Raw genomic sequence first — 72089 nt, forward strand, 5'->3', positions numbered from 1 at the left:
CTCATATTTGGACGAATATAAGTCTGAATTTAGTTATTTATCTTATCTTAAATCTTTAAGTTAGAGAATTTTTTGTTATTATTTTGATAATTTTGTAAACTCATTATCTAATATTTAGTATAAATTTTATTTTTACACTTAAAAGTTTATTTGCATGAATTGTCTATTATTTTTCAAATGAAAAAAATAATAAAAAAAATTATGGCTATTAAAATAGACGGCATCGTTGTCGCTTTTTAAATTTAAAATAGACAAAAGAAAATAAAAAATAGATGAAGAACTTGTCGATATTTTAATAAATAAATCGACGGCTACCCTGTCAATTTTAATGAATCAAATATCGACAGACATTGTATCGATTTTATATAATATTATCGACGGCATGTTTGTCGCTTTTACTAAATAGGTAAAAATCTTAAACTCATTTTATCGACGAAAAGGTTCTTGATTTTATTTAAAATTTATCGACGGTTTAGCAAGTAGTCGATTTTATTAGATTTTTAAAAAATAGACATGTTTAAAAGCGACATGTCACGTCGTCCATTTTACCATCGATTTTTAATATTATCGATAGCAAATCTGTCAATTTTTCTGTCGATTTTAACAGTATTTCTTGTAGTGGCCCCTGAGGAGCGCAAGAGGTGGATGGTATGTTTCTGTGCTATTATCTTAAACATTCGGCTAGAAAGGAATAGAAAAATTTTTCAAAATAAAGGAAAAGGGGTTGATGATATTATCCATCAGTCCTTCATAAACTATAAAGAGTGGTTAGGTGTGAATCCTTTCTGTTGTTGATGGCAATGCCAAATATGACAGAGAATATTAATTAGTGTTCTTTGCGTAGTTTACCGATAGTTATTTCTGTTTGTTGTTTCGCTTACTCCACATGTAGTGTTGATTTTTTCTTTTAAAAAAAAAACATGCATTTTTGTTTTTATTTTTATTTTTTATATTTTATTTAATTATAAATAAATCAATAAATTCAACTGATTATCTATGAATTTTATTTAATTAACACATACATTTAATTATTTTTATATAAAATTAATAATTAAAAATTATTAAATAATAATTTAACTAAATATATTAAATTATCTAATAATGGTTAACTATAAACTTTGACCAGTTGGATTGCAATTCTTTTCTAAATTAATAAGTATGGCATTTATGGCTCTCTTATTTGATTTTTTAAAGAGAACACATCATTTTCATTATTTCATATACTTGATGTTTCTCTATATCGTACGGTTGTCCGAAGAAGGCAGAAGCTGATACCGACGACCCAGTTAACGCGTTGAGGGTCCACTCCGACGCTGAAAAGTGAAAACTCTTTGCCTCGCATTTCCCATATTGCCAACGTGATTTAATTCTCATTGCTCAATTAGCTTAAACTTTAAGTTTTACTATAATATTTTTCTTTTTATTTTTAATTTATTTGTTGGTGTTTTCTTAATAAAAGCAACGAACGTGTCACCCTCAGATACATTGATTAGTGCCCAACCCAGTAACCCCATTGTTCCAAGCAAGGTTGCGAGAACCGGACTGATCAATAAACCGGTGAGGTTACTGGTTTAATGGTTTACTGGTTTGATCGGAGTTCAACCGGAGTTTAACCGATTTAATTAAATATTAAATAAAATTATTAAACTTAATAAAATTCAATAATTTATAACTTAATAAAATTTAATATTTCACATAATAAATTATCCATTACTTAAGATTAGAGGTTCACAAACAACTTCAAACATCAAAATTGATAACTAAACAAAAAATAAAACAGCAAAATTCATAAAACAGCAACTCAAAATTGAAGCAGCAAAAATTGAAGCAGCAAAAATTGAACTCAGATTCATGAAGCAGCAAAATTCATGAAACAGCAACTCAAAATTGAAGCAGCAAAATTGAAGCAGCAAAAATTGAAGTCAGATTCATGAAGCAGCAAAATTGAAGAAACAACAACTCAAAATTGAAGCAGCAAAATTGAAGCAGCAAAAATTGAACTCAGATTCATGAAGCAGCAAAATTGAAGCAGCAAAAATAATCCCCAGCTGCCTTCAACGCATCATAATAGAAAGCCAAAAATAGATTCAAGATTCATCAAACAGAAACCAAAATCATGTAATCCAGATAAACATGAAGCAGCAACTCAAAATCATGTAATCCAGATAAACATCAAAGAGCATGTTTTCTGTGATAGAGAGGAACAGAAACATGAACAGAAATAGGAACATGAACTCAAATAGGAACAGAACCATGAACAGAAACATGCCCGCATACATGAACCGAGGTGGAAGGCAGAGTATTACCGGCGACGACGGTGGAGGTGGAGAGCTGGGCGACGACGGTGGAGGAGAGGAGCTCCGCGACAGCGATGGAGGAGAGGTGCGACGGTGGAGGTGGCGAGCTGGGCGACTACGATGGAGGAGAGGAGCTCCGCGACGGTGATAGAGGAGAGGAGCTCCGCGACGGCGATGGAGGAGAGGTGCGACGGCGATGAGGGGCTGTGGGAGGGTGAGAGGGTGAGAGTTGAGAGATACTGAGATACTGAGGGTGGTGGCTATTAGGGTTCGTGCATAGCTGATAGCCCTTTTCTTTTCTTTTTTTTTTCCCCTTCAAAACGACACCGTTTTGAAGTTTAATATGCAAACCAATAAACTGTGAAAAAACTGGACGGTTCTCCCGGTTCACCGGTTAACCGCCGGTTTGACCAGTTTTTTCACCGGTTTTTTGCCAACCGGTTTCTGACCTTACCCGGACCAGTTAGGTGATCGGTTCTCGGTTTTTCGGTTGAACCGGCTGGTCCGGTTCGGTTTTCAGAACCATGGTTCCAAGTGAGGAGGTACGCAAGTGCCGAGTGGGACAAGAAAATATTTATTACGGTATTTTATCATTATTATTATTATTATTAGAAATAAGAGACTAAACTAGAGAAATGATTTGTGTATTATTGAGTGTGATCAAAAGTATAATGTACAAGGGGTATATATAGGTATCAAAAGAATCAAAATAATAAAAGTATAGAATCCTATAATTAATATACAAATATGCTATATAAATATAAGCGATGCTAACTGATCTAAAATGATTCTAATGATTCTCTAACATCCTCCCTCAAACTCAAGTGGGAGTTAAGGACACCATCTTGAGTTTGGATAATAAAGTCCAGAAACGAGTCGGGTGATGAGCTTTCATGAAGATATCAGCAGTCTGATCCAGTGTTCCAACAGCAATGAGACAAACAGCATCAATAAGGATACGTTGCCGAACAAAGTGACAATCAATCTCAATGTGTTTGGTGCATTCATGAAAGACATCATTATGGGTAATCTGAATAGCACTGCGGTTGTCACAAAAAACATCAATAGGAGACGACTGAGGAGCACCCAAATCTTCGAGAAGCCAACGAATCGAGATAACCTCAGTAGTGGTGTCAGTGAGGGCATGGTACTCAGCTTCTGTGCTTGATCAAGCAGTGAACGTTTGCTTCTTAGCACGCCAAGAAATGAGAGCATCGCTAAGAAACAAACAGTAACCAGTAGTAGAATGACGGTCAGTGGGATCACCAGCCCAATCAGCATCGGAGTATGCCTGAAGGGATAAAGAGGAATGGGTAGAAAAATAAAGGCCATGAAATAGAGTGCCTTTCATGTAGCGAAGAACGCGAAGAACTGCCGCATAGTGAGTAGTACGAGGAGCTGACAAGAACTAGCTAAGTACATGAACTGGATAGGCGATGTCTGGTCAGGTGAAAGTTAAGTAGACGAGTCCTCCAACTAGCTGTCGATAAAGAGTAGGATTATCCAAAAACAGTGCCATCCATAGGAGTAAATCGAACATTAGGCTCAAGAGGAGTAGACTCAGTGCGACTATCTGTAATTCCGGCCCGAGCAAGAAGATCTGAAGCATATTTAGCTTGAGAGAGATAGATGCCATCATCGGTGGATATGACTTCTAGACCAAGAAAATAGCTGAGAGAACCAAGATCTTTCATCTCAAAAGTACGCTGAAGGGACGCCTTGAGATCAGAGATACCATCAGCATCATCTCCAGTAATGATCATGTCATCAACATACAGAAGTAGAAGAACAACTCCACGTTTACTTTTACGAATAAAGAGAGCGTTCTCATGAGGATTGCAAGTGAAACCAAGATTACATATGGTAGTGCTGAACTTGTCAAATCATTCACGAGGAGCTTGCTTAAGCCCATAGAGTGCCTTGCGAAGGAGACAAACTTTGCCAGAAGGACAAGGATAACCCGGAGGGGGTTTCATATAGACCTTTTGTTTCAAATCTCCATTAAGAAATGCATGCTTCACATCCATCTGACTGAGAGACAATTTTTTGACTGCAGCAATGGCAAGAAGAGCTCGAACAGATGTGAGACGAGCAACATGAGCAAAAGTCTCTTCATAGTCAATACCATACTCTTGCGTACAACCCTGAGCAACCAATCGTGCCTTATAATGGTCAATAGAACCATCAGAGCGAGTCTTGATCTTGTATACCCATCTGCTTCCCACAACTTCCCAAGTGTGTGCTTTTTCAAGTGCCTGTATTTCTTCCTACATTGCTTGTTGCCAATTTGAATTTGTAGAGGCTTCTCTGAATAACTTAGGTTCATATTGATGAAGAATAGTAGAAAAACAATGATAATCAAGAAGATGAGGAGGTGGATTTATCACCCTGGAACAGCGAGTGGAAGGAGGAGGCATGACGGTAGGAGTAGGAGGAGCGTCGTCCGGTCTGGAATCATCGGGAGATGGAGAAGGCGGAAGAACAGGAGGCTATGGAGGGTGACTCGAGATAGAACCTGTAGAATCATCACTAGGAAAAAGATCAACATTGGGGAAGGTGACTAAGTAGGAAGAATAGACTCAAAGGAGGAGAACCGAGAAAACATGTGATACTCCCAGAAGACAACATGACGAGATATATGAATACGTTTAGAGAGAGGATCCCAACAATGATAACCCTTGTGTTCAGTGCCATAACCAAGAAAACAACACATACGAGCCCGAGGTTCAAGTTTACTATGTTCATGAGACTGAAGAAGAACAAAACAGACACAACCAAAAACTCGAAGAGAACTATAATCTGGGGAGGTACGATAAAGACGCTCAAAGGGAGTAATATTACCAAGAACAGAAGAAGGGAGTCTATTGATAATATGAACAGCAGTAAGAATAGCTTCACCCCAAATACGCTCAGGACATGAAGAAGAAAGAAGCATTGCACGAACAGAGTCAAGAATATGACGGTGTTTGCGTTCAGCTCGCCCATTTTGTTGAGACGTACCAAGGCAAGAAAACTCAAACAAGGTACCCTGTTCTACAAGAAAGCTTAAGAGTTTGGAATCACGGTATTCCATAGCATTATCACGGTGAAAAACCTTAATGACCTTGGAAAACTAAGTTTTAATCATAGTGGCAAAGTTAATATAAATATGAGGTAACTCATGGTGATTGGTCATCAAATAAATCCAAGTAAACCGTGAATAATCATCAATGAAAACAATAAAGTATCTAGCTCATCCCATAGAAGTGGTGGGAGCGGGCCCCAAACATCATAGTGAATGAGATCAAAAGGAGAGCAAGCAAGAGAAGAATTATTGTGAAAGGATAAAGCAGGTTGTTTGGCAGTTTGACAAGAAATGCAATCAAAAGATTCATTAGGAACCTGACCCAAAACACCTTGAGACACAAGAGGACGCAATTTTCCTAAGGAACTGTGGGCAAGACATTGATGCCATAAGTGAAGGGTAGATGGAGAAGAAGTAGCACAGAGATTTGGTATAGGAGGAATATGAAGATTCTTGACTTCAAACAACCTTCCAACCTTACGTCCAGTCCCGATGACTTGTCCCGTCTGACGATCCTATACACGACAACCAGAGATAGAAAAAGTGACATCAAAACCCAGATCAACAAGTTGACCAACAGAAATAAGATTAAAGTTTAAGTTGGGAATAAAATAAGTATCAGGAAGATTAAGAGTCGACTGGGAGATAGAACCCTTGTGTGTTGCGTGCAAGAGGGAACCATTAGCAGTATTGACAGAAGGTCCATTTGTAGTGGTCGACAGAGACGAGAAGAGATTATGCAATGGAGACATGTGATTAAAGCATCCCGAGTCAAAATACCATTTAGAATTACCTGGAGGAGTTGAAAGAGCAGCAGGTGTATTACCAGAAAGGGAGAGAAGACACTGAAGAAGAGACGCAATATCAGATAGAGAGACAGGAGACGAGTTGAGAGGAGCAGAGGTGGTAGATTCAGGAGTAGCATCAACAGCAGAAGCAGGCGCAGGACGTGGTGGGCGAGTAGGACAGGTAGTAATCAAATGTCCCGAGAGCTTGCAATAATGACAGAACAGTTGTGAACAATGGTAGCTAATATGACCTTTCTGGTGGCATGTGCGACATTCAACAGAGGGACAGACAGAGAAGAGGTGCCTAAAACGGTTACAATTTCGACAGAATTTATCATTTTTGTGTGTGGTAGCAAAAATAGCTGACTTTTCCATAATAGCAGATACAAAGATCACGAAAGAGGAGAGAAAAACTGCAACTTGGGCGCCGAAAACAAGAAAAAGAAAGGCAAAAACGGAAAGAGATCACCAAAAAATCTTAGGGAGGGTCCTACTATGTGCCACGTCAGTTGCCACGTCGGATGACACGTCAACTGCCACGTCAGCAAGAGGGAACACATGGCGCTGCGGGATTGGATGAGCAGGACACGTCAGGGCTGATGGGGTGGGGTGCCACGCGGGCAGAGGAACAGATCGGGTCGAGAGCGCGGGTCGATCTCGGGTCGGAAAAGCAGTAGTGTGACACGTGGTAGAAGCGGAGCCGTTGATTTGGGGCGCTGATCCAACGGCGCTGGAGACGTCTAGAAGGAGAACTGCTGAACGCGGACAGGCAACTTTGAGCGGCACGTGGCAGCGCGTCTGACGACTTCCGGCAATGATTTCGGTGGCGTTGGAAAGCCTGCAACGAGAAGAAGGCAAGGGTGGCGGCAGTGATGAACCAAAGCGTCGGGAAGGAGCCAAAAACGGAGGACAAAGTACTGTCAGTGAAACAAGATAAAGGAGCTAGAAACCAATTGTTTCTGAAAAAAAAAAACAACCCAAGCTCTTGATACCATGTTAGAAACAAGAGACTAAACTAGAAAAAGAATTTGTGTATTATTGAGTGTGATCAAAAGTACAATGTACAAAGGGTATATATAGGTGCTAGAAAAATCAAAATAATAAAAGCATAGAATCCTACAATTAATATACAGATATGCTATATAAATATAAATGATGCTAACTAATCTAAAATGATTCTAATGATTCTCTAATGATTCTCTAACAATTATTATTATTATTATTATTATTATTATTATTATTATTATTATTATTATTATTATTATTATTATTATGAGAAAAAAATCAAAAAAATATTGTTATAAAACTTATTCATCTCAATTATTTTCATGTCAAATTTATTATAAAGAATTGTGTATATCTACTATCTATTATTATATTTAAAAAAGATTTGCATGATTTTAGCACACATTTTTTTCATATATATATATATATATATATATATATATAAAAGATCTTTTAATTAGAGTATTAAGTACTTATTATTTAAACTAATTTCATATTTTTTATTATTATACATCTTGATAAAGAATTTGGTGAGAACGAAAACATAAAAAAGACCTTAAAAAAAGGTCGGACATCAAATTTTTGACAAAAAATTTGGTATATTTTTAAAAAATCTTACAAATTGGGATGCAATTAGGTAGGGTAACATTGCAGAATTTAAGAACCTCAGACTCAAAATCAGATAAAAAAAAAAGTAACTCTTAATTTCGTAAAAAAACAATCATATACATATATGAAATGACGTTCTGTCCCATCAAGTCGGGAGAAACAGACCCTCTCTTCAGGGTCAGCAACCATAATTTCATAATTCCTCTCATCCTCCCAACTCAAACATAATTTATGGTGTCTACGAAAGGCTTTGGCATATTCGTTATCAATAATACAGACAGGAATAAGAATAGATAAATCTACCAATATCAAGTCGTACGAGACCTTAAAAGATATGCTGTGTATAACTGATCGAGACATACAAGCTCTATCTACAATACAACAAATAAGAAAAATGTCACAACAAAAAGCCGAAAAGTCGGGTCGCCATCAAAAGATTACAGTTCTTACATTTTCTCATACACACAAAGTATCATTACATTATCAGATACAGAAATAGTACCATCTTTTAACAGATAAAGTGGCACCATTTGAGAACAACACAAGCATGAAAATCTCAATCACCAATAGCAAATAAAGACCAGGACCAACGTAAAATTTACAAGGCTGAACCTCATTTTCAAAAACATTTTTCAATATCGATAAAAACAACAACGCCATTTAAGAAATTCAAGAATGAAAAAGCAAACAAATTTTCAATCAACAAACACAAAAGTGGCAAAACAGAACGCAAGAAACAGAACAAGAAGAAGGGTAAAAAACCAACCTGGATAGAAGAGTGCGAAAGGAAAAAGAACACTTCAACAGCAAAAACACGTACGGTCCAAAGCCTCCAATGAACGAATGAGAACACCCAAAATTTAAGATAAAGAAATCTTGAAAGAAGAACAAAGGTTGCAAAAATAATCGAGAGCAGGGAGACGAAGACGATGCAATACAAAGAAAGCGAAAAAGGAAAAAAAAAGAAAAATAAAGTATTTATAAGACATTAAAGGCAAAAGTGTCACTTTGCACCTCTCATTAATGGCGTACAAAGTTACCAAGGTAACTGAAGGAAGAACGTGTGTGATGTTATGAAAAGACTTGACGTTTCAAAAACATATCGAGTACCCAACTTACTCCAAAAAGGCGGTTTACCCAACGTAAAAGGACAAATCCACCCATGCTTGAACCTGACCTCGTAAATGCATGAACTCAAGTAAGGAGACTGTTCATATATACCCTGACCCAAAAACATAAAGTGAGACCCAATAAGAATAAAAGTCCATCCAAAAAGGTGGCCTCATCTACTTATCCGGCCCTATAAATTAAAGGTCGAACACGACAAGGGTAGTTCAATCCTACTTATCTGAATAAGTAACTACCTTCTAAGATATCTCCTGCATATCTAGAAGGGAGATCTCAACAACTTTCCTATCAAGAGGGAACGGCCATCCATCATCAAAGGTGAAACTACTTTAAAAAGGTAGTTATCTATTCTACTATAAATACACTAACACTCTCATGTATATTTTAGACTTAATCTACTAAAACCTGCTTAAAACCCTTGCTAACTTAAGTATCGAAGTCTCTTGCAGGTACTACCCCCACCTCCTCACGAAGAACCTGGATGGCTGCACCTCGGCACCAATATAAGTCGAACACTATCTCAAAAAAAGCCTGGACCTCACGTCTTGCCCCAAGAGCAACCCAGTTTCAGGAAATCTTCGGAACACTTATTTTTATTATTATTATTATTACTATTAGAAAAAAGGACAAATAGGTCATTGACCTTTTGATCCGCAGACATTTAAGTCATCGAGGATTGGAATATACATTTAAGTCCCTGACCTTTTCAAAACCTAGACATATCGATCCTTTATGTTCACTTGGGTCTGTTAGGATCTGTCAGACTCAATGGAAAAATCAAACGTGGCTCCCATGGTACCGACTTAGTTGATACGGATGCACACGTGAAAGAGTTAAAATTGAACAAATTAGACTCAGAGATCGATATGTCCAGATTTTAAAGAGGTAAAAAACTTAAATATATTTTTAAATTTTCAGAGACTTAAATATCTGCAGACCAAAAAGTCAGGATCGATTTGTCATTTTCTTTTATTATTATTATTAGAAAAAAATCAGAAAGATATTGTTATAAAACTTACTCATCTCAATTATTTTCATGTCAAATTTATTATAAAGATCGTATACATCTGCTATCTATTATTATATTTAAAAAAGATTAGCATGATTTTAGTACACATTTTTTTTCATATATATTTATATTTATAAAAAATATATAAAAAAAAGATTTTTTAATTAGGGTATTAAGTAATTTTATTTAAACTAATTTCATATTTTTTATTATTATACACCTTGATAAAAAGAAGCAAAAGTGCATATTAATTTACTGGTATATGTAAATGTTGTAATAAACTCATTCTTAACTACAATACTACTATAGTAGGGCAAAAGGAAAACATTAAAAAGATTAGTTAGGTTCTTAATATATATATATATATATATATATATATATATATATATATATATATATATATATATTGTTTTATAGAATTATTATAAGTTTGTTTTTTTATCTATAAAAATATTATTTTATTACTTCTTTTATATTTTCTTTCAAAGATACATATTTGAAATAAATAAAAAAACTATATAAACCAAATGAAAAATATATTTACATATACTAAAGAGAGATATACAACCAAAACCTTTGCCATTGAAATTAGTCTAAATTCTCATAGTGCCTCTCAAAGAAAAATTCATAGACCAGCAATTTTCAGTATTTATGGTTATTATTTAATTAGTATAAATATTAAATTATTATTTTATTAATTTATGTGTAAATTTTAAAAAATATAAATATAATTTATATTAATTTATGGGTGTAAACTATATTAATTTATATGTACAAAAATTTAATAAATATAAATATAAATTATATACTTTTTGTGTATAAAATGTCTATAAATATATGTGCAAATTGTTACTAGTTAAATGTTGGTAAAAAATAATAATATTTGCTGGCCGTTAGATAGCATTGTTCGCCTCTCAAATTTATAATGTGCATATTAATTTGGTTCTTGAAATTTTAGTTGTACTATTACTATCTCTGAGATTGAGCTCTGAATACTATAGAGTCTTTTTGATTCTTTTTCAGCAGTTACCAGCAAACAAAATGATGGGCTAACATTTTCTTATTATGCTGGACCATGATAAAACAATATAATTTGTTTCTTACATCAAAACAAAGTAGAAACGTTCAATTAAAGTATGTATACAAACTGTGTTCATACCTTCGAAGAGGGGCAACGAATAAACCATCTTTCAGGATTAGTAACCGTCAAAGATTCCAACAAGACAACATATTCACCTAGTGACATCTTCCATCCAAAATTTTCTTCTTCTTCATCTTCGAATGTAAAGCTCCTGAAAATCTGCTTCCTTCGCTTGTAGTTACTTCTCTCCTTGACATTGCTCGAATTCTATGAGATTAAATTAATTCAGGGTTCTCCTGTGGAGTAGTTCGGAACGATGGATGATTGTGCTCGAGTATGATTTTACTCTACAAAAATTGGGTTCCAACTAAGAAGAACGAAGAAAACAGTCCACGTATGCCACTCTGTTAAGGCTACATCAGACTATTTTTGACAAACGAAGCTAATCAATTGTGGGCATCTGAGGAGTTATGATCTTCCATGGTTACTTTTGTTAGCGAATTAATCTTTCATGGTTACTTATGGTGGTTTAATCTTGTTTTAATTTATCATTTTGTTTGTTAGAGTCAATTTTTTAAAAAAAAAAAAGTGGAGGGACCACTATAATATCCAAAATTCCATTTTAATAATAATAATAATAGTGCAATTGAAATCTTAAAAAACAAATTAGTATACTATATGAAAAGTTTCATATGTCACATGTTCCATGATTTTATTCATGGTGTCATTTTTTATAATCACATTCAGTGAGCTTTAGTCAGCATCCCACTAGACCTAGGCAACCTGGAAAATAGGTACATATGCTCAGCCGTGTCAGATCACACACCATTATTATTCATTGAGTCCAATTTTCTTAATTTCCCCCGCTTCTGAATTGACCAAACCAATAACTCACTTTGAGATAAGAAAGAATATACATGAAAAAGAAGGGGCGGGGGGACATGTGATTTAAACACTCCTTGTACATATCATCAACTTGTACAATTGCAACCCATCATTATCACATAACTTTAGACATCCAATAAGGATAGCAATATATATGTTTCAATTATTTAGATGCAATTAGATCCTAATTGCCATATTTTCACATTTCACATTACATATTACATAATATGATTATGATAATAATTATTGTTGGAATAATAATAATCACCTAATTGGGGAAGTCAAAGATTCAACTTGGGCCTTCCCACAAGGTCCATTCACCCTAATATAAAGTCTATATTCATCATATGTCATTGGTTGATAGAGTGCTGGCCTTTCCTTAGTCACAAGCTCTTTGGCAGGTTCAATAAGCAAATCACTTTTTGGGTTGTAAAAGAAGGCTAAGGACACACGATCTTTGTTTGAGTTCACAATAACCCTGTGCTCCACACTCTTGTATATTGCATTGCTCATCACCTGAAAAATAGTTAACACATGTCATTATATAATATATATTAGTCATTAATTAATTAAGAACTACCCACTCCTTGAAAATCTGAACCTCATCAACAATAATACATAATTATGGCAGACCTAGTGGTTGGCTGAATTTTTTTTTTTTTCAAAATGTGGGTATTTAATTTATGCAATGTAAAAATGTTTAATTTTTTTTAGAAAAATCAACAGCATAATTATTATTAGAATATATAGACCAGTATTTTTAGAATATTATTTAAAAATTTTCCATTAGTGCAGATAATGTTATTACTACTTTTCAGTGTAATTATTGTTATTGTTACCTGAATTTGGTCACCAACGTTGATGATGAAAGCATTTGGGAGAGGGTTGACAGTGATCCAATGATTTCCTTTGCGCACTTGAAGGCCGGATACAAAATCATCAGGCAGAAGGATGGTCATCCCGCCAGGGTCTGAGTGAGCTGAGAGTCCTAAGGTTAGGTCAGGTTGAGGGCATTTTGGGTAGAAATTAACCCTTAAACACCCTCCAATCTCATTCTCTCCACCAAATGCATTCATAAGGTAATCCTCTTTTAGGCCTAGGTTTCTTGACATCAACTCCAGCATCCTTCCTCCTAGCTTCACCACTTCTTCTCCATATTCCGATATTACTTTCCTGTTGTCAGTTACCAATTCAACTTAAATGTACGTGCAACTAACCATGATTTAACTATAGTGGAAACACACATTGCAGTGTTGATAACTTAGAATTGTTAGTTGAAAATTTAGTCAAATATTAAATTATTTAACGGTTTTTAAATATCAACTTTCACGTGAAGTTGAATTTTCATCTTTAACTAATCATTAACATTTTAGTGTAATCGAGTGAAACATTAGCTAATATCGCTTCAAATATAAGGAAAATTAAAAATAAAAAGGTATTTATTATTTAACATTTCTCTATTTTTTTTTATGATAATAATTATGAGGTAATGAGGTCCCGGTCAACATTGTCCAAAATATAACTATGTTGCTCGTGATCAGCTTAGAAGAGGTAGTTAAGAGAAAACTATAAATTAAATTAGTGGGTTCCTTTTGTACGTGAAGAGACAGAAAGACAGAGAGAGATATAAAAGGTGAACCAAGTAGTTTGTACTGGTATATAATTTAAGAAAAGTTCCAAGTATTCCAAAAATATCATTATTTCAATCATTTTATATATGAAATTTTTTTTAGCCAAGAGTGAAATTGAACGAAAAATGAAGACTTTTACTTTATTTAAAAAGAACATATGTATTGGCAGAGGTATATTTAATGTAAATAAAAATCTTTTGAGATAAAATTTAAAAAAATAAAATTTATGAATATTTCTAAAATTTTAATTTTAATTTTAGTTTTATATATATAATTATCCTGAAAAAGTAATTTTTACTCTTTACCAAAATTTTCATCTTTACTATATATATATATATATATATATATAATCTGAAATCAACTATTAAAAATATTAAAATATTAATATTTTTGAATACTTAAAAAATTTGTTTATAATTTACTTACAATTGGCCTTTATGTATAGTTTATTGCAATATCCTTGATAAGGAACCCATGCAAAATTATTTTTTATGATAGTAGATCTGGTATTTAATCAGAAAATTAAGTGCTTTAAAGTTTTACAAGTGTGTGGTACAATGCAAAAAATACTTTAGCAAATTTACTTTATTATTAAAAAGAAAAACAGATCATCGCTTTCACTTTTTTAATTGAAAATAAAACAAAAATCACTCTTAGATATTTCATTTTAACTTTTTTTTTTAAAAAAAAAAAACACAGATCGCTTCTAACAATTTTATAATTTTTTTGCAAGATGCCCCAATATTTTGGTAAAATTCAAAAATGGCCAATATTTTTTAATTTCACAAAAAAGCTTTCCATATATAAAAAATTTTGCCAACAAACCTAAGGTTTAATTATGTGCAAAAAAAAAAAAAAAAACATTTAATACCTAAGGCATAGCATGATAAACTTGTATCAATCGATATAAATTTTGCATGTGGATAACACAAAAATTTTCATTAAAATATAAAAATTTTATTACATTAGATCTACTAATATATATATATATATATAATAGATTTTAGTAAAATTTTCCTCACAAAGGAAAAGCATGAAGTGTTTTTTTCTTTTTTATATAGATTTTAGTAATTTGTAAAAGCTGGCTTTGTCAAATGCGAGAGGCCATAGAGAGAGAAGAAAGCGCGTCACGTTTTACATGTGGGGTTTGGCCTTTGGAGTGTACATGATGTACCTACATGCTTATTTATGCTTATTCGAAGTTGTTGAAGAAGCGTTAGTTACCCAAACCCAACTCACCCAAGTGGTAGGTTTATGAGTCTCCAAAGCTGAACGTGTCAAAAAGCTTCTTTTAAGTTCATTTAATTAATTAATTAATTGTGAACTATCCACTTCATATGTGACACGACTTTTTCCAACACCCTCAAATTTGACAGTTCCAAACCCTTTCATTTTAATTACGAATAGGATAAGGTTTTTCCTTAGAAAACATGTTAACTTTATCAGTTTGACTAACAAGTGCTCTAAAATTATTTATTCAGGTGTTTGATATAAAATTTTTTATTAAAAATGTGTAATTTTTAGTACATTATTTAACGAAAAAGATTTAAAAGTTTTTACTGTAAATAAACAAATAATGCTCTACAAAAACATGTGTTAGTGAAATTCTAAAATTATTAAAATAAAACATTTGGGTTAAAAAACAAAAATATTATGCGCACATAAAAAATCAGCCACTAAATTAATAATTATATATTTTTATATAACTATATATATATTGTTTAATTTGTTTTTAGTGTGAATTTTATGTTTACCATGCATTATATATGAGTGATGATTTGATGGTTATTTTTTTTGTACATGTAATATGTTTGGTTAAAAAGATAAAAAAAAAATTATCTATTTAATGCATTTAGTGAATAAGTTTTTTAAGACTACTACTTTTCACCATTAATAACTTTAACGAGTGTTTTTAGTGATATTTTTAATTCATACTTAGATAATAATAAGTATCCTATGAAGAAACTTTGCTTTACTAAAATTTTTAATATAAATTCTACTTAAAAATCTTAGAAAGTTTAAATTTGTTATATATAAAACTAAATCTTTATGTACTAACGCTTTATTCATAAAACTAGAATTCGTGATCTAGTCAAAGGGACAAACATATATCCAATCTGTTGAACTTTTGGAACTTTATTTATCCTCTTTTTTCACATGCTCAATTTATGTTACGTATACCTACAACTCCCCAACCTCGTTATAAGAAATTAACATAACTATGAGAAAGCCACCTTATTAATTGGTTGGTAAACAATATTAAATAGAAACAAATATTAAGTATATTTACAAACACATCTATATCATACCAAACAAGGAAAAATTAGTAAATAACTTGCAAGAAAGATAGAGTTTTTAACATAAGCATTATTAAAATTATTATTTATTATGTGAAGATGCATTTTCTGAAGATAAACATAATTTTAATATATAAATAACATACTTATTTTTTTTCTAACTTATATTTGATCGTTGGTTCAAAAGAAAGTAAGGAAGAGAATACAAGGAAAAAGAAAAGTTACCAAATAAAATTAAAAAAAACTTTAGTTAGATAAATAAATAAACAATTCCATGCATGTTTGGACATAAAAACGTGTTTATCATTCTTAAGGAATTATATATCTACAAGAGAAATAATTATATGGTTATATAGAACACCAAGTTAGATATGTTCTAAACTAATTACAAAAACTTTTTAATTTTATTTATGCTAGGATACCCCTCAATTATTAACTATAATATCATTCTAGAAATTAAATAGAAGAATAATATTGTACGTCGTCTAACCTAATATTTCATAATCACCCAACATGTTTTCTTATCTACAATAAATTAAATATGATGACAGCCTCTTTAATTATGATGGTAATATTACTTGCTGTTAGAGAAGTCAGAAAGGTGCTAAAGTGATATTTATGTTAAGAATATATGTAATATAATTTTCAGTAACCTGCTAAGTATAAAAAAAAATAGTTATTCGTATATAATATATATTAAAATATAAAATATATATTATACATAATAATTTATTTAGTAATTATTAGTATTTTTAGTGGTGTGCGATTACATATAATGATAGATGTGAAATTATTCTCTTTTTGTACTAGTTAAATATTGACTAAATTTTAATAAAAGTGTTGCCTTCTAAAATTTCTGTGATAATAATAATTAAGAAAAGAAAGAAATATGATATCATGATCATACATGCATTATTGTCATACCTGAGGGACAACGGAAGTGTAGGCCACTTGTCTTGGTTCCTAAGTGAAGGAGGCATGTAATGGAGGAAGAAGTAGTCACTCCAATCCAAAATGGCACCCTTACTCACACCCAAACGGCTCCCATAACCCTCGTAGGTGTTAGGAGAATTGGCATACTCCTCCTTCAGCTCATATGGTTGGTCGAAGAACTCGCGCCACAGCTCCCTTGCGTTCCTCATCAGCTCATGGCTAACACCATGGTTCACCACCTGGAAGAAACCCCACTCCCGACACGCCTCAGCAACGCGTTGGAGAGTTTCTTCCCGGAGGGCAATATCCTCCCCAGAGGATAGAGACTGAAGGTCGATCACAGGGATGTTCATATTTACATCACTGTGATCGTCCTCAGTCTGAGAGACTTGTGGGTAGGCCATAGAAGTGGTGTTGGTATTGGTATTGGTAGGTCTCTGTGAGCGCGGCTTGACGTAACGGGATGGGATAGAGCTTAAGCCACTTTCAGCTAAGGCTTGGACACGAACCACTGGTTCAGGCCATGCTTGGCAACTCATCATCATTTTTTTTAAATAAAACTAATTAAAAAGAAGAACAAAGATAAGGAGGGATTAGAGAGGGAGAGTAAGTGATAACTTAAAGTGTGTTGTTATTGCATATAGTATACATATAGTAGTGTGATTTGTAGAGCAAAGTTAGAGGGCTATATATATAGAGAGATAGCCATGATTTTCGGCGCCGTGATGAAATTGAGTTGCTTATGTTGGTTATTGTGGTCATAAACCCATCATATTCTATACGTCTTTTTTTTTTTTCTTTAAAACAAAAAATTAAGCACGTGTTAATTTATTTGTTTTATTATGGTGATAGATTATGTCGACCAGCAGTAATACAGTGATCCAAAAACATTAAACAATAAGCAAACTGTTTTCGCCGGAAGGCCAGGGTTGGATATATAAATATACAATGAATAGTAGTTTCTACATATATACGTATATAAGTGTATAATTGATTGATTATTATATGAATTATATATTGACTAATAATTCGCTCCTTTTTATTGTTTTCTTTTTCCCACACCAAATATATATGTCGTACACAACAGGAAATATAAAAATTAATCTAAATATGTAGAGTTAACAATATTTAAGTTTTAGATTTTTCATATAAAAATTTTAGTTTAATTATTTTAAATTTTTTTTATAATTTTGATTACTAAATTTTCAATTAACTTTTTATTACAGTTTAAAATTTTTAATCAACGTCATTTACATAGTGTGAAAAAATTGTAACATTTTTTTTAGCTCCATCAACGTGCCATTATATTAAAGCCATAATAAATAAAATATTTTACAGTATATTAGAAAAATAATAATTTAAAATTATTTTATTTAATTTAATATTTATAATTTTATATATAAAATATTTATATATTACATCAAATATTATTTAATTATTCTATTAACAATTAAAATATAAAATAATATAATTTTAGATTATTTTAAACTGATTTTTTATTATTTACTTAAATTTTTTATAAACTAATTACTTGATGTGAGGTGTCTTGATGAATACTTGATGTGCGTGTTGGGTGCAATATTTCACATTCATGATTTTACTCACATCTTTCTAAACCATAACGGAGACACACTACAAGACAGGCAGAATATAGCGGCCAAAACTTATTAGCCATTTATCTAACCGCCACAAATAACGAAGATAATAGTAGTTGACATTAGAACACTTTTATGTGCCGCAAAATTTAATTGATTAGCGGTTATTTCGTGAGGAACTGCCGCTAGTCATGACACTTTATTATAATTTATTCAATTTCCTACATTTTCTAACTAATAACCCCTACGGCAGAAATTAAACCCTCGAACTGAGAGTAGTAGCACGTGAAACCCCTATTATTTACTCCACCGTGTGCTTCTATTGCTCATTGACGTTAGGATTTTTGCTAGTAAAAAATTTTATAAAAATAGTCGCGTTGTAGATATAGTTTCTAAACCAACAGAAATCCCTTCGTACAAACGTTTTGGTTGTCACAAGTAACAAACCCCTTTAAAATTGATAACCGAAGTATTTAAACCTCGGGTCGTCTTCTCAAGAAACTGCAGGGAAGTATGTTCTTATTATTGGTTATGAAGATTGTAAATCGGGATTTTGAAGATGGGGAACAAGTAATTTAAATTGTAATTAAAATAAGTAAAAGACTATAAAGTAAATAAATAACTGTAAAACACACTTTTGGCAAGGTATGAGAAATTAGAAGTCCTATCCTAGTTATCCTTATCAATGATGATGAAAATTGAATCTTAATTCCACTTAGTTAACCTTTACTAGAGCAAGGGAAGGTCAAGTGACTAATTAGTTTGATCTTTAAATTCTAGTTAATTCCTAGAAAAAGATTGGTATTATTGAAGTTCAATTCAATTAGTAAAGATAACAATTATTGATCACGTTGAGTTTGATAACTCCTGAGTTACTGATTTCTTAACCAAGACCAAAAGGAAAAAAGTAAATCTACTGGAATAAAAATGTCTTCAGATTGGAAGCAACAGTAACATAAATAAAAGAGAGCAATAATAAACTGAAATACCTCAAATAACATTAATTCAAAGAGTAATCTGTAACATAGAAGAATTCATAAACTAAATTGAGAAGATAAATAAAAAGGAATGTTGAACCTGATAAAAAGAGATAATCCTGAAAGCAAAAGAAATCCTAATTCTAAATCCTAAAAGAGAGAGGAGAGAACCTCTCCCTCAAAACTACATCTAATTCATGAATACTAACTAATTGGAGACTCCCTTTTGAATGGATGCATTCCCCCACTTCATAACCTCTGATATGTGCCTTCTGGACTTGGATTTGGGCCAAAAAGGGCTTCAGAAATCGCTGGGAGCGTTTTCTGTACTTTCTGGTGCGTGACCTCTGTTACGCATCCGCGTGGGTCACGCGGTCGCGTCATTTGGAGTTTTTCTTGTCACGCGGTCGCTTCAGTCATGCGTCTGCGTCAATCACGCGGTCGCGTCAATGCCATTTCGCGCTGACATGCGGCCACGTCGTCCATGCGATCGCGTCGCTGCCAGTTTCTTCAAAAACTCCATTTTGTGCTTTCTTTCCATTTTTGTATGTTCCCTTTCCATCCTTTAAGTCATTCCTGCCTTAGAAGATCTGAAACTACTCAACACACGAATCACGGCATCGAATGGAAGTAAAGGGTAATTAAAATAATTATTTTTAAAGCATAGGAAACATGTTTTTCACATACATCACATAATAAGGAAGGAAAAGTAAAACCATACAATTAACATGAATAAGTGGGTGAAGGATTGAATAAATCACTCAAATTGAGCACAATATATATAATAAAATATGGGTTTATCAACCTCCCCACACTTAAATAATAGCATGTCCTCATGCTAAATCCAAGACAAAGAGTAAGGTAAGGTCAAAGTGGTGGAATCTCATGCAATGCAATCTATTCTAAATGCAACTACCTAAATGAATCATGCAATTCTAATTTGTTATTCCCTTGCGTATAAAGCTTACATGTAGTTGAATTAATTCACATTCTCAAGGAATCTTATATATATAGCCAAACCTTAGATAGTGATAAAGTACCTTTAGAATTGAGATGGAAGAGAAAAACATTTTACAATTTTGCAAGACAATTAATAATTTAAGCAGAGATATATGTTGATGAGCTATTGAACCCTCACTGGATTTTGTGTTTACTCTCTAGTCACTCAGTGTTTATTGGGTTAATCACTCTATTCTTCTTTTTATCCTTGCTGTCTATAACTTTGTTCTTCATCTAACCAATCAACAATTATAGAATATAGGTATACAAAAATTATGAGGTCTTTAATTAAGGTTGTAATGGGGCCAAGGTAAAGGTAAGGGTATGTGTATAAGGCTAAGTGAGCTAATTAAGTGAATCCTTGATTAGTCTAAGATCTCACCTAACATACATATTTTGTAAAGCAAAGCTTCTTTACCTATTTTCCCATATTTTTTTCCACTTTTTATGTTACATGCTCATATTTTAATTTTTATTTATTTTTATCCCATGTGCATCGCTTTTTGTATTTGGGGAATTCTTTTGTATCCCCTTTATTCAAATACTGAAAAATAATTTTTTTTAAATGCACATGGTAATTAAATTATTTTGATTTCCTTCCCAAAACTTTTAAAAATAAAAATTTTTATTCTTTTTAACTTTCTACCCTTTTGTTTCTATCATCCATGTTCCCATAAGGTTCCCACACTTACACAATACACAATTTCTATCTTAAGCTAACCAAGGATTCAACTTGGGATTTTTATTTTGTTTTTCTGCTTAAGGCTAGTAATGTGGTTATAAAACAAGAGGGGGTTTAAAGGCTCAAGGGGGCTAACAAGGGTGATGTAAAAGGTAAGCTAATTTGGGAATAGTGAGCTAGAATCAAACAATGGCCTCAATCACTTTCTTGGTATGTATCTATATTCTATAATCGGACATATAGATTAAAACAAAGTAAAGAACACCAGAATAAATAAGAAGGGCGGAACACACAGGAATAAAATATTATGGTTTAAATGTAACCATGCAATTAAGCTCAAAACTCACAGGCTGTGTGTTCTCTAACTCAAAAATCATATATCAGTTATATATGTCAAGCAAGTAAAATTAAGAGTTCCCATTATTCTCAATGTAAATCTTAAGGTGGCTTTAAAGTTCTAGTGTTTCTCCTTGATGAAATGTTGTTAACTAACTAACATGTAATGCTATATATACAAGGTGTGGGTTATTTTTATTCTATTAAAGTCTCTAGTTTACTTCCTTTTTATATTTTTTTAATTTAAACTAAGTTATCTTATGCTAAAAAGGGTAAACTATACTATTAATCCACATTTTCTATAACTAATAAGTTAGAATTGCAACTAAACTAAATGGCTAAAATATGAACTAAAGTGCAACATGCAGAAATATAGTAAAAATACATGAAAATAGCAATGTATAAGTACTGAGAAAATAAAAATAAAAATAAAGAGAAAAATACAGAAAAATAATAAAGTAAAAAGAGTCTGTAGTGGTTCACCAAAAAATATACGCCAGAGATGGCGACCTCCCCACACTTAATATGAAGCATCGTCCCTGATGGTCACTCAAGCAGGGTGTGAAGGGGTGTCCTCACTGGAAGGATGGGTAGCTGGAGTCTCTGTGGTGGTCGTCTGAGGATCTGCCTGCTGCAGAGGAGGTGCTGACTGAATAGGAACCTCTGGGTCTGCAACCTGAATCTGATGCAAGGCCTCCTGTTGGGGCGCAGCCTGCGCCGTGCCTGCTTGTGCAGCCTCTCTCTGTAGATGGGTCTCCGCCTCGTGATCATCCGCCTCCTCCTCAGATGGCTCTGATGGGGTGTCAGGCTCGGAGGGGATGTCGCTGCCAGAACGGATCATCAGCTTCAGGTGCTCATAGTGTCGCTTGCTGCGACGCTCAGATCTCTCGTGTCGCCGCTGGTTGTGGCACTCCATCTGGTCTAGTTGCTGAAACAGGCGGTGCACTAAGTGATAAACTGGCTCTGAGGCAGTGGAGGTGCAGTGGTGGTAGCAAGGGTAGCTGTAGAGGAAGAGGGGCCGGCAGATGGTGTGGCTGTCTCATCAGTAGGAGTGAGGAATGGAGGTATGTAGCCCAAAGCCAGAAAGTTCCTGCTGTGAGGGATAATTTTCTTGCATTCTGCAGCAGGTGGCTTCTCATCAGCATCCTCCCAAGGTACGTCAGCTCGACGGCCAAGCTGTGTAATTAGATATGGAAAGGGGAGAGTGCCTCGGACGTGGACCCTGGCCATGTAGTACCGAATGAAGCGTGGCAGGTACAGGTCCTTACCCTCCATCACACACCATAGGAGGGTGATCATAGCGGCAGGTAGCTCCGTCTCGTGAGTACTCGGCATAATAAAGTTGCTTAGGATCTGATGCCATAGCCGAGCCTCATCGTTCAAGTAAGCCCGCTTGATTCCCTTAGGCATGGTGTTCTGACCCATGACCCATGGAACAGTCGGGTCAAGGGCTATCCTTGCCTTGACGGCATCCCAGTCAAACTTCATGAAGCGCATGTCCTCCTCAGCCTTTTGATAACCATCTGGCTGATCGGATTTAGGCAGGAGCTTCAGAACATCCTCAATGGCCTCTTTAGTGACCAGTATCTGCTTCCCTCTTAGGTTTACTCCATCTAGGAAAGTTTTGAAGTAATTGCAGTAAAATTCCCTTACCCAAGATGCATTAACCTCAGTCAGGTTTCTCTCCAAGAAGAACCAGCCTCTTTGTTTGATCTAACCAGAGGTGTATTGCTGGAGTTCTTCTGGGATCTTCAGAGTCCTCTCCAGGTACAGGTTCCTGGAGGTTGCAAACACCGGATACTTCAGCTTGCAGTATCGGTTTGCAAACTTAATGGGATCAGTAGCAGGGAGTAGTTGGTCAGCCTTCTCCTGCGGGGTAAAGTGTTTCTCCCGCCAGGAGTCATCATGCATGATGTCCAGGATGGACATGGAGGATTCTCCTCTTTTTCGTTTGCCAGTTGTTGCATTTCCCTTTCCTTTTATTTGGGTGTCAGACATCCTGAAAAACAGAAAACTAGGATATAATAAAAATAGGAAAACAAGTATGCAAATCACAAAATAAGCATATAGTGGCAAAGGAGCAGTGGAGTAATGAAAATGAGTTAAGTAAATGTGCATTAAGGATTGAATAGGAGTTAAAAGTCCGAGAAGAAAAATTAACAATCCAAAATGTATTAAAAATCATGTTAATTAGGAAAAATTATCATCATGCCTTGGTTAGAAGGTTAAAGAGAATAGTGAAAAACCAGAAGAGATGTTTTGAAAGGTTAGGTTGGTTAGGAATGAAAAAAGAGTGTAGGAAGTTAAAATTAGTGAATTAGTAAAAAGTGGGTTAGAGTAAGTGGCATGATGATCATTTTCTAAGTAACAAACATTCTCAATTAGAAGCTACAGTTAACTCATATCCAAACAAGGGAATCAGGTTGATGATGAATCAAAAATTGGGAGCTAAACATCAAAAATGCAGATTATGAGCCAGGAAATAAAAAAGAATAAGAAAGCTTGCCTTGGTATTCATGAATTGGATTGGTAAAAGCAGAGTAAAGCAGAGTTCAAAGTGCCAAAACCAAGACATGAATGAAAACAAAATAGTTTACAGAAAATTGGGCAGCATTCCGGCTAAAATTGGATGTTCCCGGAAAATAAACAATATGCAGGACAGTTCATATGAATTAAAACAAACTGCAATTAGATATAATTAACGTGAACAAGAAAGAACATTTGCAATAGCAGCATGAACAGTAAGAATAGCATATGAACAATACTAACATCACAGCAACAGCAGAATTGCAAAAATTATAAAACAAGAAGCACGAACAGCGCAATTAATCAGGCCTAAGTCCACTAACCACATCCTAGGCTACCTAACCACCTAGAATCCACTACAACATGCATATCTAACTAGCCTAATGATGAACATAAATAGAAAAATATGTAATTAACGGAGAATTGAAAGAAGGGTGGCGTTCAGCGAAACCTGGTAGGCGGATGAATAAAAGTGGGGCAGAGAGATGACTGGGGAATGGTGGTGGTGGCGGCTGACACGGTGGTTGAGGGTGGCGCGGCGGTGTCGTCTGTTCGGAGGCAGGGGGTATCGGGTAGGGAATGGGGGTAGGGGATAAGGGGGAAGGAAGGGAAGGGGACGTGGGTGGTGGAAAGTGGTGCGGCGGTGATGGCGGCACGGTGGGGGTGGTGGTCGCGGCGGGGGGCAGTAGTGGTGGAGGGAAGAAGATGAGAGAAGAAGAAGAAAGAGGGAGAAAGGAGAAGGGGGTGGCGTTGCGGTGGGGCTGGGTGGTTGACGGTGGTGCGGTGGCGTAGGATGGCGCGGCGGGGGGCAGCAGTGGTGGAGGAGCAGCAAGGGTTGCAGAGAAGAAAGGAAGGAGAATGGGTTGGGGGGAGGGCGCGATGGGGTAGGGTTCGCGTCACAAGGGGTTAATAAATTTGAATCCACGCGATCGCGTGGGACACGCGGTCGCGTGGCTGGGGTGGAATGGGGGTTGACGCGATCGTGTGAGTGAATGGGTAAAAGGATGAATGACGCGGTTGCGTGAGGCATGCGACCGTGTCGCTGGAAATTGTGGTAAACGCGCAATTCCAGCGTCGTTTCAGCACAACTCTCTGTCTCCTTTGGGGTGTTGTGCAATCCAGGCGACGCGATCGCGTTGCTCACGCTGTCGCGTGGGATTGGTGTTGTGCAGGTGACGCGATCGCGTCAGGGACGCGACCGCGTGGGTCATTTGTGCGAAACGCGCAACAACCGCACGATTCTAGCCCAACTTTCTGGGCGTTGGATCCTTACGCTGATTTCCAGGTCACGCGGCCGCGTGAATGATGTGGACGCGTGGGAAGTGTTTTTCGCAATTGACGCGATCGCATGAGTGATGCGGTCGCGTCGTACGCCTTCTCTCATTTTTTTTATGTAGGTATGCAATTATGCAGTATGCAATGCGAATGAATAATATTCAGGTTCAATTGAAAAGGAAAACAAAAATAAATAACACGAAATAAAACTGAAAAAGAAACGACCATACCATGGTGGGTTGTCTCCCACCTAGCACTTTTAGTTAAAGTCCTTAAGTTGGACATTGGATGAGCTTCCTGTTATGGCGGCTTGCGCTTAAATTCGTCCAGAAATCTCCACCAATGCTTGGAATGCCAACAGCCTCCGGGGTCCCAAACTAGGCATGTAAAGCTTCTGAGTATCTTCAAGCAGATTGTCAGGCTCCCGGGGTGACGAATGTCAGAATAGATTCCAGGATCCCAAACCTTGCTTTTAAATTTGCCTTCGTCTTGATCTATATTTTTCCATCCGGGCGGTTTAGAAAGTAGATTTTCACCAAGATGACCAAACGTTTTTCGAGATTCATTCGGTTGATCATGATGCCAATCCGTGCACTTCGAATTGAAGCGTGGAACCTTATTGAACCTTGTGCACCAGCTCTGAGTGCGAGCCATTTCCCTCTTACTCTTAAAGCCGCAGAGAGCTCTAAGCTGGCCATCTGTTTCAAGCAAACCATATTCAAGTGGGAAAATAAAGCTAAAGGGTAAGGATTGTACCCACTTGAAGCTTGTATTGGGTGGTAATGGCATTGGGATAGGTGTTTCCAGTGGTTCTGTAAGTTCTACTCCCTTGTGCTCTTCGATGAATTTCTTCACTTCCTTGCAGACTTCTTCAATTGCATCCATGTCCTGATCGAAGCCTTCTATGTCTTCCTCGTCGCTTAAGTCATAAACGGGAGGTTGAGAGAAATCTACCTCTGCATCATCTTCGTATTCACTTGGGGAAGATTCTTCGATCTCAGAGAATTCACTTGCTGATGCAAGTTCATTACTGGGAGAACTTGATTTGAGATTATCATCATCAAGAAAACTTGCTTCTTGAATTATTTCATCTAGTTCTTCATAAAATACTTGCTTTGGGAGTTGTGCACTATCCTCCTTAGCAACAATTGTAACGTTTTTGACAGAATTCTCCATAACTCTGGATTCCTATGGAAGTTCAGCGTCTCCTAAGTCTTCAACCAACTCTTCTTCGTTTACAATGACAGCTTCCTCTACTTGTTCCAGTACGAAGTCATGTCCTGTTCTGTCCACTGGAGTTTCTAGTATCTCCTTCATGCTACGCTCTTCTTTAGATTGTCTACATGGGGCTGTGGGAGGTCCTTGAATGTTCGAACGTCTAGAAGATAATTGACTTATAGCTTGCTCCAGTTGATGAAGGGTTGTTTGAAGTTGATCTACTGTTTCCTTGAGGCGACCCTTTGATTCTCGGGGTGATGAATTTGGACGTGGTACATGGGAAAGTGGTGGTGTTTGGGAGTAATTGGATTGAAATTGGGGTAAATGAGGATCATATGGTGGTGAATGGTGAAAAGGAGCTTGTGAGTGTGGTGGTTTGAAGTTACGTTGAGAGGATGGTCTATAAGCACAGAGTGGGGCTTGTTGGTAACTACAAGGTTGTCCACCATGTCTATTGGCTTGGTATGCATTGTAGAATGGTCTTTGTCCATGATATCTTAGAGGGTGTTGTTGCCTAAAGGGTTGATCAGATCCTCTTGGCTCCATCCATCTTTCATTGCTCTGACCTTGATGCATGTTCCTATTATAACTTTCACTCATTTCAACAATATTAGAACCAAACTCAAAGCGAGAGGAGTGAGAATTCATAGTAGCTAATAAAAATAAAAGGAGAAAATAAGAATAAATAAACAAGTAAAAGAAAAATATTTAAAATAACCAATAATAAGGCACACGATTGCAGTTCCCCGGCAACGGCGCCATTTTGACATTAGGATTTTTGCTAGTAAAGAATTTTATAAAAATAGTCGCATTGTATATATAGTTTCTAAACCAACAGAAATCCCTTCGTACAAACGTTTTGGTTGTCACAAGTAACAAACCCCTTTAAAATTGATAACCGAAGTATTTAAACCTCGGGTCGTCTTCTCAAGGAACTGCAGGGAAGTATGTTCTTATTATTGGTTATGAAGATTGTAAATCGGGGTTTTGAAGATGAGGAACAAGTAATTTAAATTGCAAAAAATAAGTAAAAGACTATAAAGTAAATAAATAACTGTAAAACACACTTTTGGCAAGGTATGAGAAATTAGAAGTCCTATCCTAGTTATCCTTATCAATGATGATGAAAATTGAATCTTAATTCCACTTAGTTAACCTTTACTAGAGCAAGGGAAGGTCAAGTGACTAATTAGTTTGATCTTCAAATCCTAGTCAATTCCTAGAAAAAGATTGGGATTATTGAAGTTCAATTCAATTAGCAAAGATAACAATTATCGATCACGTTGAGTTTGATAACTCCTGAGTTACTGATTTCTTAACCAAGACCAAAAGGGAAAAAGTAAATCTACTGGAATAAAAATGTCTTCAGATTGGAAGCAACAGTAACATAAATAAAAGAGAGCAATAACAAACTGAAATACCTCAAATAACATTAATTCAAAGAGTAATCTGTAACATAGAAGAATTCATAAACTAAATTGAGAAGATAAATAAAAAGAAATGTTGAACCTGATAAAAAGAGATAATCCTGAAAGCAAAAGAAATCCTAATTCTAAATCCTAAAAGAGAGAGGAGAGAACCTCTCCCTCAAAACTACATCTAATTCATGAATACTAACTAATTGGAGACTCCCTTTTGAATGGATGCATTCTCCCACTTCATAACCTCTGATCTGTGCCTTCTGGACTTGGATTTGGGCCAAAAAGAGTTTCAGAAATCGCTGGGAGCGTTTTCTGTACTTTCTGGTGCGTGGTCTCTGTCACGCATCCGCGTGGGTCACGCGGTCGCGTCATTTGGAGTTTTCCTTGTCACGCGGTCGCTTCAGTCATGCGTCCGCGTCATATGCGTTTCGCTTATGGCGCGCGATCGCGTCAATCACGCGGTCGCGTCAATGCCATTTCACGCTGACATGCGGCCGCGTCGTCCATGCGATCGCGTCGCTGCCAGTTTCTTCAAAAACTCCATTTTGTGCTTTCCTTCCATTTTTGTATGTTCCCTTTCAATCCTTTAAGTCATTCCTTCCTTAGAAGATCTGAAACTACTCAACACACGAATCACGGCATCGAATGGAAGTAAATGGTAATTAAAATAATTATTTTTAAATCCTAGGAAACATGTTTTTCACATACATCACATAATAAGGAAGGAAAAGTAAAACCATGCAATTAACATGAATAAGTGGGTGAAGGATTGAATAAATCACTCAAGTTGAGCACAATATATATCATAAAATATGGGTTTATCACCCATCCATTCTTTTCTCTCTGGTGTCGACCTTTTGCCTCTCCTCTACAGTGTGTGAAAACGCTACTTCTTCCTTCACGGTGTGTGAAATCTCTATTCTCCGCTCCATTATGCGCCTCTATGCCGTCGTGGAGTCGATTGCATGGCTGCCATCCATCCTTCTCTCACTGACGTCGACCTTTTTCCTCTCTTTTACAGTGCATGAAACCCTTACTCCGTCCTCCATGGTGTGCGAATCTGAGCTATCGTGGCCTCTCCTCTGTCACTGGTTCGTTCTTCCACATTCATTACAAGAAAGTCGTTGGATACTGGCAAATTTATCAAAAAAATCGATAGGTAACCTGTTTATCGTCAGATTTAGCATGGGAATAAATCCAACAGTATAAACCTCGCTGGTAAATTACCGGCGAATTTTTTTGTCTACCGCTAATTACTGGTGGATTTATCGGCGGATATAAACTTTTAATTGTAAAATTTTAGAGTTTGTTACTGTTGAATTTTTTTTCTCAATAAATCCGATGGTAAAACTATATTTTAATTTTTTAAAATTTGTTTAAAAATTTAATATATAATTTAAATATTTAAATTTAATAATTTATAAACTAACAAAATTCAAAGTTTTACAATTTTTTATAATAATTTGTCTATAATTTTTCGTTTAAAATTTACAAACAAGTTTAAATATCAAAGTTTATTATTAAAAAAAAGAATTCAATTAAGAAGAAAAATCATATTTAAAATACACCAATTAACTAACAACTAACAATTAACTAATTTATCGTCTACAACATCAACCATACATTGTCATAAATTAAAGCAATATAATAGTCAAATCAAACAGTAATTCATAACCAATAAAAATTTCATTTTCAACTATCATTAATATTAATCATCCAAGACAATTCTAAAAGTTGAAAAATAAATAGAGAAATTGAGAACTCGAGGATGGGCCTTGGTTTTCCAGAGATTTTTTCAAGTTGGGTCCTCCAAATTCTGCATGTCACTGTTATGGGCTTCTTCTTGTGGCTGTGATTGGATAAGGTGGTAAGTACTCTTCACTTCATATTTTATATGTATGTTGAATTTCCAGTTGAATTTGTCTTCTTGAGCTTGAAAATCAATAGGAAGTACTAGAATATGTTCTACTTCAAAGGGTAGGAAAATTTCTCTTACTAGTTGTTGCTTCCATGTTCTGTTTTTCTGATCAATGAGTGTTTTTGCCATGGCTTCGTGATCAAAACTTGAGCAGTTACTCCAAGCCTTGAAGCTGTTTTGATTAGGAAGCCATGAGTCTCTCCAAATTTTCATATTTCTGCTCGATCCTATCCTCTAAAGCCCCCCTTTTTTCCAATACCCCTTTAGCTCCCCATATGCTCCTCCATGTGTAGATGGGATTGTATCCCGTGTCTGAGTATAGAAATTTTTTTCTCTAATATTTTGCTCTTAGTGTTATAGCCGCTAAAGACTCTGGCTCCTTAATTAATCTCCAGCCCTGTTTTACTAAGAGTGTTTGGTTAAAAGCTTCAAAGCTTCTAAATTCCAATGCAAGTCTCCACTGGCTTTGAATTTGCTCAGTTTTTTCTAAATCACCCAATGAATCTTTCTCTCTCCGTTCTTGCTTTCCCAATAAAACCTGCTTATCATGCTCTCTAAGAGGTTGCACAAATTCTTTGGAAGAGAAAAGCAGTCCATAATGTAAGATGGAATTGATTAGGCTACTAACTTTATCAAAATCTCTTTCCCAACCTTTGATAGTGTACTCTCTTTCCGACCTTTCAACTTTTTCCATACCCTCTCTTACACAAATTCAGAAAATTGTGTTTTTAGATCTTGCCACAAAAGTCAGAAGTCCTAGGTATTTCGAGTGATTCTCTACTGCCTTTATGTTTAACCAATCTTCGATAAGCATTTGTCTAGTAGAAGGCACGTTTCGGCTGAAGGAGATCTCATATTGATTCAAATTGATTCTCTAGCCTGATGCTAATTGGTTAGAACTTAGAATATCAATCATTGTTGAGATGTTTTGATCCTAGCTCTTAAGAAGATGTTGCTGTCATCTGCAAAAAACAAGTGTGAAATTTCCGGGGTTGTTCTTGCTACTTTAATCCCTTGAATTGTCTTTCTTTCTCGTGCTCTTCTCAAAAGACCAAAAAAAAATTTCGCACATAATATGAAGAGTGATGAGCGGATAATTTATACGCCTTTTGGCATTGTTTTTAGTATGTTTTTAGTAGAATCTGGTTACTTTTAGGGATGTTTTCATTAGTTTTTATGTTAAATTCACATTTCTGGACTTTACTATGAGTTTGTGTGTTTTTCTGTGATTTCAGGTATTTTCTGGCTGAAATTGAGGGACTTGAGCAAAAATCAGATTCAGAGGTTGAAGAAGGACTGCTGATGCTGTTGGATTCTAACCTCCCTACACTCAAAGTAGATTTTTTGGAGCTACAGAACTCAAAATGGCGCGCTTTTAATTGCGTTGGAAAGTAGACATCCAGGGCTTTCCAGAAATATATAATAGTCCATACTTTGGCCGAGTTTAGATGACGTAAAAGGGCGTTGAACGCCAGTTCTACGCTGCTGTCTGGAGTTAAACGCCAGAAACACGTCACAAGCCAGAGTTGAACGCCAGAAATACGTTACAAACTGGCTTTCAACTCCAAGATTGACCTCTACACGTGTAACATTCAAGCTCAGCCCAAGCACACACCAAGTGGGCCCCGGAAGTGGATTTATGCATTAATTACTTACTTTTGTAAACCCTAGTAACTAGTTTAGTATAAATAGGACTTTTTACTATTGTATTAGACATCTTTGATCAGTTTTATGCTATCTTAGACTTTCATGGAGGCTGGCCATTTGGCCATGCCTGAACCATTATCACTTATGTATTTTCATACGGTAGAGTTTCTGCACTCCATAGATTAAGGTGTGGAGCTCTGCTGTTCCTCAAAGATTAATGCAAAGTACTACTGTTTTTCTATTCAATTCAACTTATTCCGCTTCTAAGATATTCATTCGCACTTCAACCTGAATGTGATGAACGTGACAATCATCATCATTTCCTATGAACGCGTGCCTGACAACCACTTCCGTTCTACCTTAGATTGAATGAGTATCTCTTGGATCTCTTAATCAAAATCTTCGTAGTATAAGCTAGATTGATGGTGGCATTCATGAGAGTCCGGAAAGTCTAAACCTTGTCTGTGGTATTCCGAGTAGGACTCTGGGATTGAATGACTGTGACGAACTTCAAACTCGCGAGTGCTGGGCGTAGTGACAGACGCAAAAGGAGGGTGAATCCTATTCCAGTATGATCGAGAACCTCAAATGATTAGCCGTGCTGTGATAGAGCATTTGGACCATTTTCACAAGAGGATGGAATGCAGCCATTGACAAGGGTGATGCCTCCAGACGATTAGCCATGCAGTGACAGCGCATCGGACCATTTTCCAAAGAGGATAAAAAGTAGCCATTGACAACAGTGATGTCCTTACATAAAGCCAGCCATGGAAAGGAGTAAGACTGATTGGATGAAGACAGCAGGAAAGCAGAGGTTCAGAGGAACGAAAGCATCTCTATACACTTATCTGAAATTCTCACCAATGATATACATAAGTGTTTCTATCCTTATTTTCTATCTATTTATTATTTATGTTCGAAAACTCCATAACTATTTTATATCCGCCTGACTGAGATTTACAAGGTGACCATAGCTTGCTTCATACCAACAATCTCCGTGGGATCGACCTTTACTCACGTAAGGTTTATTACTTAGACGACCCAGTGCACTTGCTGGTTAGTTGTATCGAAGTTGTGAATGAAAAACGATTTATTAAGACGTGCGTACAGAGTTTCTGGCGCCGTTGCCTGAGATCACAATTTCGTGCATCAAGTTTTTGGCGCCGTTGCCGGGGATTGTTCGAGTTTGGACAACTGACGGTTCATCTTGTTGCTGAGATTAGGTAATTTTCTTTTTGTTTTATTTTCAAAAATTTTTCAAAAATCTTTCAAAAATTTCTCCTTTGTTTTCGAAAAAAATTTTAAAATAAATGTTTTCAAAAATATATTTTTTTGTTCTTCAGAATTTTTAAGAATGAATTCTAGAGTTTCATGAAAAATGTTGGAGCCTGACTGGCTGTAAAGCCATGTCTAAATTCTTTTGGACTGAGGCTTCCAAACCATCAGCATAGAGGCAAGTTAATTTGATAAGTAATGAGCAGTATATTCTGATGTTACATGCTAAAGCTTGACTGGCCATTAAGCCATGTCTAACCCTCAGATTGGAGCTTTAGACTAAGAGTGCAAGATTCCTGGAATTCATATTAAAAATTTTGGAATCCTTATTTTTCTTTTTCACAAATTAATTTTCGAAAAATACCAAAAAAAAAAATCATAAAATCATAAAAATCAAAAATATTTTGTGTTTCTTGTTTGAGTCTTGAGTCAGATTTTAAGTTTGGTGTCAATTGCATGCTCATCTTGCATTTTTTTCGAATTCATGCATTCATAGTGTTCTTCATGATCTTCAAGTTGTTCTTGGTAAGTCTTCTTGTTTGATCTTGATGTTTTCTTGTTTTGTGTCTTTTCTTGTTTTACATGTGCATTTTTGCATTCATAGTGTCTGAACATGAAAGATTTCTAAGTTTGGTGTCTTGCATGTTTTCTTTGCATAAAATTTTTTTCAAAAATATGTTCTTGATGTTCATCATGATCTTCAAAGTGTTCTTGGTATTCATCTTGACATTCATAGCATTCTTGCATGCATTCATTGTTTTGATCCAAAATTTTCATGCATTGCATCATTTTCATGTTTTTCTCTTTCATCATTAAAAATTCAAAAATCAAAAAAATATATTTCCCTTTTTCACTCATAAATTTCGAAAATTTGAGTTGACTTTTTCAAAACTTTTTAAAATCTAGTTGTTTTTATGAGTCAAATCAAATTTTCAATTTAAAAATCTTATCTTTTTCAAAATCTTTTTCAAAAATCAAATCTTTTTCATTTTTCTTATTTATTTTCGAAAATTTTAAAAATATTTTTCAAAAATCTTTTTCTTATCTTTATCTCCTAATTTTCGAAAATAACATCATCAATTAATGTTTTGATTCAAAAATTTCAAGTTTGTTACTTGCTTGTTAAGAAAGATTCAAACTTTGAGTTCTAGAATCATATCTTGTGATTTCTTGTGAATCAAGTCATTAATTGTGATTTTAAAAATCAAATCTTTTTCAAAACTAATTTCAATCATATCTTTTCAAAAATATCTTCTTATCTTATCTTTTTCAAAAATTTGATTTTAAAATATCTTTTCTAACTTCTTATCTTCTTATCTTTTCAAAATTAATTTTCAAAATTTGTTTCAACTAACTAACTAACTTTTTGTTTGTTTCTTATCTTTTTCAAAACTACCTAACTAACCCTCTCTCTCTAATTTTCGAAAATATGTCCCTCTTTTTCAAAAATTCTTTTTAATTAACTAATTATCTTAATTTTTGATTTTAATTTTATTCCTAATTTTCAAAAATTACTAACCTTTTTCAAAAACTAATTTCGAAAATCTACTAACACTTCTCTTCATCTCACATCTCTGCTCTCCTCACCCTTGTGTTTCTTTCTTTACATTACATTCTTTTCTTCTTCTACTCACACAGGGGAACCTCTATACCTGGGTAAAAAGGATCCCTATTATTATTATTTTTCTGTTCCCTCTTTTTCATATGAGCAGGAGCAAGGACAAGAATATTCTTGTTGAAGCAGATCCAGAACCTGAAAGGACTCTGAAGAGGAAACTAAGAGAAGCTAAATTACAACAATCCAGCAAGCACCTGTCAGAAATTTTCGAACAGGAAGAGGAGATGGCAGCCGAAAATAATAATAATGCAAGGAGGATGCTTGGTGACTTCACTGCACCTAATTCCAATTTACATGGAAGAAGCATCTCCATCCCTGCCATTGGAGCAAACAATTTTGAGTTGAAACCTCAATTAGTTTCTCTGATGCAGCAGAACTGCAAGTTTCATGGACTTCCATCTGAAGATCATTTTCAGTTCTTAACTGAATTCTTGCAGATCTGTGATACTGTTAAGACTAATGGAGTAGATCCTGAAGTCTACAGGCTCATGCTTTTCCCTTTTGCTGTGAGAGACAGAGCTAGAATATGGTTGGACTCTCAACCTAAGGATAGCCTGAACTCTTGGGATAAGCTGGTCAAGGCTTTCTTAGCCAAGTTCTTTCCTCCTCAAAAGCTGAGTAAGCTTAGAGTGGATGTTCAAACCTTCAGATAGAAAGAAGGTGAATCCCTCTATGAAGCTTGGGAGAGATACAAAGAACTGACCAAAAAGTGTCCTTCTGACATGCTTTCAGAATGGACCATCCTGGATATATTCTATGATGGTCTATCTGAATTGGCTAAAATGTCATTAAATACTTCTGCAGGTGGATCCATTCACCTAAAGAAAATGCCTGCAGAAGCTCAAGAACTCATTGACATGGTTGCTAATAACCAGTTCATGTACACTTCCGAGAGGAATCCTGTGAGTAATGGGACGCCTATGAAGAAGGGAGTTCTTGAAATTGATACTCTGAATGCCATACTGGCTCAGAATAAAATATTGACTCAGCAAGTCAATATGATTTCTCAGAGTCTGAATGAAATGCAAGCTGCATCCAACAGTACTCAAGAGGCATCTTCTGAAAACCCTGCAATGGCAGAGGTGAATTACATGGGTGAACCTTATGGAAACACCTATAACCCCTCATGGAGAAATCACCCAAATCTCTCATGGAAGGATCAACAAAAGCCTCAACAAGGCTTTAATAATGGTGGAAGAAATAGGTTTAACAATAGTAAACCTTTTCCATCATCCACTCAGCAACAGACAGAGAACTCTGAACAAAATACCTCTAATTTAGCAAACTTAGTCTCTGATCTATCTAAGGCCACTATAAGTTTCATGAATGAAACAAGGTCTTCCATTAGAAATTTGGAGGCACAAGTGGGCCAGCTGAGTAAAAGGATCACTGAAATCCCTCCTAGTACTCTCCCAAGTAATACAGAAGAAAATCCAAAAGGAGAGTGCAAGGTCATTGACATAGTCAACACGGCCGAACCTGGAGAGGAAGGGGAGGACGTAAATCCCAGTGAGGAAGACCTCCTGGGACGTCCAGTGATCAATAAGGAGTTTCCCTTTGAGGAACCAAAGGAATCTGAGACTCATCTAGAGACCATAGAGATTCCATTGAACCTCCTTATGCCCTTCATGAGCTCTGACGAGTATTCATCTTCTGAAGAGAATGAGGATGTTACTGAAGAGCAAGTTACCAAGTACCTTGGTGTAATCATAAAGCTGAATGCCAAATTATTTGGTATTGAGACTTTGGAAGATGAACCTCCCTTGTTCACCAATGAACTAAGTGATCTGGATCAACTGACATTGCCTCAGAAGAAACAGGATCCTAGAAAGTTCGTAATACCTTGTACCATAGGCAACATGATCTTTGAAAAGGCTCTGTGTGACCTTGGTTCAGGGATAAACCTCATGCCCCTCTCTGTAATAGAGAAACTGGGAATCTTTGGGGTGCAAGCTACTAAAATCTCATTAGAGATGGCAGACAATTCAAGAAAACAGGCTTATGGACAAGTAGAGGACGTGTTAGTAAAGGTTGAAGGCCTTTACATCCCTGCTGATTTCATAATCCTTGATACTGGGAAGGATGAGGATGAATCCATCATCCTTGGAAGACCTTTCCTAGCCACAGCAAGAGCTGTGATTGATGTTGACAGAGGTGAATTAGTCCTTCAATTGAATGAGGACTCCCTTGTGTTTACAACTCAAGGTTACCCTTCTGTAAACATGGAAAAGAGGCACAGTAAGCTTCTCTCAAAATAGAGTCAACCAGAGCCCCCACAGTCAAACTCTAAGTTTGGTGTTGGGAAGTCTCAACAATGCTCTGAACATCTGTGAGGCTCCATGAGAGCCCACTGTCAAGCTATTGACATTAAAGAAGCGCTTGTTGGGAGGCAACCCAATTTTTATTTATCTAATTTTATTTTTCTTGTTCTTTCATGTTTTATTAAGTTCATGATCGCGTGGAGTCACAAAATAAATATAAAAATTGAAAACGGAATCAAAAACAGCAGAAGAAAAATCACACCTTGGAGGAAGACCTTACTGGCGTTTAAATGCCAGTAAGAAGCATCTGGCTGGCGTTCAACGCCAGAACAGAGCATGGTTCTGGCGCTGAACGCCCAAAATGGGCAGCATCTGGGCGTTTGAATGCCAGAATTGCACCTTGGAGAAGAGCTGGCGCTGAACGCCCAGAACAAGCATGGTTCTGGCGTTCAACGCCAGAAATGAGCAACAAATGGGCGTTCAACGCCCAGAACAAGCACCAATCTGGCACTGAACGCTCAGAGTTGTGTGCAAGGGCATTTTGCATGCCTAATTTGGTGTAAGGTTGTAAATCCTTGAACACCTCAGGATCTGTGGACCCCACAGGATCCCCACCTACCTCCACTCACTTCTTCTCACCCCTCTTTCACACAATCCCATAAATACTCTTCTCCAAAACTCTTCACCAATCACCTCAATCTCTCTTCCCTATAACCACTTCACCACTCACATCCATCCACTCTTCCCCATAAACCTACCTCATAAACCCCACCTACCTTCAAAATTCAAGATCAATTTCCCACCCAAAACCCACCCTTATGGCCGAACCTTACCCCCCCTCCCTTCCCTATATAAAGCCCTCCATTCTTCTTCATTTTCACACAACACAACCATCTCTTCCCCTTCTTGGCCGAATACACCCCTCCTCCCTCTCCTCCATATTTTCTTCTTCTTCTTCATCTATTCTTTCTTCTCTTGCTCGAGGGCGAGCAATATTCTAAGTTTGGTGTGGTAAAAGCATAAGCTTTTTGTTTTTCCATTACCATTGATGGCACCCAAGACCGGAGAATCCTCTAGAAAAGGGAAAGGAAAGACAAAAGCTTCCACCTCCGAGTCATGGTAGATGGAAAGATTCATCTCCAAAGCTCATCAAGACCACTTCTATGATGTTGTGGCCAAGAAGAAGGTGATCCCCGAGGTCCCTTTCAAGCTCAAGAGAAATGAGTATCCGGAGATCCGACATGAAATCCAAAGAAGAGGTTGGGAAGTTCTAACAAACCCCATCCAACAAGTCGGCATCCTAATGGTTCAAGAGTTCTATGCCAATGCATGGATCACTAGGAACCATGATCAAAGTAAGAACCCAAACCCAAAGAATTATATTACAATGGTTTGGGGAAAATACTTAGATTTTAGTCCGGAAAATGTGAGGTTGGCGTTTAACTTGCCTATGATGCAAGGAGATGCACGCCCCTACACTAGAAGGGTCAACTTTAATCAAAGGTTGGACCAAGTCCTAATGGACATATGTGTGGAAGGAGCTCAATGGAAGATTGACTCCAAAGGCAAGCCGGTTCAATTAAGAAGACTGGACCTCAAGCCTATGGCTAGAGGATGGTTGGAGTTCATCCAACGCTCCATCATCCCCACTAGCAACCGATCTGAAGTTACTGTGGATCGGGCCATCATGATTCATAGCATCATGATTGGAGAGGAAGTAGAAGTTCATGAAGTCATCTCCCTTGAATTCTACAAAATAGCCGAAAAACCCTCTCCTGGGGCAAGGCTAGCTTTTCCTCATCTTATTTGCCATCTATGTTACTCAGCTGGAGCTTTCATAGAAGGAGACATTCCCATTGAGGAAGAGAAGCCCATCACTAAGAAAAGGATGGAGCAAGCAAGAGAGCCCATTCATGGATCTCAAGAGACGCATGAAGCTCATCACCATGAGATCCCGGAGATGCCTCAAATGCATTTTCCTCCACAAAACTATTGGGAGCAATTCAACACCTCTCTAGGAGAATTAAGTTCCAACATGGGACAATTAAGGGTGGAACATCAAGAGCACTCCATCATCCTTCATGAAATAAGAGAAGATCAAAAAGCAATGAGGGAGGAGCAACAAAGACAAGGAAGAGACATAGAAGAGCTCAAGGACATCATTGGTTCCTCAAGAAGGAAACGCCACCATCACTAAGGTGGACTCATTCCTTGTTCTTATTTTCTGTTTTTCGTTTTCTTAATGTTAAGTGCTTATCCATGTTTGTGTCTTATTACATGATCATTAGTAGTTAGTAACTATGTCTTAAAGTTATGAATGTCCTATGAACCCATCACCTCTCTTAAATGAAAACTGTTTTAATTCAAAAGAACAAGAAGTACATGAGTTTCGAATTTATCCTTGAACTTAGTTTAATTATATTGATGTGGTGACAATACTTTTTGTTTTCTGAATGAATGCTTGAACAGTGCATATGTCTTTTAAAGTTGTTGTTTAAGAATATTAAATATGTTGGCTCTTGAAAGAATGATGATAAGGAGACATGTTATTTGATAATCTAAAAAATCATAAAAATGATTCTTGAAGCAAGAAAAAACAGCAAAGAACAAAACTTGCAGAAAAAAAAATAAGCGAAAAAAAAAATAAATAAATAAAAAAAAAAGCAAGCAGAAAAAGCCAAAAGCTCTTAAAACCAAGAGGCAAGAGCAAAAAGCCAATAACCCTTAAAACCAAAAGGCAAGGGTAAATAAAAAGGATCCCAAGGCTTTGAGCATCAGTGGATAGGAGGGCCTAAAGGAATAAAATCCTGGCCTAAGCGGCTAAACCAAGCTGTCCCTAACCATGTGCTTGTGGCGTGAAGGTGTCAAGTGAAAACTTGAGACTGAGCGGTTAAAGTCAAGGTCCAAAGCAAAAGAAGAGTGTGCTTAAGAACCCTGGACACCTCTAATTGGGGACTTTAGCAAAGCTGAGTCACAATCTGAAAAGGTTCACCCAATTATGTGTCTGTGGCATTTATGTATCCGGTGGTAATACTGGAAAACAAAGTTCTTAGGGCCACGACCAAGACTCATAAAATAGATGTGTTCAAGAATCATCATACTAAACTAGGAGAATCAATAACACTATCTGAACTCTGAGTTCCTATAGATGCCAATCATTCTGAACTTCAATGGATAAAGTGAGATGCCAAAACTATTCAAGAGGCAAAAAGCTACAAGTCCCGCTCATTTAATTGGAGCTATGTTTCATTGATAGTTTGGAATTTATAGTATATTCTCTTCTTTTTATCCTATTTGATTTTCGGCTGCTTGGGGATAAGCAACAATTTAAGTTTGGTGTTGTGATGAGCGGATAATTTATACGCTTTTTGGCATTATTTTTAGTATATTTTTAGTAGAATCTGGTTACTTTTAGGGATGTTTTCATTATTTTTTATGTTAAATTCACATTTCTGGACTTTACTATGAGTTTGTGTGTTTTTCTGTGATTTCAGGTATTTTCTGGCTGAAATTGAGGGACTTGAGTAAAAATCAGATTCAGAGGTTGAAGAAGGACTGCTGATGTTGTTGGATTCTGACCTCTCTGCACTCAAAGTGGAATTTCTGGAGCTACAGAACTCAAAATGGCGCGCTTCCAATTGCGTTGGAAAGTAGACATCCAGGGCTTTCCAGAAATATATAATAGTCCATACTTTGGCCGAGTTTAGATGATGTAAAAGGGCGTTGAACGCCAGTTCTATGCTGCTGTCTGGAGTTAAACGCCAGAAACATGTCACAAGCCAGAGTTGAATGCCATAAATACGTTACAAACTGGCGTTCAACTCCAAGATTGACCTCTACACGTGTAACATTCAAGCTCAGCCCAAGCACACACCAAGTGGGCCCCGGAAGTGGATTTATGCATCAATTACTTACTTCTGTAAACCCTAGTAACTAGTTTAGTATAAATAGGACTTTTTACTATTGTATTAGACATCTTTGATCAGTTTTATGCTATCTTAGAATTTCATGGGGGCTGGCCATTCGGCCATGCTTGAACCATTATCACTTATGTATTTTTATACGGTAGAATTTCTGCACTCCATAGATTAAGGTGTGGAGCTCTGCTGTTCCTTAAAGATTAATGCAAAGTATTACTGTTTTTCTATTCAATTCAACTTATTCCGCTTCTAAGATATTCATTCGCACTTCAACCTGAATGTGATGAACGTGACAATCATCATCATTCCCTATGAACGCGTGCCTGACAACCACTTCCGTTCTACCTTAGATTGAATGAGTATCTCTTGGATCTCTTAATCAGAATCTTCGTGGTATAAGCTAGATTGATGGCGGCATTCATGAGAGTCTGGAAAGTCTAAACCTTGTCTGTGGTATTCCGAGTAGGACTCTGGGATTGAATGACTGTGACGAACTTCAAACTCGCGAGTGTTGGGCGTAGTGACAGACGCAAAAGGAGGGTGAATCCTATTCCAGTATGATCGAGAACCTCAGATGATTAGCCGTGCTGTGACAGAGCATTTGGACCATTTTCACAAGAGGATGGGATGCAGCCATTGACAAGGGTGATGCCTTCAGACGATTAGCCATGCAGTGACAGTGCATCGGACCATTTTCCAGAGAGGATAAAAAGTAGCCATTGACAATGGTGATGTCCTTACATAAAGCCAGCCATGGAAAGGAGTAAGACTGATTGGATGAAGATAGCAGGAAAGCAGAGGTTCAGAGGAACAAAAGCATCTCTATACACTTATCTGAAATTCTCACCAATGATATACATATGTGTTTCTATCCTTATTTTCTATCTATTTATTATTTATGTTCGAAAACTCCATAACTATTTTATATCCGCTTGACTGAGATTTACAAGGTGACCATAGCTTGCTTCATACCAACAATCTCCGTGTGAAAAACGACCCAGTGCACTTGCTGGTTAGTTGTATCGAAGTTGTGAATGAAAAACGATTTATTAAGACGTGCGTACAGAGTTTCTGGCGCCGTTGCCTGAGATCACAATTTTGTGCACCAAAGAGGTAAGGTGATAACGGATCACCTTGCCTAATACCTCTAATGGGTTTAAGCTCCTTAGTTGGATTGCCATTTACGAAAATTTGGAAAGACATAGTGCTTTTGCACCCCCAAATGAGCTCAATCCACCTTTGAGGAAACCCCATTCATCTCAAAACCACTACAAGAAACTTTCATTATATTCTATCGTAAGCTTTAACCATGTCAAGTTCCATACCCATATAGCCCTTATTTCCCCTTTTTTTCTCATGTAATGAAAGGTTTCAAAGGCAACTAATCCATTGTCGGTGATTAATCTATCCGGTAGGATGAGCTTTAATCTATTTGTAATAGTCTTAGTTATAATCTTGAATAACACATTGCATAGAGATATGGATCTAAATTCCCTAGTATGGTTTGGATCTTTGACCTTTGGAATTAGATAGATGAAGATTTTATTGTGTTCGTTTGGATCACTACCATTGTTGAGGATATTTAGGGCCCACTCTGTTCTCTTGTCCCCCACTATGTTCCATATGCTTTGGTAGAATAAGGTTGGTATTCCATCCCACCCTGGTGTCTTTGTTGGGTGCATTTGGTCAAGAGTTGTCTTCACTTCCTCCTTAGTAAAATCTGCTACTATTGTATCCATCCTCTCATGATTTATTCTCTCCTTAACCACTTCTGCTACTGCCTCTTCATTTTCAGTGCTTTCTGATCTGAATAGCTCTTCAAAAAAATTCACTATAACCTTTTCAATATTCTCTTATTCTTTGTGGATCACACCGATATCGTCCATAATCCTTGAAATATTGTGTCTTTTATTTCTTTACGTTGCTTTTTGTTGAAAAAATTTGTATTATGATCTCCCGCTCTGAGCCAATTGATTCTCGATCTTTGAGCCCACCAAATCTCCTCTTGCTTCAAAATCTCGTCCAATTTTACTTGAATTTTTGTAGTTTCTGTCATAACTTCTTCTATTTGCAGGGAGGAATGTAGGTTGTCTAGTTTTTTCAACTTATCTTGGGCTACTTTGGATATGCTGCCAACTTTATTTTGATCCCATTCTCTAAGAACCTTTCTGTAGTTTTCAGTGCTTCCTTTAATCTCCTGGTTCTCTGGAAGCCACGTCCTTTTCACAATATCCTTGCACTCCTCATTTCTGAGCCACGCTTCCTCAAACTTGAATAGGTGTTTCCTTTTCTTCCTTAAGTTTTTGAGTCTATTTATATCTAGAAGAATGGGACAGCGATTTGACCTATATTTTTGGAGGTGTTGAATAACTACATCCGGGAAGGCTTTTCTCCAATCGATGTTTGACATTGTCCTGTCGAGCCTCTCTTGAATGTTTGTGTCACTGAAAGAACTGAAGATTGATGGTTTAGAAGTTATAGTAAACTCACATTGCAAGTATAGTTACTAAACCAAGCAATCAACCTTTCTTATAAACGTTTTGGTTGTCACAAGTAACAAACCCCTTTAAAATTGATAACCGAGTATTTAAACCTCGGGTCGTCTTTTCAAGGAACTGCAGGGAAGTATGTTCTTATTATTGGTTATGGAGATTGTAAATCGAGGTTTTGAAGATAAGGAACAAGTAATTTAAATTGCAATTTAAAATAAGTAAAAGACTGTAATTTAAATAAATAACTGTAAAACACACTTTTGGCAAGGTATGAGAAATTAGAAGTCCTATCCTAGTTATCCTTATCAATGATGATGAAAATTGAATCTTAATTTCACTCAATTAGTCTTTACTTAAAGTAAAGAAAGGTCAAGTGACTAATTAGTTTGATCTTCGAATCCTAGTTAATCCCTAAGGAAAGATTGGGATTATAGAAGTTCAGTTCAATTAGCAAAGATAACAATTATCAACCATGCTTGAGTTTGATAACTCCTGAGTTACTGATTTCTTAACCAAGACCAAAAGGAGAAAAATAAATCTACTGGAATAAAAATGTCTTCAGATGGGAATAACAATAATGTAAATAAAAGAAAGCAATAATAAACTGAAATACCTCAAATAACATTAATTCAAAGAGTAATCTGTAACATAGAAGAATTCATAAATAAAATTGGGAAAATAATAATAAAAAGGAATATTGAACCTGATAAAAAAAAGATAATCCTGAAAGCGCATAAAATCCTAAATCTAAATCCTAATCCTAAAGAGAGAGGAGAGAATCTCCCTCTCAAAACTAAATCTAAATCATGAAAAACTAACTAACTGGAGACCCTCCTTGAATGGATGCATTCCCCCACTTCATAACATCTGGTCTATGCCTTATGGACTTTGATTTGGGCCAAAAAGGGCTTCAAAATTCGCTATGAGCGTTTTCTACAATTTCTGGTGCATGGCCTCTGTCACGCGGTCGCGTCATTCGGAGTTTTCCTTGTCACGCGGTCGCGTCAGTCATGCGGCCGCGTCAATGCCTTTTCGCGCTGGCATGCGGCCGCGTCGCCCATGCGATCGCGTGGCTGCCAGTTTCTTCAAAAACTCTGTTTTGTGCTTTCCTTCCATTTTTGTATGTTTTCTTTCCATCCTTTAAGTCATTCCTGCCTTAGAAGATCTGAAACTACTCAACACACGAATCACGGCATCGAATGGAAATAAAGGGTAATCAAAATAATTATTTTTAAGCATAGGAAACATGTTTTTCACATACATCACATAATAAGGAAGGGAAAGTAAAACCATGCAATTAATATGAATAAGTGGGTGAAGGATTGTATAAATCACTCAGATTAAGCACAAAATATATCATAAAATATGCGTTTATCAACCTCCCCACACTTAAACAATAGCATGTCCTCATGCTAAGTCCAAGATAAAGAGTAAGTTAAGGTTAAAGTGGTGGAATCTCATGCAATGCTATCTACTCTAAATGAAACTACCTACATGAATCACGCAATTCTTAATTTTTATTCACTTGTATATAAAGCTTACATGTAGTTGAATTAATTCACATTCTCAAGGAGTCATATATATATATATATATATATATATATATATATATATATATATATATATATATATAGCCAAACCTTAGATAATGATAAAGCACTTTTACAGTTGAGATGGTAGAGAAAAATATTTTATAAACTTGCAAGATAATTAATAATTCAAGCAGAGATATATGTTAATGAGCTATTGAACCCTCACTGGATTTTGTGTTTACTCTCTAGTCACTCAGTGTTTATTGGGTTAATCACTATATTCTTCTTTTTATCCTTCCTTTCTATAACTTTGTTCTTCATCTAACCAATCAACAATTATAGAATATAGGCATACAAAAGTCATGAGGTCTTTAATTAAGGTTGTAATGGGGCCAAGGTAAAGGTAAAGGTATATGTATAAGGCTAAGTGAGCTAATTAAGCGAATCCTTGATTAGTCTAAGATCTCACCTAACATACATACTTTGTAAAGCAAAACTTCTTTACCTATGTTCCCACTTTTTCCCACTTTTGATGTTACATGCTCATACTTTAACTTTTGTCCCATGTGCATTTATTTTGCATTTGGGAAATCCTTTTGTATCCCCTTTATTCCAATACTGAAAAATAACATTTTTTTATTGCACATGGTAATTCAATTATTTGATTTTACATGAGCATGCTTCCCAAAATTTTTATTTGAATAATTTTGTTCTTTTCAACGTTTCTACTTTTTGTTTTTATCATCCATGTTCCCAATAGGTTTCCCACACTTAAACAATTACACACTTTCTATCTTAAGCTAACCAAGGATCCAACTTGGGATTTTTATTTTGTTTTTTTGCTTAAGGCTAGTATTGTGGCTTATAGAATAAGAGGGGATTTAAAGGCTCAAGGGGACTAACAAGGGTGATGTAAACGGTAGACTAATTTGGGATAAGTGAGCTAAAATTAAACAATGATCTCAATCACTCTCTTGGTATGTATTTCTATTCTATAATCAGACATATAGATTAAAACAAAGTAAAGAACATCAGAATAAAAAAAAGAAGGGCGGAACACACAGGAATAAAAATTATGGTTTGAATGTAACCATACAATTAAGCTCAAAACTCACAAGCTGTGTGTTCTCTAACTCAGAAATCATATATCAATTATGTATGTCATGCAAGTAAAATTAAAAGTTCCCATTATTCTCAATGTAAAATTTATTTTGAATGGCTTTAAAGTTTGTGTTTCTCCTTGATGAAATGTTGTTAACTAACTAACATATAATGCTATATATACAAGGTGTGGGTTGTTTCTATTATGTTCAAGTCTCTAGTTTACTTCCTTTTTATATTTTCAAATTAAACTAAGCTATCTTATGCTAAAAAGGGTAAACTATACTAATTAATCCACAATTTCTATAACTAATAAGTTAGAATTGCTACTAAATTAAATGGCTAAAATATGAACTGAAAATGCGAAATGCAGAAAATAGAGTATAAATACATGAAAATAGCAATGTATAAGTACTGGGAGAATAAAAATAAAAATAAAGAGAAAAATACAGAAAAATAGCAAAATAAAATGAAAGAGTCTGTAGTGGTCACCAAAAGAATACGCTAGAGATGGCGACCTCCCCACACTTAAAATGAAGCATCGTCCCTGATGCTCACTCAAGCAGGGTGTGAAGGGGTGTCATCACTGGAAGGGTGGGTAGCTGGAGTCTCTGTGGTGGTGGTCTGAAGATCTACCTGCTGCAGAGGAGGTGTTGACTGGATAGGGATCTCTGGGTCTACAGCCTGAATCTGAGGCGGAGCCTCCTGATGTGATGCGGTCTACTCTGTGCCTGCCTGCGCAGCCTCGCTCTGTGGATGGGTCTCTGCCTCGTGATCATCCGCCTCCTCCTCAGATGCCTCGGATGGTGTGTCAGGTTCGGAGGGGATGTCGCCAGATCGTATCATCAGCTTCAGGTGCTCATAGCGTCGCTTGTTGCGACGCTCCATCTGGTCAAGCTGTCGAAATAGGCGGTGCACTAGGTGATAGATGAGCTCTGAGGCAGGTGGAGGTGCAGTGGTGGTAGCAGGGGTAGCTGTGGAAGAAGAGGGGCCGGCAGATGGTGTGGCTGTCTCAGCAGTAGCAGTGAGGAATGAAGGTCTGTAACCCAAAGCCAGAAAGTTCCTGCTGTGAGGGATAATCTTCTTGCATTCTGCAGCAGGTGGCTTCTCATCAGCATCCTCCCAAGGCACGTCAGCTCGACGGCCTAGCTGTGTAATCAGATAAGGAAAGGGAAGAGTGCCTCGGACGTGGACCCTGGCCATATAGTACCGGATAAAGCGTGGCAGGTACAGGTCCTTACCCTCCATCACACACCATAGGAGGGTGATCATAGCGGCAGGGATCTCTGTCTCATGGGTACTCGGCATGACAAAATTTCTCAGGATCTGGTGCCATAGTCGAGCCTCATCATTTAAGTAAATCTGCTTGATTCCCTTGGGCATGGTGGTGTTCTGACCCATGATCCATGGAACGGTCGGGTCAAGGGCTATCCTGGCCTTGACTGCATCCCAATCAAACTTCATGAAGCGCATATCCTCCTCTGCTTTTTGATAACCATCCAGCTGATCAGATTTAGGCAGAAGTTTCAGAACATCCTCTATGGCCTCTTCAGTGACCAGAATCTGCTTCCCTCTTAGGTTCACTACATTTAGGGAAGTCTTGAAGTAATTGTAGTAGAATTCCCTTAACCAAGATGCATTGACCTCAGTCAGGTTTCTTTCCAGGAAGAACCAGCCTCTTTGTTTGATCTGATAAGAGGTGTATTGCTGGAGTTCTTCTGGGATCTTCAGAGTCCTCTCCAGGTACAGGTTCCTGGAGGTTGCAAACACCGGATACTTCAGCTCACAGTATTAGTTTGCAAACTTTACTGGATCAGTAGCAGGGAGTAGCTGGTCGGCCTTCTCCTGCGGGGTAAAGTTTTTCTCCCGCCAGGAGTCATCGTGCATGATATCCATGATGGACATAGCGGATTCTCCTCTTTTACGTTTGCCAGTAGTAGCCTTTGCTTTTCCTTTTCTTTGGCTGGCAAACATCCTGAAAGACAGAAAATCAGGATATAAAAAAAACAGAAAAACAAATAGGCAAATAATCAAAAGAAACACAAAGTGGCAAAGGAGCAATAGAAGAGGAGATTGAGTTAAGCAAATTTGCATTAAGGATTGTATAAGAGTTAGAATACTGAGAAAAAAAATGTCACAATCCAAAATGTACTTCAGTTCAAGTTAATTAGAAAAAGTATCATCATGCCTTGGTTAGAATGTTAAAAGAAAGTGAAAAACCAGAAGAAATCTTTTGAAAGGTCAGGTTTGGTTAGAAACGAAAAATAGTTTAGGAAGTTAAAATTAGTGAGTTAGTAAAAAGTGGGTAAAGTAAGTGGCATAATGATCATATTCCAAGTAACAAGCATTCACAAATAGAAGCTATAGGTAACTCATATCCAAACAAGGGAATTAAGTTGATGATGATTCAGATAGATATAGAAATAGCAAAAATTAGAATCTAAACATCAAAAATGCAGATTAAGAACCAGGAAATCAAAAAGAATAAGAAAGCTTGCCCTGGCATTCATGAATTGGTTTGGTAAAAGCAGAGTAAAGCAGAGTTTAAATAGCCAAAACCAAAACATGAATGAAAGTCAAAAACAATTTATAAAAATTTGGACAGCATTCCGGCTGAAATTGGATTGTCCCGGAAAATAAACAACAATCAGAATAGTTCATATGAATGAAAACAGATTGCAATTAAAGAGTATGAACAAGAATGAACTTGAAGAACAGCATATGAATATTATTAACATATAGCAACAGCAGAATTGCGAAAATTATAAAACAAGAAACATGAACAGCGCAATTAAACAAGCCTAAATCCACTAACCACATCCTAGGCTACCTAACAACCTAAAATCCACTACAACATGCATAACTAACTAGTCTAAATATGAACATAAATAGAAAAATATGAATTAACTACGAATGGATAGAAGGGTGGCGTTCGGCGGAACCTGGTAGGCGAATTAAGGAGAGTGGGGTAGAGAGGTGGCTGGGGGATGGTGGCGGTGGCGTCGGGCCCGGCGGAGAAGGGTGGCGGAGGCGGCGGCGGTTGCTATTTAGAGGCAGGGGCTTCGGGAAGGGCAATGGGGGTAGGGGGAAGAGAGGGAAGGAAGGGAAGGGGGGCTTGGGTGGCGGATGGGGGCGCGACGGTGATGGCAACGCGGTGGGGTGGTGATCGCGGAGGGGGGCAGTGGCGGTGGAGGGAGGAAGGAGAAGGAAGAAGAAGAAAGAAGGGGAAGGAGGAAGGGGGTGGCGTGGTGACGGGGTCTGGGTGGTCGGCGGGATGGCGGCGGTCGGTGATGGTGGCTGGGTGGTGGTTGGGTGGTTGAAGAAGAAGAGAGGAAGGAGAAGGGTTTGGGGGGGTGCGAATGGTAGGGTTTGCATGACTGGGGGGTTATAAATTTGAATCCACGCGATCGCGTGGGGCACGCGGTCGCGTGGTTGGGCTGAAATGGTGGTTGACGCGATCGCATGGGACACGCGATCGCATGGAATGGATTAGGGAGCGAATGACGCGATCGCCTGGGACATGCGATCGCGTCGCTGGAAATTGTGCTAAACGCACGATTCCAGCGTCATTTCAGTGCAACTCTCTGTCTCCTTTTGGGGTGTTGTGCAATCCATGCGACGCGATCGCGTCGCTCACGCTGTCGCGTGGGATTGATGTTGTGCAAGTGACGCGATTGCGTCAGGGACGCTATCGCGTGGGCATTTTGTGCAAAACGCACAATGGCCGCACGATTCCAGCCTAACTTTCTGGTTGTTGGATGTTTACGCCGACCTCCAGATCACGCGGCCGCGTGAATGACGCGGTCGCATGGGAAGTGTTTTTCGCAACTTGACGCGATCGCATGAATGATGCGGTCGCGTCGCACACCCTCTTTTTTTTGTGCAAAATGCAGAATGTAATGCTAATATGAATGTTATGCATGATTCCAGGTTCAATGAAGTAAAATAAAATAAAACTCAAAAATAAACAAAACGGAATAAAATTAAAATTGAAAAAAGGAACGATCATACCATGGTGGGTTGTCTCCCACCTAGCACTTTTAGTTAAAGTCCTTAAGTTGGACATTGGATGAGCTTCATGTTATGGTGGCTTGTGCTTAAATTCATCCAAAAATCTCCACCAACGCTTGGAATGCCAATAGCCTCCGGGGTCCCAAACTAGGCAAGTAAAGCTTCTGAGCAGCTTCAAATAGATTCTCAAGTTCCCGAGGTGACGAGTGTCAGAATAGATTCCAGGATCCCAAACTTGGCTTTTAAATCCGCCTTCGTCTTGATCTATATTTTTCCATCCGGGCGGTTTAGAAATTAGATTCTCACTAGAATAACCAAACATTTTCCGAGATCCATTTGATAGATCATGATGCCAATCCGCACACTTCGAGTCGAAGCGTGGAACCTTATTGAACCTTGTGCACCAGCTCTGAGTACGAGCCATTTTCCTTTTACTCTTAAAGCCGCAGAGAGCTCTAAGCTGGCCATCTGTTTCAAGCAAACCATATTCAAGTGGAAAAATAAAGCTAAAGGTTAAGGATTGTACCCACTTGAAGCTTGTATTGGGTGGTAATGGCCTTGGAATAGGTGGTTCCAGTGGTTCTGTGAGTTTTACTCCCTTGTGCTCTTCTGTGAAATTCTTCACTTCCTTGCAAGATTCTTGAAATGTATCCATGTCCTGATCAAATCCTTCTATGTCTTCCTCGTCACTCAAGTCATAAACGGGAGGTTGGGAAAAATCTACCTCCGTATCATCTTCGTACTCGCTTGGGGAAGATTCTTCGATCTCAGAGAATTCACTCGCGGATGCAAGTTCATTACTAGAAGAACTGGACTTGTGACTATCATCATCAAGAGAATTTGCTTCTTGGGTCATTCCATCTAGTTCTTCATAAGAGACTTGCTTTGGGGGTTGTACACTATCCTCTTTAGCATCAAGTGTAACGGCCTTGACAGAATTCTCCACAACTCTGGGTTCCCATGGAAGTTCAGCGTCTCCTAAGTCTTCAACCAACTCTTCTTCTTGTATAATGACAGCTTTCTCTGCTTGTTCTAGTACAAAGTCATGCTCTGTCTTGTCCACTGGAGTTTCTAATATCTCCTTCATGCTACGCCTTTCATTAGATTTCCCACATGGGGCTCTGGGAGGCCCTTGAATGTTCGAACGTCTAGAAGATAATTGACTTATTGCTTGCTCCAGTTGATGAAGGGTTGTTTGAAGTTGATCTACTGTTCCCTTGAGGCGAACTTCTGATTCTCGAGGTGATGGATTTGGATGTGGTACATTGGGAAGTGGTGGTGTTTGGGAGTAATTGGATTGGAATCGGGGTAAATGAGGATTATATGGTGGCAAATGGTGAAAAGGGGCTTGTGAGTGTGGTGGTTCAAGGTTGTGTTGAGAGGATGGCCTATAAGCATAGGGTGGGGCTTGTTGGTAACTACGAGGTTGTCCACCATGTCCATTGCCTTGGTATGCATTGTAGAATGGTCTTTGTCCATGATATCTTGGAGGGTGTTGCTGCCGAAAGGGTTGATCAAATCCTCTTGGCTCCATCCATCTTTGATTGCTCTGACCTTGATGCATGTTCCTGTTATAACTTTCATTCCTTTCAACAATATTAGAACCAAACTCAAAGCGAGAGGGGTGAGAATTCATAGTAGCTAATGAAGATAAAAGAAGAAAATAAAAACAAATAAAAACGTAAAAGAAAAATATTTACAATAACCAATAATAAGGCACACGATTGCAATTCCCCGGCAACGGCGCCATTTTGAAAGAACTGAAGATTGATGGTTTAGAAGTTATAGTAAACTCTTGTTGCAAGTATAGTTACTAAACCAAGCAATCAACCTTTCTTACAAACGTTTTGGTTGTCACAAGTAACAAAACCCTTTAAAATTGATAACCGAGTATTTAAACCTCGGGTCGTCTTTTCAAGGAACTGCAGGGAAGTATGTTCTTATTATTGGTTATGGAGATTGTAAATCGGGGTTTTGAAGATAAGGAACAAGTAATTTAAATTGCAATTTAAAATAAGTAAAAGACTGTAATTTAAATAAATAACTGTAAAACACACTTTTGGCAAGGTATGAGAAATTAGAAGTCCTATCCTAGTTATCCTTATCAATGATGATGAAAATTGAATCTTAATTCCCCTCAATTAGTCTTTACTTAAAGTAAAGAAAGGTCAAGTGACTAATTAGTTTGATCTTCGAATCCTGGTTAATCCCTAAGGAAAGATTGGGATTATAGAAGTTCAGTTCAATTAGCAAAGATAACAATTATCAACCATGCTTGAGTTTGATAACTCCTAAGTTATTGATTTCTTAACCAAGACCAAAAGGAGAAAAGTAAATCTACTGGAATAAAAATGTCTTCAAATGGAAATAACAATAATATAAATAAAAGAAAGCAATAATTAACTGAAATACCTCAAATAACATTAATTCAAAGAGTAATCTGTAACATAGAAGAATTCATAAATAAAATTAGGAAAATAATAATAAAAAGGAATATTGAACCTGATAAAAAAAAAGATAATCCTGAAAGCGCATAAAATCCTAAATCTAAATCCTAATCCTAAAGAGAGAGGAGAGAATCTCCCTCTCAAAACTAAATCTAAATCATGGAAAACTAACTAATTGGAGACCCTCCTTGAATGGACGCATTCCCCCACTTCATAACCTCTGGTCTATGCCTTCTGGACTTGGATTTGGGCAAAAAAGGGCTTCAGAATTCGCTATGAGCGTTTTCTGCAATTTCTGGTTCGTGGCCTCTATCACACATCCGCGTGGGTCACGCAGTTGCGTCATTCAGAGTTTTTCTTGTCACGCAGTCGCGTCAGTCATGCGGCCGCGTCATATGTGTTTCGCTCGAGGCGCGCGGTCGCGTCAGTCATGCGGCCGCGTCAATGCCTTTTCGCGCTGGCATGCGGCCGCGTCGCCCATGCGATCGCATGGCTGCCAGTTTCTTCAAAAACTCTGTTTTGTGCTTTTCTTCCATTTTTTTATGTTTCCTTTCCATCCTTTAAGTCATTCCTGCCTTAGAAGATCTAAAACTACTCAACACACGAATCACAGCATCGAATGGAAATAAAGGGTAATCAAAATAATTATTTTTAAGCATAGAAAACATGTTTTTCATATACATCACATAATAAGGAAGAGAAAGTAAAACCATGCAATTAATATGAATAAGTGGGTGAAGGATTGAATAAATCACTCAGATTAATCCCTCTCCGGTCTCTTCCTCCCTTCACTGCTTCTTCTTATGTTCCCTCCTCTGTACTTATATCTTTCACCTTTGTACCCATTGTCTCTGCTTGCTCCCAGTTCTTTAGACTTCCTTTGATTCCATGCTTTCTCTTCATCTACCTTTTCACACAAATTTTCATCATGGCCTATGAACCCACAAAAGTAGCAAAGAGTAGGGAGCATCTCATATCTGAAATCAACCCAAGTTATTCCATCTACTGCACTTCCAATATTTGCTCCTTTCCTTACTAGTTGATCTATTTTCATCATCACTAAGGCTTTAATGAACTTTTCTTGCCCACTGCCTCCTTCAAAAAGACTGCAGTCTCTGAGCTCTCTTACTAGATTTGTAAGCTTTTTCCCAAACTTTACTGTTTTGCAATGTTCAGGTAGGTTCCATATTTGTATTTTCACTTTCACCTGTGAGAAGTTCATGTGTTCTGGGTCTATGTTCCTCTCATACTGTTTCACAATCAACCAAAAGTTCCTAAATAACCATGGGTTACCTTTTAGGGCCTTCTTCATGTCCTTTTCTTTGATGTTGCACGTTGCGCTTTGCACCCAGTTAGGGTCAATAGATATTTTTATGATTAGCTTTTCTATGAGACTATGTTTGCATTTTAAGATTCCTTCTTCAACATCTTCTTTAACATAAACAATTCATGCTTCCTCTTCTTCTTCTAAATTTGTGTGTATGGATGGATCTTTCATGTTGTTGGATGTGTTCTCTTCCATTTCAAGACTCAAGATGAGCAAATCTGTGGCAGTATATACAGGCATTTTTTGGCGTGATGAAAACAGATTGGGCATTACACTTTAAAATACTGTTGGGGTCAAAATCCTAGCAGAGACATTAGAGATAGAGAGGCATAACAAAAACGATGATTTTGATATAGAATGTACTCTTGTATTTCCCTTTTTTCGTCTTTTAGACCTATTTGAATGAATTTAGATATTAAATCATTTAGTCATATAATAATATTGTTTAAATTATGCATGCTAAATTAAAAATTGTGAGATTAAGACTAATTTTTTTGAATATGAAAAACTTTTTGGTGTAATATTTTATGGTATTTTTTAAAATTTTAGAGACAAAATAATACGGTTTTTACATATTCTATATTTTAATTAATAAATATATATATAGGGAAAGTGTATTATTTTGTCCCAAAATTTAAAAAAATATCATAAAATTTAATAATTGAATATTGTATCAAAATTTCACCGATATATAGAAAAAATAAACGTGAGATTAACACTAAATTTATTGACTTACTATTATTTAACTTTTATTGTTTATCGTTTTTGCAACGCCGTCTCATCAGTCATCGCATTTAAATCGTCAAAACTCTATCCGCACCGTTTCCGTGCTTTGAGTTATTGTCTGGTTACAGTAGTTCAGCTTTATCTGTATCTGAAAAATTTTCCCCCTTAAACATGACTGCGTCGCATTCTAGATTTGTCACTTTCTGACATATAAAAGAGAGAAGAAAAAAAAAAAAAGAAAAAAGGAGAGGGAGGGGCTCGTATGTTGGATAAGCACTTGATTAGCTAATTTAATTAATAGTAATAATATTATATATTTTGGAAAAGTTTTGTATACAAGTTTAAATGTTAGTCAACACTCACCACTTAAAAGTTGATTTAATTAATTGTATATCAAATTAATGAAATCTATTTTTATTATGTATATTTAAAGAAACTGCGTTAAATTTGACCTTTTATTTGTTTAAACTTTAAAACCAATAAAATCAACATAGTAGCCATTCAGGATACAAAGTCATTGGTTCACTATTAAATATAATTATTTATGTATTTTTATTTATTAGTTTAAATTTTTTAAAAAATAATTTTATAATATGATATATAAATTAAAAAAAAAACTCTTACATGACAAAACATATTAAAGATATAATTATTTACGTCCATTTTCTATTAATGTATGCTTTAAACCGAAATGATTTCATAACATTCACATATTCTATTGTCTAACAATTATTTCCTCACACCAAGTATATATGTATTATCACTAAAAAAAGGCTTTTGCTACACTTTTAAAGTATACCAAAAAATAAGAAAAAGCAAAGCCACAACTTGTGGCCACGCTTTTGCAGGAGTGACATGCGTCAGCGTGTGGTTGCTCTATCAGTATGCTTTTATTAAGCTATGGACACGCTTATTTTATTGCCACACTGTTACCTATTGTCACACTTTAAAAATGTGGCTTTATGTATAACTTTATAACCACGTTTTCTAAGTGTATTTTCTGGTGGACATATATCCACGCTTGAAAAGCGTGCTAATAATTGAAAATATGGCTACGTTTTTTAAACGTACCGATAGTTGAAGATATAGTCATGCTTTTAAAGCGTGCTAATATTTGAAGATAGGATTACGCTTTTGAAACGTGTCAATTGTTTGGTTATAGCCACATTTTTTTAGCGTGGCTGTTGACGACTACTGTACAATATAACCACTCTTTTTAAGCGTGGTTATAAGTTAACTCAAAAAATCTATTATTCTTCTTTTTTATTAATCTTCCTAATAAAACCTTGCAAAATTCATATATAATTTTAAATCATAATTTAAAAGAGTAATTCAAATAATGACAAAAGAAATTATGTATATAATTTTAAATCAATCAATCCAACATACATAAACTTGTCACGAAAAAAAAAAAAAAAGACTTTGATCACATGACAGCATTCTAACAAAGTACTAGAAATTAAAGTCATAACAACTACTCTTAAATTTTTAATATATGAATTACAATTTTAACAACTATCACATATCTATTTTCTTTACATATTTTATTATAAAATATCAAAATTCATGATTAATGTGATCATCCACTATGAACATTAGGTGTTGCCAAATAAAAAAAAAATTAATGATGAATGGTTTAATACTCTCCAGTTTAGCAATTATATCAATAATTCGGTTAATTCAGTTAAATAAAGGATAATAAATTATTCATAAAATTAAGGTATTGAATAATACATCAAACAGAACACCAATGTTCTCTCTAATATATCTAAATCAAGTTGTAAGGTTTATTATTTCTATTGATGCAGGTACCTAAAAACTGACTTCATCTTTGATTTTCTTGGATATATGTCTTGGGATATCATATTCAAGCATGACAAGAAAATAGAATATTTGAAATAAAAAATTTGTATCAAAATTAAAATTATTATTAATTATAATTTCTTGTAACAATAATTAGTTATTGTTGCAGAATAAAAATATTTTTTAATAATAAAAAAATTTGTTACAAAATATTTTAATATTTTATAATAACATGATTTCTTTTGTTACAAATTATATTGGCTTTTGTATTGAATTGTTATTTTGTTACAAAATGTTATAATATTGTTGCAAAAATTTAAAATATTTTATAACAAAATATCTATTTATTTCAAAAGCTCTAAATATTTTGTCACAAAAAATTAATTTGTCACAAAATACAATATTTTTGTAACAAGTTATTTATGTACAAAATTTAAAGATTTTTTATAACTAATAAGAAATTTGTTTTAAGATATTAAATGTAAGATCCCAAATTTTTGAAAATTAAAATAATGAGTTATTTATGATTTATTATATTTGCTTAGAATTTTATATTCAAAAAATTATTTCACTAAAAATATTTAAGTCAAATTGATGATACTTTGAGTTTAAAATTATTTTGGACTCATAAATTTCATATTAATTAAGTATTTTTTTATTTAAAATTTTATTAATTAAGAAATAATGAGGATTTGGTAATTTAATTTAAAAAATTAGAATTTATAATTTAATTTATGAACTAAAAAAACTAATTAGATTATCTCTAATTTAAAATTAAAGTAGTTATTTGAAACCAATTAGTAAGTTTATAAATAAATAGTGTTCTTAAAGTAGAAAACAAAGAAGAAAGAAGAAAACAAAGAAGAGAGAGTGAACGAGGGTGAATAAAGAAGAAAGGAGGAAGGAGGGGAAGGCGCCATCGTGTTTGGTTTGCCGCGTCCACACTGCTCCGGCGTCATCGCCAAGCATCTGTTCGGCCCTTGTTTGTCGTGCTTCTGCCTCTGTTTTGTCGAGCTTCCGCCTCTGTTTCGCTATGCATCCACTGCCACTTCGCAGTGCTTCTTTTACCGCTTCTCCAGTCTCTACTTAGTCTCTATTTCGTCGCGTGTTCGAGCCTCTGTTCAATCTTTATTCCACTGTTGTTTAACCTCTCTTCTGCTGTTGTTCAGCCATCTCCTTCGCGTGTTGAAGTTCAAATTTCTTCTCCATCTTCTGTTGAATTTCAGAAATATGAAAGCCTCTTGCTATTTTAAGTTTTCTAAATTTTTAGTGTTTCTCATTGTTACTTCTCTAGAGTTTTTTCTTTAATTTGTTTTTTATTATGATTTTGGTTCTAATTATTTGGTTTTAATTTTTTTTGGGTATATTTCTGTAATTTGGTAAGTAAAATTCTTTTAATTTTGTTATTTTATTATCTCTTAGTTTTATTCTATTACAGCATTGAAGCAGCATGTGCTGCTCATCTTATCTTATTGCTGATGTGTTCATCAATTTTGCATCATTTAAAAGGTAAGTAGTGTTGTTGTTTTAAAATTTCAACATATAAAGTAGCACTCTATCATTCTGATTTAGATAGTTAGGGTTTATGATTTATTGATTTAAGATTTTTGTATTGATTTTAGTAGCACGAGCACAAGATGACAATGGGGCACGAGAAGCACGCTAGCTCTTTTCTATATATATAGTGCAGGATCAAATAACTTCTTGACTGCTCCCTACATGCCTTGAAGAACTCCAAGCTTAGCAATTTCTCAGGGTATGTCCATATCTTCGTGGTGAAACAATAATACTTCACACGCAGTCAGCTGGTCATCTATTCTTGATTTAACTATTTCGCACATGTAAAATATATACAAATAAGTTTTATTGTCTATATAAAAATGCAATAAATGAGCATGCAAAATTTAAATAAGTCTTTGGCATCCCATGTAATAAACCCTACCTTGACAAAAATAGTGTTCTACAAAATTTTTCCGATTGAGTCACTGCTGGATTGTAAATTTAGATAGAACACTTTTTCATAACATAAGGCAGTGTCTAAGTTAACTATTGGAATGAGTAAATTTAAAAGTTGAACCATGGAGAGGAAAAATTTGAAATATGCAAGTTTAGTAAGACACATAAGTTAGCAATATCTGGGAAGTGAAAACTGGGATTACATCATACAAGTTGAATGGTCGATTTAAGACAACACCTACTACATGCCCTATGATTGTTAATAATGGACAGTCTAATTTGATAAATACCAGATAGGAGCCAATAAATGAATAAGGTATATGATGATATTATTCACACCTTGGAATGATATCACTGATTCAAACAAAGAAGAAGAGAAAGCAATGCAAGAAAATGTAGAGAAAAAGAAACTCTTCAACTTTAGAGAGGCTCTGTCTGTTCCAAAAGACTAATAATTATTCTAGCTTGATAAACCTTCCACATAGATCCCCCGTTCTACATATAGACTCACAAGTCATAAGAACCTGGGTTTATTTTTTGTTTTTTTTTTTGTTTTATCTTCATATGAGAGATCCAAACTTATATATACTTTGATTATGTGGGATTGTCTTTAGAATCATACAAATATATGATAAGATTTTTTATATTTAGATGTATCTTGGTGTTAAATTGAGTTATTGATTGGTGGATGGTTGATGTTATAATTATAATTTGTGCTATTTTATGTTTCTAATTTTTAGTTTAGTTTTTCATATTTATAGGAATGTCAAAATGATGACAACATGCTAACTACATGACTCAAGAATATTTTGATTCATGGAGACATTAATCTATATAGAATTTTTGTATTGTAGTTGAACTTGTAGAACTAACTTTAATGCTATTTTGCTTTAAAACAATCTTAATTAAATGAAAAATGTTTGAATTATCTATGTTATTATATATTATATAAATATTGATTTGCTCAATAGATTAGTTAATATATCAATTAATTAAAAAATAATATAATTTAGTAAATTATATGTATAATTTATATTAAAATTGTTACAAAATAAATATTGTCCTTTTGTAACTAAAAGAATGAAAAATGTGACAAAATTGAGTTATATTTTGTAACAAAATTTTGTGATAGAAAATATTATATTATTACAAAAAATATCTCACAGGATAAAATTTGTTATCACTTTTATAAATAATTCTAATTTTTATATTGTTGAATTTACTGAACTAAATTATGATTAAGATGATGAGTAAACAATAGTGGATTAATATTAAATTGTTAGTGAGAATAATTTTGTTTAATGTGCAGAAAACAAAAAGAATTGAAACTGGCCCAAGAAGCATGAAACACAGGCCCACAAACACACACAAAAAATCATGGCCCAATGATTATTTGCTCCATCACAAAAGTATCTCATTTGAAACGAAAACAGGCCTTAGCCAAATAAAAAAAAGAAAGAAACTGGCCCAAATAAAAGCATGAAGTCCAAACCGGTGATTCTATCCAAACCTAGGCTTCCAACTTAGTCTCTAACTAAGTGAATTAATTCCCATTTCATTTGAAAAATTCACCACATCACCGAAAGCCAAATCCCCTCTTCTCTCTTTTTTCTTACATCACATCACTCTCTGAAACAAGAAGAAAGAAAGAAAAGGAAAATTCTAAAGTTAGGGCAAAGGGAAGAACGAAAAGCAAGTTAACATTCTCAAGTAAGAAAAGAAAGAAGAAGGGCTACAACAAAAGGGAAGATCTCATTAGAAAAGAAAATCACAAAAAGGTGATTTTTCTATTTGTGCTTCATCAAAGAACGTTGAAGAAATCTTCTATGTCCCAAGCACTGTTCTGGAAACTATAAAGAAAGTGAAGTCAATGGTGCTCTACTGGATATCTATGGTCAAGAAACAAACTTGGGACCAAAGTAAAGATGCACGGCCCATATTCAAGAAGCATGAAGAAAAAAGATGAAAGAGAAAGGTGCGGTTGCATATCACTGCTTCTGTCTTCTCTCTCATCTGTGAACGCCGCTGCTGATTCTGATTGATTGGAGAAGAAGACAAACAAAGTAATGAAGATGGTTCAATCCTTGGAAGCTTTACTCCTCTATAATAGGGACGAACGACCAAGGATTGAGCAAGAGAGAAAGAGCACTAGTTTTTGTTTCCATAGCTCCCTGAGCTGTTATGTTCTTCCGCTTTATGGTATTCATTTTGTAATTCTTTTTCTCAGTTTATTCTGTCTGAGTTTCAATGGTAAAAGTCAAATGGTGAGATTTGTATGTAAAAGCTATTGAGTGGAAAAAGGCAGTGAGCTATACTTGGAGAAAAAGCCTAAGTTGTCTCAAAAATTCTTTGTAAGTTTTTCTATTTTGTGGTCATGATCCTCAAGGGATTTCCTTGCAAGTTGGGTTAGTACTTTGCAGTTGAAAACTAGGGTGAGTCCTAGTCAAGTTCAGGTTGGGTTAGAATTTGGACTTGTCCTAGATAGGATTGGGTAGATCTTAGGAAGAATTGGTGATTGTAATATATTGAAAAGATAGTGAAATTTCATCATTGTTGTGATGGAGACTGGATGTAGACTACATTGCACTGGGTAGCCAAACCAGGATACATCTGTGTGTCATTCTCTATTCTCTTCTTTGTTTTTGGTTCTGCAGTATAGGAGACAAAATTAAAATATCTTCTGATTTCTCTACTCTGCAACATTTTACTTTAAAACTTCTTGCAAGCAACTCTGCTCTGGCTCCTTCCTCGTCAAGAGACAAAACCAAAGTCTCTCCTGTATTCTAATCACAGTCTCAACAGAATGCAAGGTTACAAGCAGAAGTAGAAAGGAGCCAAGATTCAACTCTCCTTCTCTTAGCCATTGATAACCATCATATATTAAAAAAATTTGTTACAAAATATTACTTATATTGTAACAGTTTCATTTTTGTTATATTGTGACGGGACATACTACAACAACTCTATAACAATTTTTTTTGTTATAAATTTCTTTCATTTCAAGATTTGATTTTTTGTAACAATTTTTTGTTACAAATACTGCTTTTTCTTATAGTGAAGGTTCTAGTTCTTCTCCCAACCCAATTTACCTTAGTTAGCTACAGTAGGAAAAGATAAGCCCCTAAATTATGCCTAAATTCCTAAAACTGATAAAGATGAATGGCATCACACGTTTATTTAGTTAAACAGTTTATCTCCTAATACCAATATTTCAATTTCATAGAGTAATTAATTTTAGCATATCAATTTTTGTAAATTTTGTAGGGCCAAAGTGTATGTAACACAACAAACAAATTTGCATACATTGAAACAAAGAAACAAAGAATAAAAATGAGTACCTTGTGTTATAGTGAGGGTCGAGTGCTAATAAGAGTTACGAGAGACAGTGACAAGTGCCGATGATGGAGGAGCCTTATTGGCGGTAGGAGTGATGATTGAGGGAGAGGCAGTGACCGGTTACAAGTTTGTTAAGGGAGGAGCGAGACAGAGTAAGTGTCGGCAGAGGTAGGGTTTGCAAGAGAGAGTGAACTTTGAGGGAGACCTTGCAAGCGAGAGGGCATACTGATGAAGGGCGCGCCAGCGGAGGCAGCTCCGATGGAAGGTTTCGAGGGTTGTAAGGATGATCGAGCTTTGGGTTTTTTTCTCTGGGTTCCGATGATGAAGAGGCCATAGTTGCGAGGGTATTTTTTTTGAGGTTTTTCAGGGTTCTCTTTAGTGAAAAAAAATAGAAGTGTATTGGATAAAAAATTGGTGGAAAATATAATTTTTTTGTGGAAACTTTGTTGCCATGCTTTTTTAGGGTGTCCAAATAATTAGAGGATATGGGCATGCTTGAAAATTGTGACGGTAAGAAAATAAACTAGCCACACTTCAAAAGCGTGCCTGTTTCTTTCTATGGCCACCCTTTGGTTAGCGTATATCTAAAATGTGGCCAAATCACTAATCAATCACCACCCTCATAAAAGTGTGGCCATTAATCTCTTTTGACTATGCTTTTGAAGCATGGCAAGAAAAACATGTGACGACATGACTTTTTTTTTCAGCGTGTACATTTTTTTTCAAAGGCAAGATATTGTATTCCATTCATTAATGAAATCGAATACAAGATTGATCCAACAAAGGACAACAACAAGGATAATCTAGTCCAAAAGAGGACATTAATAGGCTAAAATAGAAAAACTAAAAAACAATACAATTTCTAAGAACTAAATAAATCAAATCAATCCTATCAACTTTGGTGAGAGAAAAAACGAGCTTTTTCTTCGGTGAGACTGACTATAGAACTTGCGACCTCCATGGGTGAAAGGCGTTTATCTTCAAAAACAAAAAGTTCCTAGCCTTCCATAACTACCACACAAGACAAGTCACAAGATGCAGTTTCTTCTTTGCATTAGTACTTCTGCACAAAAGACCGGTGAGATTTTCAAGAGGTTCCAGAATGGGTAATTCGGCCAAACTTCAAGCTGCAGTTGAGTCTGGACAAGATACAGTAGGTAAGTCATTGATTTATCTGATTGTTGGTATTTTGGCCATACTGAAGTTATTCCATAAATTTTCTCATGGAGCTTTTGTTGAAATAAGATCCCTTCATGTATAGAAAATTTTTTATTTTCAGTTAACATCTTAGATTTTAGAGAGATATCTACAGAAATTTTTGCTTACACATATCTGGGAGCTTTTCTACTACCGCATGAAATTGCTAGTATGACAGTAGTGGATAAGCTGAAGACATTGAATATTAAAGATTTTTCTCTCTATGCTAGGTTAGTTTATCTTCCTCTTGAGTAATTATAGTCTGCAATATGGCATCTGACAAATTCTATCCAAATGTCTATTAAATCAATTCATAATGCTAATGTCTATTTTCTATGATTAGTTCTAAAACCCATCTAATTTGTTGATTTAGGGTTGGAAAAAAGTGATCACTAATAGGTTTAAACTATTTGATTCAAGGGTTTTCAAGGATTATAACTTAATTTCCTCCACCTATATTCCATAAGATATTTTTTTCAAGTACTATTCTACCTTCTAAAAGGTTTCTCTACCTGCAGAAAAAATTTGCATGAATTTTACCTTTTAGGAAGGCTAAGTACTTGAAGTACTTACTTTTATAGACTTTGTGAATTAGTGAATATTCTTTTGTCTATAATCTCCATCTTTGCTTACCAAGAAGAGCTAAATTAAAGGCTTTTTGGTCTTTGAAATTTATACCCCATTGATGTTTTGGTCTGTGATGTGAAATTTTTCAAAATCACAATTTGGTAAGTGCACTGAATTGTATCAAGTAATATCACGGTGAGTGAATTATCGTTTCCACGAGGATTAAAGTAATAAGCTACAATAATTAATTGATTTTTTTAATTACATGAATCAAATAAACAAAGGAATGAATATGAAAGTAAGTCAAACATGTAACAGAGGCAATAAAAGTAGCAAAAAGTGAAATGTGTAGACAATAACGGTGAGAATGTTAAGGTTTCAGAGATGTTCACTTTCTAGGGAAAACAATCATTGTGTTCATTTATTTGAGGCATGCAAAAATCAATCATGACAAATGACAATTAATCAAATTCTAATTCCTTGGTAATTCAATTTATCTTTAACCTAATTAATCGCTAATTCCTTAGTCAATTATTTTAGAAAAGAGGTTAAGCACAATTCTGATTAAATTTCAGATAAGATTCAAGAATAGTCCTTAGGTTGAATTATATGTCACTTATCCAAGCTAGTCCTAAATAATTGAAACTTACTAAGTGTTGCACATTCTTTGAAAGTCCTAGTTAAACCAAAAAGTTGTGAGAAAGAGTTTTCAAGCTAATTCCAATATTATTTTTTCCAAAAACAATATTTAGAATTCAAAATGGAGTTAGAATATTTTCTAATAATTCTAAATCTTTAGGGATGAAGAACAAAAACCCAATCATGAAATAGATCAAAGCATATACCTCAAATAAAATAAACACTTAAATTAATAATCCATAAAAAGATGAACAGAGCTCCTAACCTTAACAAAAGAGATTAGTTGCTCATAATGCAATAAAATAAAAACTATGAATTCTAAAAACGGCTAGAGGAGAAGAGAAACCCACATGAGTGTCTCACTCCTCTGTAAATACTAACCATAAACCTTATTACTTTAGAATTCAAACCAAACCAAATTAAAACAAAATCAAATCTAAACTAATTAATGTTCCTTCAATAGTTTTCCATCCAAGTCAAGCTGTAGATAATTCTTCATAATGGTCCATCAATACTCTAAATCATGGGCCTTGTACTCTTGCTTCAATCATCAATTAAAGTTCTTGAATAATTGAAGGATTAGTGAAGGAACTAGAGCCTTGGAGGCGTGAAGCGCAACCCAAGCTTGAAGGAATTGAAGGGCTTTGTGAAGCATACGTGAGGCGCACCAAGCCATGCGTGAGGTGCATGTCTTGTGCGTGAGGCGTAAGGCAAGGATGGCAGCCCTTGGAGCTCTCTGGATACATACGTGAAGCGCATGGAACCACAAGTGAGGTGCATGGCCATGTGTGAGGTGTAAAGAGAAGGACGTGAGGCACATGGCTTGAGGTGTCCCCTGGGAGTGGACTTGGATACTCCTTATATCCTTGTCTTTCTTATTTCTCGTGCTTGCTTCTCCTTCTTCTTATTTTTGCTTGATTTCTTTTAAGATATCCTGTAACAAAAGAAATTCACACATTTCAAAGTAATATGCACTAAACCATGAATTGATTACTTGAAATAACAAGAATCATTAGCTTATGGAATAAAATTAAGAGAGAAAACTAATAAAGATGCGGATGCATTAGTCTACTAACAATATTCCAACTAATACACCATATCATCTTCTTCGCACCACATTGTCATCCCTACCAAAAGTATAGAATCGCTAGTTGGATTTTACTAATTAAAGTCTCTGTAAGCCTGAAACAAACAGTCGTACCGATGACGTTGATGAGAACTTCCTTCCAACTATTAGACAGTAGAGATATCTTCCAGTGTTAAAGCTTTTAAGTTACTTTGTTCTTATTATAACTAAAAGTTACTATTTTGAATTTTGTACCATTGATAGGAGTCCGAGATATCTATCCTGATTTTCAACATGAGAGATTTGTAAAATTTTAGCAAGCATTTCTTTTAATAAAAATAGGAGTGTTTTTGCTTAAAAAGTATAAGATTATCTAAATTCATCATTCGATCACTGATATTTGTAGTAATATTTTCATAAAAGTTTAGTATTCTGCCTCTTTGACTTTGCAAAACAAAATAAAATCATCTGCAAACACTACAAGAAAAACACACTAGTACCGTTGGTTTTATCGTCAGATTTAGCGTCGCACATTAGTGTCGGCTTTACTGACGGATTCACCGGCAGTTTTGACATCGAATTCGTTAGGTCAAATCATTATTGGCGGAATTCAGTATTCGACAGTAAATTCGCTGGTAATACTTGGAGGAAAAATGGAGAAAATAGGCGCGAAATGTTGTGTGGGATTTATCGTCGGAGAAATCCGCCGGTAAACACATTTTAATGAAACGCTGCATTTTGGTCATCCGCAACGACGAGTTACTATCGGATTTATCCGCCAATAAATTCGACACTAATAAGCGCTAAAATTCAAAGCGCGAACCCCTCTCCCCCTTCAATTCAAAACTACTCTCTCTAACCTCTCTTCCCCCCTTTCTTTCTCTAGCCGCTGAACCATGCCAATGCCGTCAGTCCCACTGCTGTCGCTGCTGCCGACGCCTCCTTCCTCTCCTTGCACCTCCCATTCGCCACAACATCTCTATTGCGGCTGCCGTTGTGAACCCTAGCCTCCGTTAGGGGTGTTCAAAACCAATCCGGACCGAACTAAACCGACGAACTGAACCGAAATAACCGAAAACCGAATAAACCGAAATAAAAAAAAACCGAAAAAAAACTGGTTTTGCTATTTTTTGCGGTTCGGCAAAATCCCCTAAAAATTAGTAACCCCACCCCCCAGACCCCCACCCGCCCCCAAACAAATGAAACGAGTGCTACTGCGCGAGCGTGAGTGCGCGTCTCTAACCCCCAAATCCCCAATCGAAACCTAACCTAGCTCAGTACAGTAGCTCTCTCTTCTCCAAATCTCTCCCTCTGCGGACCCAGCGATGGAGCCAGCCAGCAGCCACCCACGTCCTTGTGTCTCCACACCTGCGGCACCCACGTTCCTCCTAAATCCCACCAGGCCACCACCGCGAAGCCTTCCTCCGAATCCCAATGCCGAAGCCTTCCTCTTCGCGGACCGAACAGAGATCCCCCACCATTGGTGCACCACGAACACGAAGCCGTCGCACAACAACCCAGCACCCACTGACTCAACAGGGCAGCACAACAACACGCCAGTGAGACGCCACCACCCTGCAGCGTTTCTGGGTTCTAGCCACAATCATCAGTTCAACACATTGAACACAGCACCTCCCAGTCTCCCACCCAGCCTTCCTCCCAAGTTAATATGGAGTCCGAGCTACCAATTCAGGTAATGTTTAGTTATTTACCATTTGCTGTTTACTGATGCATTGTTGCTACTTGCTGTTTGAGTGTTTGTTAGGTAAAGTTGGTAACTTGTATTGAATTATTGATGAATTATTTTATTGTTGGTATTGTTGGTGGTTGCTGTTTATTGTTCAGTAATCAGTTTATTGAAATTAGTTTATTGTTCATATTATTGTTCATTTTATTGAAATCATTTTATTGTTCATATTATTGTTTAGTTTATTGCTGGTCAGTTTATTGCTCAGTTTATTGTTGAATGTTGATAACTTGGTATTGCTGGTTATTGATTTATTGTTCAGTTTATTGCTGGTCAGTTTATTGCTCAGTTTATTGTTGAATGTTGATAACTTGGTATTGCTGGTTATTGATTTATTGTTCAGTTTATTGCTGGTCAGTTTATTGCTCAGTTTATTGTTGAATGTTGATAACTTGGTATTGCTGGTTATTGATTTATTGTTCAGTTTATTGCTGGTTTTTAATTTATTTGTTGTTGTGTTTCTGTCCTTGATTTATTGTATTTGTTTATGTAGTTTGACGTCAATTCAAGTGAGAATATGGGCGACACCAGATTGCCACCAGTTCTTCTTCCGAATGAATCAACAAGCATCAGATCTCCGACTGCATTGCCTCCTGTTCCACTCCCCATCAACAAATATAAGAAGTTTAGCTATTTTGTTGGAGCAGACACAATAACTTTGCTATCTTTTAATGACAATTTATTTTTATTTTCAGTTGTGTTGATTGTTGAACTATTAAACTTCTTTAATTCTCGTATTTGAATTCTTTTGTCGTTAAATTTCATTAGATCAAGACTTTGTTAGCTATTGTGTATTTGTGTTTGTCGATTTCAATGTTATAACTTTGCAAAATAGTATGGTAGTATTTTTTGAATTGATTGAAAAAACTGAACAAACTGAACCAAACCAAAACCGCAGTTTAATTAGACGATCGGATCAGATGACTTTTTCCTCAAAAACCAAACCAAACCGCACCGCGAACACCCCTAGCTTCCGTTGCAGTCGCCGCTCTTCTCACCATTGACATGCGCCATTCTTCGCATTGCCAACTTTGTCATCCGTTGCCAAGTCCAGCTTCGTCATTGTCCGCTAGGTCCAGGTTAGTTAATTTTTTTTCTTGCTTAACTTTTGTTCTATTTTTAACCTATTTTTCAAAAAAAAAAAAAGAAATGTGATTTGGTTAACTTATCTGATTTGGGAGTGTTGGAGATGCAATATGCTTTAGCAAATGACAGCTTGTAAGTCACACATACCTTTTGGTTAATATATGAACATTTTTAATTTCATATAGTCTTCGTTAATCATTTAGCTAAGTTAAACAAAATTATCAAAGCATGACAAAAAAATACAAGATTATCAAATAGGATAACTCTAAGTGTATGTCACATAAAATTGTGTTAGAAGTTCATAAATTGGAAATGGAACACTACTAAATCTCGGTTGCTCATGTACTATTGTGTAGGCAAGCTTCTTCCATTTTTAATGGTTTTTGAATAATAAAGCATATATACATCAGGTTGCAAGGTTTAGAATAGAGAATATTGTGATGAAAATATTTGTATATGTTAATGAATATATGATTTTTTTTTTACTTTGAGTGGTGGAGCTTTGATCAAAGGAAATGGGCATAGAAAATGAATAAATTAGTGAGGTTCCTTAGTTGGCTCTAAGTAAATGGTTTAGTACTTTAGTAGTCCAAGCTAAGCTTGTAGTTCTCACTCCTCAAAATTAATAAAAGTAGTTAGAGAAGGTGATGGACAAAAAGATGAAAGCAGTGAGCTCAATATTCATCACATCTTGCATCATTGTAGCCTTGTCGAAAGCAAAGGCAGCAACTAGACTAAATGGATCACTCTTCGTACTATATTTCTTATTTTGTTTTCCCTTTTATAATATTATTTTTGTTTGTCTGATCTATTCTCTGTTCTTTCCAAGCTGCATTGTCTTCACTTTTTGTCCATTTTATGAGTTATGGATAATTTTGTCATATTATATTTCCTAAGGTTATGGGAAGAATAACTGAAGATGGAAATAGAAATAGAAACAACTGATGCACACTTATATTAGATAGTTTTAATTCATAAGCTTTTATTCAATTCTCTAATTATCTATGGTATATGATCTGTTAATATTCAATAATTAGTGTTATGGTTTGATTAATCATTCAATAATAAATTCTGCTTTTGTGAATCTACTTCAAGATTTGCATATTGCTTTGCATTGATTTATGCATGTCAAATCTTATTGCCTTGGATTTGAATCATGAAGACTCTTTGTTTATTTGAGTTTAATTCTTATGAAATTTATTGTGTGTTGACTGATGCCGTGGGTTGAGATTGGTTGGATTTGTCGAAACCGTAAAGGTGGTTATATGTCCAATTTTAGGGGAGTTTATGTTCAATTTTTTCGAGGAGTTTTATTGACTGATTCGTGTAGTTAATATGTGGCTGATTAGTGTTAATAATACATTCTTTTGGCAGAAATGTTGACACGTAGCAGAGGTAGACTGAGTAGATCTCGTGGTCGTGGTAGAAGGAGAGTTTCCACCAGATCTCCTTGGACTGTTCAGTCATCGCCCTCTACCCCCGACTAGCTTGTCGACCCCTGTGACGTCACAGGCTAGTCCAGCAGACCAGTAGACCAGTAGTTCATCATGGTCCCAAACCTGAACTATGTTCATCCTTCTACTATGCCCCCTGCAAATCCAACGACAAAGCCCGCGGTGGGTGAAACCTTCAGTGCCCCCAACAAGATGCCCCTCCACCACCGTCCATCATCCGACTGAGGATTTGGCCCGATGCAGGCGTGAGTACATACAATTTTTTAATCTTAAGTTTATGCATTTCTATATGTTTGTTAATATTACGTTTTTTTCTCTGATAAGTTTGCACCAAATCCCAATACTTGCATACAGAAGATCTCCGAGGTTGCTAAGTCGATGTACGATCACTTGTGGCCGACTTACACGCAGATCTTGGCTGAGACCTGAGATCGATGATTTCAGAAGTGGGCGGTAAGAAGCCAGTAATGTTGAATTAATTAACTGTATTTGAACTGTATTTTATTCCGACTAACTAATGTTGTTAAATCACTTTGTGCAGTTGATGTTCATATGGGATGTGGAGCATAATCTCATGATCAGGAAGATCTACAATTACCAGGCAACTAAACGACTTCAGCAGATGATGAGCAACGTTCGTAAGGGGCGCGACCACCTAACGTCGTGGATCCGTCCAGCCATCAAGAAGGAATTGGAGGCCTATTTTAGGAATGATGAGGGGTTCAAGTGTCACCTTCTGATGAATGCTGCTAATAGGGCTTCGCCCAGTCGTCAAAGTATACGGGTGGGTCGGCGACCTTCATGAAGACGAAGAGCAGCCTGGTAAGAATTTTGTCATTGTTTAATTTTTTAGTAGTTACTTGAATTAATTGGTTAATTTATTCATTTATTTTGTTGGTTGATATATTAATTTGTAGTCTAAGTCGTTGGACCGTGAGGTGACATTGGCAGAGACCTTCAAGTATACCCATATTTTAAAGGCCAACAAGGAGAGATTTGCTGACGAGCAGTCTGCGACCCATTATGTGAGTTTAAATTAATAATAAGTTTCGAATTTATTTGGTTTAAAGTCAATTAACTGTTATCTTAATTACAACGTGTGTGACACAGGAGGATTATACGTAGAGGTTGGAGGCCACAACCCAATAATCTTAGCTGCCTAGTGGAAACGACGAAGCCAGCACCAAGACCTTAGTGGTAGATCTTGATAGGATTTGACGCGAGACTGCATCTGAACCCCACAAGAATTGCCGTTTTGGGTTGGGGTCGTTCTTCGTAGTGACCTCCGCTCCTCTGCATTGGCAGCTTCCTTTGCCTCTGCCTCTGTCACCAGTCCTGCCGATCATCAGGAGGTTGTCAACTTGAAGGAGGAGGTACAAAAACTGACACAGGAGCTTCACCAGCAAGCGGAGCTATTTGAGCAGAGGTACAATGACCTTCTTGCATGTGTGAGAGGAGTTGTTGCAATCAACTCGGACCTGACGGAGAAGCTATTTCGGTTGTAAGAGCAGATGAAGACGTACAACCAACAAATGCACGCTAGAACCAGCGGCGCTGGAGGCAACGACACTGCTGGTTCCAGCGGCAACGCTGCTGGTAGGGCACCGACATCATCACCTACTCCGCCGCCACAATAGGGAGACCATGACGATGATGACAACGATGACGATTACCGGGATCTGTAAGAGTTAGGGTTTTATTTTTGTGTTTGTCTACTTCATTGTATTATACTTCTGTGACTTTTTATTGTATTCAGACAATTTATTTTTAATAAAATAATTTGTTGATTTCTGTTAATTTTAGATTTCTGTTAATAATTTTGTTAACAAGAGTTTTAATTTGACTATTAATTGTGGCTTAATTGTGCCAAAAAATTAAAAATAAAAAACTATTGACGGATTTACCGATGGATAAATCCGACGGTAACTTAGTGCATAAACATGTGAAAATGGCGCCAAAGTTGCCATTAGATTAATTCGACGGTAATCATCAACTCAGTCTCGACAAATCTTTTTTAAAAAACTGACGTAAAATTCGTTAGTAATTAGCGTTAGATGAAAATAATCCGTCGGTAAATAGTTTTTGGTGCCGTTTATATCGCAATCTACGACGATGGTAAATTTGACGGTAAATCAATTATTGGCGGATTTATTTAATGAATTCAACAATAAATTCGACAGTACTCAATGTTTTTCTTATAGTGAAAGAACAAACGACTAATTTTAGGCCATCTATGATTAAGTAAAGGAAATATTAGTTGGGTAAGATGGTTATAACTTTGTTTCATAGCATGCATAATAGTATAATCCTAGGATGATTATATCCAAATAAAGGAATTAGATTAATCAACTTGATAATTGATTTCACATCAAACTATAGTAGCTATAGCTCGATGATTAGATGATATTTATATACTTCGGCTGGTTTTGTTGATGGAACTTGGAAGAAAAATGGACGAAAATACTGTGTCCTGCGCCGAAGGAAGTGCGGCAAACACAATATGCATTGAAGGGTCCACTAATCGCGTCTGTGCTTACCTACATCGACATATTTTTATCCAATTAATTATATTGTCTCTCCTCGTCATATAAAATGTGAAAAATAATGTTCAATTACAGTATACAACTTACATGCAATCATGTTGTGCTGAAATAAAATAATTATTGATAATATAAAAAAGTAAAATAAATTAGAATATTCTAGTGATTCCAAAAAAATTTAACTAAATTAATCCTCAGATTTTTATTTCTTAAACAAATTGGTTTTTGATCATTTTAAATTTTTTTAAAGATTTTTACATCGTTGTCAAAATAAGAATTGAGGTTGATTTGTCTAGCTAAATTTTTTAAGCAAAATTTGTCATGAGGCTATTTTTTTTTAAACAAAAGAAAAGGTTGATGGCTAATTTAGTAATTAAATTTTGTTGAGAACTAATCAAGTGATTGACCAAAATTTTTAAAGAATAATTTAGGTATTATCTTTAAAAAGTTTAATTTTAAAGTATTGTTAATGTAAAATAATTTTATACGTATATTTAATTACTTAGTACATAATAAAAATAATTAATTTTTATATTAATTATATAAATAATTATTTAAAAAATAAATATGATTAGATAATTATTTAAAATATTTTATATTATTAATATATTAAAATTAAACTCTTAATTAAAATAAATTATTGGAGAGGATAGTTTTTCTTAATTAA

At 35.9% G+C, this 72089-nt stretch overlaps 1 protein-coding gene and 1 non-coding gene across 2 annotated transcripts; both read right to left on the reverse strand.

The window, feature by feature from the left end:
- Nucleotides 1-11925: 11925 nt before the first annotated feature.
- LOC107639557 (jasmonate-induced oxygenase 2) lies at nt 11926-17390 on the reverse strand. Its single transcript, XM_016343094.3, has 3 exons — nt 16719-17390; nt 12706-13039; nt 11926-12382 (listed from the first exon to the last, which is right to left on the reverse strand). Exons 1-3 carry the CDS (start codon nt 17270-17272, stop codon nt 12131-12133), a joined length of 1140 nt encoding a protein of 379 aa, XP_016198580.2. The 5' UTR covers nt 17273-17390; the 3' UTR covers nt 11926-12130.
- Nucleotides 17391-34834: 17444 nt separating this feature from the next.
- LOC148568816 (small nucleolar RNA R71) lies at nt 34835-34942 on the reverse strand. Its single transcript, XR_015881640.1, has one exon. It is a non-coding gene; the product is annotated as a small nucleolar RNA R71 (small nucleolar RNA).
- Between the last annotated feature and the right edge of the window lie 37147 nt (nt 34943-72089).

This window comes from Arachis ipaensis, chromosome B4 (assembly GCF_059453495.1).
Source record: "Arachis ipaensis isolate K30076 ecotype BB chromosome B4, ASM5945349v1, whole genome shotgun sequence".
NCBI classification, from domain to species: Eukaryota; Viridiplantae; Streptophyta; class Magnoliopsida; order Fabales; family Fabaceae; genus Arachis; species Arachis ipaensis.

Coding starts and splice junctions, on each gene's coding strand:
- LOC107639557 (XM_016343094.3), bottom strand. CDS start 17,272: ATGATGATGAGTTGCCAAGCATGGCCTGAACCAGTGGTTCGTGTCCAA. Junction 13,040..16,718: donor ACACTTCCGTTGTCCCTCAG/GTATGACAATAA, acceptor AACTGACAACAG/GAAAGTAATATCGGAATATG. Junction 12,383..12,705: donor ACGTTGGTGACCAAATTCAG/GTAACAATAACA, acceptor ACTATTTTTCAG/GTGATGAGCAATGCAATATA.